At 35.7% G+C, this 69,557-nt stretch overlaps 7 protein-coding genes, 1 long non-coding RNA gene and 1 pseudogene across 11 annotated transcripts; 5 read left to right on the top strand and 4 right to left on the bottom strand.

Moving 5' to 3' along the window:
- Positions 1-4,595: 4,595 nt before the first annotated feature.
- Positions 4,596-8,009, top strand: LOC132176937 (leucine-rich repeat receptor protein kinase HPCA1-like). The gene is made up of 11 exons (XM_088515129.1): positions 4,596-4,680; positions 4,765-4,836; positions 5,115-5,193; positions 5,288-5,359; positions 5,592-5,740; positions 5,844-5,917; positions 6,234-6,305; positions 6,408-6,479; positions 6,607-6,654; positions 6,833-6,907; positions 7,855-8,009. The coding sequence occupies exons 6-10, from the start codon at positions 5,901-5,903 to the stop codon at positions 6,888-6,890; spliced, it is 267 nt and encodes an 88-aa protein (XP_088371255.1). The 5' UTR covers positions 4,596-4,680; positions 4,765-4,836; positions 5,115-5,193; positions 5,288-5,359; positions 5,592-5,740; positions 5,844-5,900; the 3' UTR covers positions 6,891-6,907; positions 7,855-8,009.
- Positions 8,010-9,294: 1,285 nt separating this feature from the next.
- LOC132176936 (uncharacterized) lies at positions 9,295-12,281 on the bottom strand. Its single transcript, XM_059589097.2, has 5 exons — positions 11,800-12,281; positions 11,540-11,715; positions 9,933-10,701; positions 9,755-9,846; positions 9,295-9,637 (listed from the first exon to the last, which is right to left on the bottom strand). Exons 1-5 carry the CDS (start codon positions 12,073-12,075, stop codon positions 9,508-9,510), a joined length of 1,443 nt encoding a protein of 480 aa, XP_059445080.2. The 5' UTR covers positions 12,076-12,281; the 3' UTR covers positions 9,295-9,507.
- Positions 12,282-12,645: 364 nt separating this feature from the next.
- Positions 12,646-21,594, top strand: LOC132176935 (leucine-rich repeat receptor protein kinase HPCA1-like). The gene is made up of 20 exons (XM_059589095.2): positions 12,646-13,069; positions 13,200-13,280; positions 14,217-14,337; positions 14,422-14,493; positions 14,776-14,850; positions 14,945-15,016; positions 15,278-15,427; positions 15,532-15,606; positions 15,928-15,999; positions 16,106-16,177; positions 16,290-16,355; positions 16,540-16,614; positions 17,676-17,747; positions 17,898-18,035; positions 18,143-18,624; positions 18,779-18,937; positions 19,029-19,165; positions 19,443-19,662; positions 20,086-20,321; positions 20,880-21,594. The coding sequence occupies exons 2-20, from the start codon at positions 13,202-13,204 to the stop codon at positions 21,348-21,350; spliced, it is 2,844 nt and encodes a 947-aa protein (XP_059445078.2). The 5' UTR covers positions 12,646-13,069; positions 13,200-13,201; the 3' UTR covers positions 21,351-21,594.
- Positions 21,595-21,977: 383 nt separating this feature from the next.
- Positions 21,978-23,324, top strand: LOC132176959 (uncharacterized). The gene is made up of 3 exons (XR_015911825.1): positions 21,978-22,230; positions 22,315-22,390; positions 22,963-23,324. It is a non-coding gene; the product is annotated as an uncharacterized LOC132176959 (long non-coding RNA).
- A 201-nt stretch (positions 23,325-23,525) lies between these two features.
- On the bottom strand, positions 23,526-25,685 carry LOC132178667 (CRS2-associated factor 2, mitochondrial-like; annotated as a pseudogene). The gene is made up of 5 exons (XR_015911932.1): positions 25,111-25,685; positions 24,557-24,693; positions 24,249-24,474; positions 23,977-24,104; positions 23,526-23,862 (listed from the first exon to the last, which is right to left on the bottom strand). The product of XR_015911932.1 is annotated as a CRS2-associated factor 2, mitochondrial-like (transcript).
- Positions 25,686-26,339: 654 nt separating this feature from the next.
- On the top strand, positions 26,340-29,543 carry LOC148586056 (uncharacterized). The gene is made up of 4 exons (XM_088515230.1): positions 26,340-27,501; positions 27,602-27,756; positions 27,862-28,087; positions 28,948-29,543. The coding sequence occupies exons 1-4, from the start codon at positions 26,340-26,342 to the stop codon at positions 29,541-29,543; spliced, it is 2,139 nt and encodes a 712-aa protein (XP_088371356.1).
- Positions 29,544-33,919: 4,376 nt separating this feature from the next.
- Positions 33,920-36,218, bottom strand: LOC132179365 (Polyketide cyclase/dehydrase and lipid transport superfamily protein). 2 transcript variants are annotated; one of them, XM_088516007.1, is made up of 5 exons: positions 35,839-36,218; positions 35,494-35,749; positions 34,890-35,048; positions 34,597-34,743; positions 33,920-34,256 (listed from the first exon to the last, which is right to left on the bottom strand). In XM_088516007.1, the coding sequence occupies exons 1-5, from the start codon at positions 35,868-35,870 to the stop codon at positions 34,197-34,199; spliced, it is 654 nt and encodes a 217-aa protein (XP_088372133.1). In that variant the 5' UTR covers positions 35,871-36,218; the 3' UTR covers positions 33,920-34,196. The 2 variants fall into 2 exon arrangements, with proteins under 2 accessions (XP_088372133.1, XP_059448058.2); XM_059592075.2 differs by having other exon boundaries at positions 33,920-34,260; positions 35,839-36,214.
- A 581-nt stretch (positions 36,219-36,799) lies between these two features.
- On the bottom strand, positions 36,800-39,742 carry LOC132178719 (NAD(P)-binding Rossmann-fold superfamily protein). The gene is made up of 3 exons (XM_059591236.2): positions 39,166-39,742; positions 38,525-38,874; positions 36,800-37,090 (listed from the first exon to the last, which is right to left on the bottom strand). The coding sequence occupies exons 1-3, from the start codon at positions 39,631-39,633 to the stop codon at positions 36,928-36,930; spliced, it is 981 nt and encodes a 326-aa protein (XP_059447219.2). The 5' UTR covers positions 39,634-39,742; the 3' UTR covers positions 36,800-36,927.
- A 372-nt stretch (positions 39,743-40,114) lies between these two features.
- LOC132177275 (yacP-like NYN domain protein) lies at positions 40,115-49,296 on the top strand. Of its 2 annotated transcripts, XM_059589531.2 has the most exons (11): positions 40,132-40,480; positions 40,872-40,943; positions 41,020-41,144; positions 41,254-41,414; positions 42,310-42,379; positions 43,946-44,000; positions 44,946-45,029; positions 45,772-45,810; positions 47,494-47,540; positions 48,572-48,690; positions 48,849-49,296. In XM_059589531.2, exons 1-10 carry the CDS (start codon positions 40,340-40,342, stop codon positions 48,684-48,686), a joined length of 909 nt encoding a protein of 302 aa, XP_059445514.1. In that variant the 5' UTR covers positions 40,132-40,339; the 3' UTR covers positions 48,687-48,690; positions 48,849-49,296. The 2 variants fall into 2 exon arrangements, with proteins under 2 accessions (XP_059445515.1, XP_059445514.1); XM_059589532.2 differs by lacking the exons at positions 47,494-47,540; positions 48,849-49,296 and having other exon boundaries at positions 40,115-40,480; positions 48,572-48,684.
- The last annotated feature ends 20,261 nt before the right edge of the window (positions 49,297-69,557 follow it).

Genomic DNA, 69,557 nt, shown 5'->3' on the forward strand with positions numbered 1-69,557 from the left:
TTATGAAGAAGCCTCGGGTCAACGTCTCAATAATGTAAAAACATCAATTTTCTTTAGTAAAAATACACTCTCGACAGACAAAGAAGCAATGGTAGAGAGTGCTGGAATTCCAAGCACCCAACATTTTGATACCTACTTGGGTCTCCTGACTTTGGTAGGCAAATCCCGTACATCAGCTTTTCGGGGAATTATTGACCGAATTTGGAAGAGACTGTAAGATTGGAAATTGAAGTTCCTTTCTCAAGCTGGTAAAGAAATTCTACTTAAGGCGGTAATTTAGGCAATTCCATCATACTGCATGAGTGTTTTCCTCCTCCCCAAAGGCCTTTGTTCAGAGATAAACTCGCTAATGAAGAAATTCTGGTGGGGACATCAGGCTTGTGGCTCTCGGGTACATTGGTTGAGTTGGGAAAAGATGGGTCTTTCCAAGAATTCTAGAGGTATGGGTTTTCGTGATTTCCAAAGTTTTAATAAAGCTTTGTTGGCAAAGCAATGTTGGAGGCTTTGGACACAATTCGATAGCCTTGTCAGTCAGATAATAAAGGCAAAGTATTTTTCGGATAGCAATCTTCTTGAGGCACGGGTTGGAAAGCGTCCTTCTTTTGCTTGGCGGAGCATTCATAGCGCTTGTGATCTTTTGAGGGAGGGCTTGGTATGAAGGGTTGGTAATGGGGCAAAAGTTCGGATTTGGAAGGACCGGTGGCTACCATCACCAAACACTTTTTGGGTATGCTCTCCACCAGCTGGGTTGGATATGGATGCCACGGTTAGTGCTTTGATTGATGGTAATACAATGGGGTGGAAAAACCAACTTCTGGAGTCTATATTTAATGCAGAGGAAGTCAAGGTGATTCAATCTATCCCTCTTAATTGCACAAATCAAGAGGATATCCATATTTGGAGGGGCACAAAAAATGGCGTGTACTCGGCGCGGAGTGCCTATTACATCTAATAGGAGTTAATGGCATCTACAGCTGTAGGTAGCTCTCGTGGGTATGGTGCATGCGATATTTGGAAGATGGTGTGGGCCTTGCCGGTGCCAAATGCTGAGAAAAAATTTTTGTGGCATGCTTGTCATAATAAACAAAAAATTTCATAGGTGAAAAGGCATCGGCCAAATATCAAATAAGAAGCATGTTATATCGAACAATTAACGATTTTATAAACTAATGGACACTAAGCAAAAATAATCCTCAAGATGACCGTTGTGATTTCACACTTATATATTTTGAATTCAAAAGTAACTTCATTGCTTAAAGAAAAGAGGCTTGCTTTGTAAGAACACGTGGAAGTACAGTAGTAGGGAAATCAACCGCCCACACTTGATCAGTTACAAAATCAAAAGGAAGTTTTGCTAGAATGTGTGCCACCTCATTGAGTGCATGTGGAACATGCACCACCTGCCATTCTTGAAATTGCTCCAGCTCCCTTCTGGTATCTTCAATCACCGTCCCAAAACTACCCAGCCAATGCTCTCTACGGCGTAACAACTGAACAACCTCCAAAGTGTCGCCTTCCAGGATGATTTTCTCGCACACTATTCTCCGCCCCAATTGAACCACTTGGGCCGCAGCCATAGCTTTCGCTGCCGATGGATTGTTAACAAAAGGCTTCGTAGTGCAGCACATAGCCAGTGCTTCCCCTCTGTTATTCCGCGCCAGCATCCCCATTCCCATCCTCTGGCTCCCCACGTCGATGGATGCATCCCAGTTGATCTTAATAAAATCATCAGGAGGGGCCTTCCATTTCAGTCGTTCCGCAGTAGTCGTGCATGTGTTTGGTTCGGCTTCTGGGCTTGAGGAGAAAAATGCCTTCTTATAGCCTTGTCTGCTCTCTGGCTTTCTGAATTACCATAGATGGTGATATTAGCTCACCTCCATGAATAACAGAATTCCTCCTAAACCATATTTGCCTCGCCACCGTAACAAAGTAATTCAACTCCTCCTGGTTTAAGATCTCACACAGCCTAGCAAATAAATCAGAAAAATCTCCAGCTTCACCAGAGCACTTCTGAAGCTTTCTAAGGTTCTCATGCCACATGTCCCTCGTTGACAAGCAGTTCCACAGGATATGCATAGGGGTCTCTTCATCCCTCACACAGATAGGACAAAGGTCATCCGACCTAAGATGCCTCCTAAATAGGTTCCCCTTTGTGGGTAGACTATTTTGGCAGGCTTTCCAGAGAAATATTTGCACGACCCTTGGTCCCTTGATCTTCCAGATATTATGCCATATTTCTCCAGTTTGAACCCCCGTCGAACTAGAACCCTACTCCATGTCCTTAAGCGTTTTTGCTAAATGGTAGGCACTACGAACGGAGAAAATTCCATTCTTAATGCCTACCCACAATAGTGCATCTTGTTGCCTTCTGGGACAAATAACCATACTACAGATAGTTTTTGCCTTATCCTTGAAGAAGACCTCATAAATCAATGCAGTATTCCACCAGAGCCTTTCCTCATCAATTAAAGCACTCACACACGCATTAGGAGAGAGTCTGTGGATTGGGGATTGTACTGCATGAGAAATGGGGGTTGGAAGCCACTTGTCCCCCCAGATTTTAATGGATTGCCCATTGTCCACTCTCCATTTCATCCCTGCCTGTAACAAACTCTTTGCCTTCCAGATACTTCGTCAGGCGTAAGACTGATGGCTCCCAAATTGGGCATCTAGGAAGTTTCCTTGAGGAAAATATTTAGCTTTCAAGACCTTTGCCACCACAGAGTCAGGGTGCTGGGCAAGCCTCCAGCCTTGCTTGGCCAAAAGTACTTGATTAAAACACTCTAAATCTCTAAAACCCAAGCCTCCACTATCCGCTGCAAGTTTATCCCAACCCAACCAAGCAATTTTTGAAAGGTTTCCTTTATGCCCCCACCAGAAACAAGACACCATGGAATTAATCCTTTTACATAAAGTTTTTGGGAGTTGAAATACACTTATAGTGTATGTCGAGATTGCTTGAACTACTGCCTTGAGCAACACCTCCTTCCCCGCATGAGTTAAAAATTTCTCCTTCCACCCCGTCATCCGGTTCCAAATCCTCCCTTGAAGGCTATTAAACGATTTTATACGTGATTTGCCAATGAGGGCTGGAAGGCCCAAGTATTTCTCATAGCTTTCCGTAGATCGAGCTAGCTCCCACTAGAGAAAGGAGTTGTGCACGAAGCTCTGGATGGCCCTAGTAATTGGTGGTAAGATGCTAATCATATGTATGTGTGTCTATATATATATATAAAATAAAGATTATTTTTGCTAATGAAATAAAAAATAAATACCTAATGATTGTGTTGAGTAAAAATCCGACAATCTATACGATTAATAATTAATATACAATTATATATTTAAAAAAAAAACAAAAATAATGCAATGAAATTTTTTTCTATTTTGTTTCTACATCCAATCATTTAGTTCATCTAATTCAACTATAACATATAATATTATGTTATATACATATTAAAGTGATTAAACATAATAATACATAATTTGATTTGTATTATTTGTTTCCTTATTTGATTTTGACATTAATAATATTTAATTTATTGAATAATTTATATATGAAAAACTCTTTAAATATAATTAAACACCATTAATTACGTTAATTTAATGAACCGATTTTTAAAGTAAAAAATGGGGTAAAGTCCACATACCCCCCTCAAACTACTACCCAATTGACAATGACTCCCCCAAACTTTCAATTGTGACAATATCCCCTCCAAACTACCAAAACATTGTCAATGTCCCCCCAAAGACTAGCAATAAGACAAAAATGCCCCTATAGATTTCTCAATAAGACAAAAATATCCATATAAATTAAAAAAAATAAATTGATTTTTTTAAAAAACAAAAAATTTTAATTTAAAAATAATATTCTTTTAAAAAAACAATTTTTTTAAACAAAAATTTTTATTTTTTTTAAAACCGAAATTTTATTTTTTAAAAAAACTATTTTTTTATTCAGTTTTAAAAAACAAAAAATTTCATTTTATTAAGCGAAAATTTTATTTTTTTAAACGTAAATTTTTATTTAAATAAAATTATAAAACAAAAATAAAATAAAAAAATGAAAATCTTCAATTTTTATATATAAAAAAAAAATTGTTTTTTTTTTTTTTTTTTTTTTTTAATTTTTTTCTTATAAAATTGATTTTAAAAAAGAAAAAATTGGCCAAGTTTGGATTTTTTATTTTTATTTTTTTTGGTTAGTTTTAGGTTTTTTTCTAGAAGTTTTAGTATTTTTATTTATATTTTACTAAGGGTAATTTCGTCATTGGGGGCAACATTGACAATTTTTGGTATTTTGAGGGGGACATTGTTACAATTGAAAGTTTGGGGGGCCATTGTCAATTAAGTGGTAGTTTGAGAGGGTTATATGGACTTTCCCCTAAAAACTGATTCACTCTTAAAAAACCGGTTCACAAATTATGCCTTAAAAAACTTGTTTAGGGTTCACGCTACATGTCGCAATATTAAGGCACTTTTGAGAGTGAGTCGGCTTTTATATATATATATATATATATATATATATATATAGAGGTGTAATCCTTCCCTCAGTTTATGTACATATTCAATATAATACCATCTTAAAATTTCTGATGCGGATAATGGTCTACTTTCTCTAATGAATGGTTTGAAGAACACACCACCAGGGATTGTATGCACCAATTCACGTGTGACCTCCTTGTAAGTTTCATTTCTTAACGCTTTTGGAAGGCTGTGACTTATGTCCAAATTTTTTGTATTAAATGTGCTGCTTTTCTATTTCAGACAATTACCGAGCATGAATTTGTCGGGCACGCTATCTGGCGAAATCCAGTTGTTGTCTGAGTTGCTGACTTTGTAGGTCTTCTATTTATACTTGGCCACTTGTGTTAGTCATAATAATCCATTTACAACATTTCTTGAGCGACAACTCAGCTACCATAATTTTTCTGAGACATGCATCTCGGGCACCAACCATTTCAGGGGATTATCATCATGAGAGTAGTGTCTAAGAAATTGTATTTTATTTCATGTCATCACTTAGATTAAATTGATGTGTATTATTTTCTGCTGCAGTATTTGCTTGTTGCTTATTCAATTAGTAGTCTGTAATTGGTTTTCTGATTTTCATATAGGGACCTGTACGTCTTACAACAAGTAATTAACAGGACAACTTCCACCTTCAATTGAGTGTTTAAAGAAGCTAGTTAACTTGTAAGGAAATGTCGATTGCTGTCAGAGTCTTAGCTGATATTCAACTTGCGTGTAAACATCCTTTTTAATTAAGCTGTTGCTTTTTGCATACCAGAAACCTGATTGGTTGCGGGTTCTATGGATCTATTCCAGACACAATAGGAAATCTACAGCAGCTAACTACTCTGTAAGGCTTTTAACTTAATATTCTTTTTTTTTTCTTTCGGTGTGGCGTCAAATACTCATGAAAGTACTTATGGGTCTTAACTTATCTTCCATTTAGTAGACAGTGATGTTCTGGATGAAGGGTCTATCTTCACATCCTGTAAATCTTGCATTTGGTGGTATTTTAGGACAGTTTCATTTCTGGGCCAACATAAACTGAATTTCAGAACTCTTCTTTTGCCATTCAATTGCAGATCTCTGACTAATAATAGCTTTAGTGGACCAATTCCGGCCTCTATTGGGAATCTTTCCAATCTTTATTGGCTGGACCTAGCCGTAAACCAGCTTGATGGACCTAACCAGTCTCTCCTGGTCTTGATATGCTACTTCATGCAAAGCACTTGTATGTCAATTTTATGTAATTTCAAAATGATTATATTCTTTTCTCCTTGTGTCTTTGTTTTCTCCGGTTAATTACCATCTATGATTTTTTATGTCATATGTAGTCATCTCGATAACAACAAGCTCTCAGGCGAAATTCCTCCTCAACTTTCAGTTCAAATATGATTCTGATACACTTGTAAGTTTCCTGAAACTGTTTATTGTCTAAAACTCGAAGGTATGGCTAGGTGGCAAGCTTTAACGTCTTCATATTAGTAATGTTAGAAATACAGGCCTAATAGTCTCTCTTTATTGTCCCTTTGTGTTTTTGGGTATCGCCTCTGCAATTGCTTTTCCTTTTTCTTTTTTTTTTTTGTCTCTATGTCAAATATCAGGCTAAATGTCTTGGATATGGAATCTAAGGAAAGGAAATGTTTTTATTATTCTCAATTGGTATAGCAAGATACTGTCAATTTACTCACTACTTTCCATCCACTCAAATATTTCTCTTGCAGGATTCTTAACGGCAATAATCTCAATGGCAGCATCCTTGAAACCATTAGAAATGTGCAGACTTGGGAGGTGATGTGAGTATCTAGCTCAGATGGTCAAGTGAATTCAGTCCTATACTATAGATGGCTGTGAAATTTTGACAAGTTATAGTGCGAAATATCTTGTTTTGGCTACAGACGCTTGGATAGGAACTCACTAAGTGGGACTCTGCCTTCGAACCTCAGTAATCTCGTAAATGTTAACGAGCTGTAAGCAGAAAATATGGACAATGCCAAGTGCAGCATTTATACTTGTTTGACGATTATTCCCAACCTTGACAGTTGTACTTCTGATATTATTCCCAGCATTTTTATACTTCTGATAATCTGTTTTCAGGTACTGGTCGAACAATAAGAACCTTACTGGCATGAGCCTCACCTATGTGTAAGTCGAAATAGTTTGACTGAGATAACAAATTTGATTTGTGGTGCAGGGGTAACTAAGCATTCTCAGACCATCATAAATGGATGATGAGTTAATCATCTTTCACTAAATGTGTTCTATTTGTCACAGCCCTATTTCTATTGTGTCCTTGCTATGTTTTCATAGACTGAATCTGCAGGGATTTGAGCAACAATAGTTTCACTGTTTCCGATATTCCTCCATGGTTTTCATCCTGACACGCTTTGACAACATTGTAAGTTTTGCTCCTCTCTTTCTCAATGTCCCTTCCCCCTTCTCTCTCAACAACACATACATACTGCCAAACAAAAAAATTTAAAGAATTTAAAAGAAGACAATACATATCCAATAGCGTTACTTGAAAATTTTGGGTTCCTGCAGCAAATCCTTTTCCACCTTTCTGCTTCATCTAAATTATAGCTTATCAAGAATTCTCTCACAATTTTTTCTATGTTTGTTTATGCGTGTGTGACTCCTAATGTGTCTCCTTGCCATGTGCAGTCGTTAGTCTTCACTACACTTGTATGAACCAACCCAGATAAACCTAGTTTACTTTGTGCTCATCTTCAGCTATCGCTAATTACAGGCAGATTAATTTTGATTTTAGCATATCTCATATGCTTCTCATAATTCTCAACAAACCCAGTACTATAGTCACCAACTTGATTCACTGATATGTTCCTTGCCTGCTAGCACCATTGTAGTATACCGGATCATTTTCGTAATAGTCTTCTTTTGAATTTCTCACTGGGTTTGGTATCTCTGTGTACCTTGGCAGACAAGGCTCCTTGCTCCCACTTCATCCATCTATCTTTTGAATCTTTGGTAACAACCTCTAGAATGTTCCCCACAATAAATCCTTGAACTGACATATTCAGCTCGATCTGTTAATACCTTCTCAGTGCTAGCAGTATATATTATTCTTATATTGGGTTTCTTTCACACTTTTTATAAGTCCAGTTTACACTGTAAAGTTGCGTCTCTCCATTATCTTGACTAAGCGGGTTCTTCTCAGGTCTTGTCTTTTAAGTTAATTTTGTTAGCAAGACAAAGCATGGTTTTTATTGCAAGAGTTTTTCATTGTCAACCTATAGTGCCCTTCCCCTTCTTCTGGCTTGGCAATGGGCCGAATGGCCATACAGAAGGTAGGGGCTTTAACCTCTAAATGTTTTATTGGTGCAGAGCGATGGAAAACACACGACTTCAAGGACCAGTTCCTAATTCCATATTCAGCCTTCCCAATTTACAGACTGTGTGAGTATCAGCTTGATCTCAAGCAGATTTCAATGTGATGGAGAAAATCCAAATGGAACAAGCGTGGGTTCGAACACCATGAAATCTAGTTATATATATATATATATATATATATATATATATATATGGGGTGATAATGATGTGAATGTTCTAACGTGTGGGACAGGACATTAAGTAACAAGAAGCTCAATGGCACCTTGAATATTAGTACCAGCTATAGCAACAAATTGCAACTCATTGATTTGCAGAACAATTCTATTACGGCATATGTAGACACAGCTGGAGGATACAGCAAGAACTTGATGTAAGGCCATATTAGTTATCTCGGTCATTTCATTTCATTTGCAGTGTCCAAGAACTGACATGTGATTTCTCGTCACACTACAGACTTGTCGATAACCCAATTTGCAAAGCAGTTCCCAACCGAATACTCCCCCATACTCCACGCCACCAAACGGCTGTCAGCCTGCTCAATGCAATTCGAATCAGATTTCCAGCCCCAACTGTAAATGTGCATATCCATACAGCGGAACTCTAGTCTTCAGAGCTCCTTCCTTCTCAGACTTGGGGAACTCAAGTTACTACATAGCTCTTCAGAGTTCTCTCATGCAATGTTTCCAGAATTTGTCTTCCTGTGGATTCAGTTTCCCTGAGTAATCTGATCAAAGACTCAACTATGAATCTTGACCTGAGCCTACAAGTCTTCCCATCTGGCCAAGATCGTTTCAATCGAACAGGAATTTCTACCATTGGGTCTCTACTTAGTGGCCAGACTTTTAAGCCTCCACCAGGCATTGGACCCTACTATTTTTTGGCTGATCCATATGGGTACTATGCTGCAGGCAACTTCGAATTTCACAGTTTCAATAAAAAGTAATACTTGGTATGTGCTGTCTTATTGTGATGCATCTCTTTCTCCCCCTCTCCCTTTTTCGCATCGTTTAGAGGATATAGTGGTATGTAATTGGATCAAACTTGTAACACGTCCAATCACAAAATTGCAGCATGAAGCACCCCGTGGTCAAGCTTCAACCAAGATAGATAGGCATCTCAGAGCATATTTGTATGGAGGTGTTGCAATAAAGGTCTTTTATCTTAGTAGATAAGTAGACAATGACTCTTCTAGAATTTATACTTCTTTGTTTCAAACAACTAAACGCTTTGTGCTGTCAGACCAAAACGTGTAACTGCGCAAGGCAGCAAGAGATAAAGACAAAGCGTGTGGCTATGTAACAACCACACATTTTCTTTGTTTTTCTTTCGATCATTCCGATCCTGACTTGGGGACAGCGGTGAATGGATAGGGCTGAGTTCTGGGATTTGTATTATGGCTTAAATTTTGCCTTGAATGCTGGTTGAAAAACTATAGGGTGGAAACTGAACATGGTAACTTCATATTACATTACATCGCATGGGTAGTATGATGTCACAAATTGTTTTCCAAATGGCAGACAATGCCTCAAAAATTGTTGAAGCAGTTAAGCAATTTTCACTATAATAACAAGTGAATCACAGAACAGGGCAGGTAAACTAGCCTCTCGCTTTTTTGTCCTCCAAGCTAATGCTAGGCTTTCGCTAGAGTCATATTCTCTTCCTCTTGTTTGTACCTCTTGTGCTTCTCATATTACTGGCAGTGATTAGGGGATAATCGGAGCATGGCATTTCACTTAGTTTCCCAAATCTTTTCTCATAGAAGTGCCAGAGTTCAGACCTAATAGAGGAAAGATTATGTAGTGAAACTAATTATGAAGGATTACAAAAGCATGATAGGAAAATATGAAGAAGCTATAGTCAATACGAAATTAGAGTTGTTGTATGAATCATATACCAGTATGCCAAGAACTGAAATGGTGCATGCTTCCCATAGATATATTCAGCATCTCTCTGCACTGTTTGAGAGTTGGATTTTCTTGCATGGACCTACATTTTATTAAGAAAAACAATCATATCAAGCACATTTTCAATAGTTCTGATAAAGTCAGAGGAAGAAAGAACCAAATGAATACCTGTCTTAAATGCCTAATAGTTTCAGAATCTGTTGGAATGACGTGGTAAAATCCCATGCACACAAGCACATTGGCACATGTAAAAGGACCAAATCCATCAATTCCTTTCAACTGGTCGGCCAACTTATTGTAGTTGGATAAGCTTGCCCCTTGACAGACTTCTTCAAGTTGTGTCAGTTGAATCCTGCCTTCAACGATACTCTGAGCAAGTTTCAATATGCGACCTGCTCTGTAGCCGAGATTGCAGCGCGTTCTCAAAAAACTTTCATCAAGGTTTGCTAGCTCTCCTGGGCTAGGAAAATTTCCTACCATACCATAGGCATCAGATTTTTTCCCTTCACAACACTGAAGCACAGTGTGCATACATGAGCCAGTCTTGTATAGTTCTCCAGTAGCCTGACAACTTTTGCAGTTTTGACATGAATCATCTTCTACATTAGTTGGAAGAACGTTTGACCTCAAGTTCTTAGCTGTAGTTTGGACAGAGCCTGTCCTCAAATACGCATTTGCTCCCAACTCTGCTTCGGTCTCTGCAAGCTTTGTCAAATTCGTCGAAACTTTGGATGCCTTATGCTTTGTCTTTGTCTCTTTTCCAACAGGTGTCTTTGGAAAAAAGTCCTCATTCTCAGCTTTTGGGCTCTTAGACCTAGTATTTCTAACTTCAGTAACTGATCCTCCAGTTTCAGTGAAGGACACGTGTGATGATCGACCCTGCAGTTCCAACTGAAGCTCACAAAGTGATCTCGCCATGCTTATGGTTCTGGACCACCTATTAAAGTTGTGAAGGTTATCATCAATTGGCTTTAGAAACATTAGTTTCCCTGCTTTCTGGAGCCAGTTCGCTTTGCAACGTTGAGTGAGGAAAAAAGTTTTTTTGACACATTCAACACTAGTTATACAAATTCAGTATTTTGCACCCAATCCCATTGCATAACTCCTCCATTGTCACGACAAAGTTGCTATTGCATTCAATTTCCCCAAGGAGTATGGCATATCATATTGAAGACAACAGTAGAGTTTTAGTTGTAATTCCCTTGCAGAGCTAGTGTGCTCTGTTGAACTTGAAACTAATGTAAAAACTACTACCGACAAAGGCTTACAATTGAGAAACACGTTAAGCATATAAAAATGTAACACGCAGGTTTATAGCCTTGATATCTGGAAAAGGTCAAGCCCCATGTTTCCTGTTTTTTTTTTTTTTTAATGAAAATGATTGTGTGTGGTTATGATGTCGTTCTGAAGGGGGCAAACTTGTCAGATTCTTAATGACATTAATGTCATTACGTGCCTTACATGATATGGATGAGGGGGAACAACACACGTTAACCCATGATTAAACAAAAGCAAGTGACGAGCCAGAGAAGAGATAGATAGCAGATTTGGTTCCAGAAGCAATTGACTAGGTCAGATAAATATTTAAAATGAGAAAAAGATGTAAGAGGCAAGCCAACCACATATAGATATTAAACAAAGAACAAAGGCAGCCGTTTTATAAACTCCTTTACAACGATATAAAATCAAATCAAAATAGGAATTGAAGCACTTGGCTTGTGGAATTAGAAGTATCATGTGTGAGAAGAGAAAGTTAAAAGTTAAGAGAAGCTCACTGGCAGTTGCAGAGGAGAATGCACTTGACCATGTCCTCAAACAACGTAGGAGACCTGAACACCCTGCCACCAAAGCTCCTATCCTGCTCTTCTCCTCCATTGATGCACATCTTTCGGAACTCTCTCACAGCCCTCTCCTCGGTTTCCGACAACCGCAGCATTCGCGACACCTGGGCCTATAAATTAATCTGAATTACAATATACCCAAATGAATCAATCCAAATACTGAACACAGAGAGAGAGAGAGAGAGAGAGAGTACCAGCAGTGATTGTCGATGAGGAGTGGAGAGGGAATGGGTGCCGTAAACGCGGACATGGAGAGAGTGAGGGTCCCACTGGGGTTGGGAGACGCGGACGAGGAGTGAGGTTTGGGTTTGTGAGTGGAGAAGACGGAGTGGGCGGAGAAGGGTCTTGGAGAGAGGGTCCCACTGGTTGGGCGCCATCATGAACAGCCCATGACTACACACTGCCTTCTCCAGTTGGAAGGTCTCTGCTGCTTCCCCAAGTGGCAACACCAACTCCAACCCATCACACATCCCTTCTCTCTCAACGGTAAAGACAACAAGAAAATTCAAAAAGAGAGACCTTTAATTGGAAACGGGGCAGACTTTTTATGGTGGCCTGTAGCAATGTCAAAGGCGCGCCCACCACTAACCAACCTCCGGCTACCCCTTCAATCGCTAAATTGGGGTCAACCGTCAAGCCATCCTTTCCATTGACAAGGTCGTGCACATGTGGGACCCATGTACGTGGCAGCCCAGCCCGTCACTGCCCGTTGCAATTAATGCTAGAACTTAATTTAACATCTCCACCGATTTTTAGTTTAATCATTATTAAATAAATTAAAATTTTAAAGATTTTTTTTCTTTTTTCTTTTTTTGAGATTACCACATGACATGAGCACTAAAAAATAATTATAAGTTGAAAATATAATTTTTAACATAAATAATTTGTGTCGCATGAAGAAAAATCAGAAAAAAAAAAAAAAATGGCAAATGGTGGGAGACTGGCATACATTAACATGTATACCTACTCCCTGGCTACTCCAGCATTTAGTAATCTAGATGCCGGCCTTTTCTTCTTCGTTTTGTTTTATTGAGCGGAGAAACTTAAAAGAATGCTGCCGGGCTCAAACATCGAAACAACTCTTTGACGCATACACAAGTTATTATTATTGTTATCATCATCACAATCGCAGCTATGCCACACACAACTTGTTATTGTTATTATCATCCTATTCTCATTGGTAGTGGGTAGCACTTGGTACATTAAACTTCTCAACCCATATGATAATCAATTTGCTTTGTTTGAATCTTTCTTGGGGGACGACTTTTTCTTTGGTTGGTTTTTTTTTTCAAAGAAAAAAAACACTTCAATCAAAACCAAAGTTACTTTCTTTCAGAGAACTTGTGGAGGCGTTCAACCAAAGACAGCCGCACAGCGGTAGTTTTATTATGATTTACGACAACAAAAGGTTCCCCATTCAAGTCCGTCGTCATTATTCTATACCAGAAACAATATTGTTATAAGGTGGTTGAAAATCTGAGCAAGAGGTTATGCAAATTTAAATTTTGACCATACTCTTTGTATTGCTCTTGCTCTCATCCAACATAACTGAATCACCTGAATTCTGATATTTGGAAACCTTTTGTTCGTTGAGAAATGGGTCAAAGGACGCAGCTGATTCTGCTGCTGCTTTTCATCCCATATTTCCTTATGGAGAGGACCGCCGGTGATGACTGTGAGTTCAATCTTACTGCTATGCTCTTTTCTGTGTTTGTTAATCAAGTTTTTATATGACTTACAGACTTCTAGTATCCCTTCTTTAAGTTTATTGCTTAGCACCTCATGCATCTCCTTTGTTATATAATCAAGTGAACTCCAATACGTTTAGAAGTTGTTATTTCTTGTTTCTTGTGATTCTTCCTACCTTTTTTTGTTCTTCAACTTTAATTATGACTCAAATTCATTTGATTCCTTGTCTGTGGAAATCTGAACAAGATAAATCTTTCTTTTTGGAATCTTTTATTTTTCCAGATTCCTCCGCAACGGAGGGAGGATATCTGTTTCTGTTATTCTTGAGTGATATATTATCATCTCCAGAATGAAGGTCACAGATCATTGCCTTAGAGGGTTATCTTTAGTGCCATCAACTGCGAATTTCATGTTGTGTATGCAAACGATTGCTCTTCGACCAAAAGAGAAATATATATATATATATATATATATATATATATATATATATATATATATATATATATATTCTTTGGTGGCATTCAGAAGTTAAGATTTGACATTAGCGTTGTCAAGTCTGATTCAAGTTACATAGCCCACTGGATATGTATACATGTGTATATGTACGTATGTTGTTTCTTTTGTGGCTTTGGTACTTTTAAAGTTATTTGGCACCACTTGGAACTGGGAAATACTTGGTCAATCCTGATCAGAGGATCAGCTCTTGAATGGTAATTTCCTTTTGTTACCTGGGTTGCTGAAATAACAATAAAGTGCATCATATCTTGAAAATTGCTTTCCCTCAAAATTGGATAAAGCTAGTTGTAATCCTTCCCACAGTTTATGTACATATTCAATGTAATACTTGTATGGTTCTGTTAAATTTTTTTATTTTATTTTGTATCATTGAATCATGAAAACTATCTTATAATTTCTGATGCAGATAATGGTCTACTTTCTCTAATGAATGATATGAAGAACACACCACCCAATTGGGTAGGTTCTGACCCTTGTGGTAACAAATGGGATGGGATTGTATGCACCAATTCACGTGTGACCTCCTTGTAAGTTTCATTTCTTAACACTTTTGGAAGGCTGTGACTTATGTCCAAATTTTTTGTATTAAATGTGCTGCTTTTCTATTTCAGACAATTACTGAGCATGAATTTGTCGGGCACGCTATCTGGCGAAATCCAGTTGTTGTCTGAGTTGCAGACTTTGTAGGTCTTCTATTTGTGCTTTGCCACTTCTGTTAGTCATAATAATCCATTTACAAATTTTCTTGAGCGACAACTCAGCTACCATCATTTTTCTGAGACATTCATCTCGGGCACCAACCATTTCAGGGGATTATGATCATGAGAGTAGACTAAGAAATTGTATTTTATATCATGTCATCACTTAGATTAAATTGATGCCTATTTTCTGCTGCAGTATTTGCTTGTTGCTTATTCCATTAGTAGTCTGTAATTTGTTTTCTGATAATCAGCTTTTTCATATAGGGACCTGTCTTACAACAATTACTTAACAGGACAACTTCCACCTTCAATTGGGAGTTTGAAGAAGCTAGTTAACTTGTAAGGAAATGTCGATTACTGTCAGAGTCTTAGCTGATAATCAACTTGCGTGTAAACATCCTTTTTAACTAAGCTGTTGCTTTTTGCATATCAGAAACCTGATTGGTTGTGGGTTCTTTGGATCTATTCCAGACACAATAGGAAATCTACAGCAGCTAACCACTCTGTAAGGCTTTTAACTTTGTGTTCTTTTTTCTTTTTCTTTTTTTCTTTTTTTTCTTTTTTCTTTTTTCAGTGTGGCGTCAAATACAGATGAAATTAGTTATGGATCTTAACCTATGTTCTATTTAGTAGACAGTGATGTTTTGGATGAAGGGTCTATCGTTACCTACTTTAAATCTTGGATTTGGTGGTATTTTGGTGCAGTTTCATTTGTGGGCCAACATACACTGAATTCCATAACTATTCTTTTGCTATTCAATTGCAGATCTCTGACTAATAATAGCTTTAGTGGACCAATTCCGGCCTCTATTGGTAATCTTTCCAAGCTTTATTGGCTGGACCTAGCCGTAAACCAGCTTGATGGACCTATACCAGTCTCTCCTGGTCTTGATACGCTACTTCAAGCAAAGCATTTGTATGTCAAGTTTATGTAATTTCAAGATGATTATATTGTTTTCTCCTTCTTACTTTGTTTTGCTACAATTAATAACCATCTATGATTCTTTTTGTCATATACAGTCATCTCGATAACAACAAGCTCTCAGGCGAAATTCCTCCCAAACTTTTCAGTTCAAATATGATTCTGTTACACTTGTAAGTTTCGTGAAACTGTTTATTGTCTAAAGCTAGAAGGTATGGCTAGGTGGCAAGCATTCAAGTCTTCATATTAGTAATGTTAGAAATACAGGCCTAATAGTTTCTCTTTGTTGCGCTTTTTCATTATTTTGTTTTTTGGGTATCGCCTCTGCAATTTTTTTTTTTTTTTTGTGTGTGTGTGTCTAAAGTCAAATATCAGGCTAAATGTCTTGGATATGTAATCTACGGAATGGAAATGTTTTATTATTCTCAATTGGTATAGCAAGATACTGTCAATTTACTCATTACTTTCCATCCACTCATATATTTCTCTGGCAGGATTCTTAACGGCAATAATCTCAATGGCAGTATCCCTGACACCCTTGGAAATGTTCAGACTTTGGAGGTGATGTGAGTATCTAGCTAGCTCAGATACTCAAGTGATTTCAGTCCTATACTATAGATGGCTGTGAAATTTTGACAAGTTATTGTGCGAAATATCTTGTTTTGGCTACAGACGCTTTGATAGGAATTTGCTAAGTGGGACTCTGCCTTCGAACCTCAACAATCTTGTAAACGTTAATGAGCTGTAAGCAGAAAATATGGACAATACCAAGTGCTGCATTTATACTTGTTTGACGATTATCATCTTGTTTGAGAATTTTCACTTACTAAAAGAGCTTCTGATATTCTGTTTTCAGGTACTTGTCGAACAATAAGTTCATTGGTCCTATTCCCAACCTTACTGGCATGAGCCTCACCTATGTGTAAGTCGAAATAGTTTTACTGAGACTACAAATGTGATTTGTGGTGCAAGGGTAACTAAGCATTCTCAGACCATCATAAATGGATGATGAGTTAATCATCTTTCACCAAATGTGTTCTATTTGTCACAGCCCTATTTCTATTGTATCCTTGCTATGTTTTCTTTGACTGAAATGTGATCTGCAGGGATTTGAGCAACAATAGTTTCGCTGTTTCCGATATTCCTCCATGGGTTTCAACCTTACAGTCTTTGACGACATTGTAAGTTTTGCTCCTCTCTTTCTCCATGTCCCTTCCCTTTTTCTCTCAACAACACATACATATTGCCAAATAAAAAAATTGAAAGAATTTAAAATAAGACAATACATATCCAATAGCGTTACTTGAAACATTTGGGTTCCCGCAGCAAATCTGTTTCCACCTTTCTGCTTCATCTGAAAGACCTAATTGTTTAAATTTTGTTAATCCTCCCTGTTTATGCGTGCATGACTCCTAATGTGTCTCCTTGCCACGTGCAGTCGTTAGTCTTCGCTACACTTGTATGGACCAACCCAGATAAACCTAGTGCACTTTGTGCTCATCTTCAGCTATCGCTAATTACTGGCAGACTAATTTTGATTTTAGCATATCTCATATGCTTCTCATAATTCTCAACAAACCCAGTACTATAGTCACCAACTTGATTCACTGATATGTTCCTTGCCTGCTAGCACCATTGTAGTATACCGGATCATTTTCATAATAGTCTTCTTTTGAATTTCTCACTGGGTTTGGTATCCCTTTGTTAATACCTTGGCAGACAAGGCTCCTTGCTCCCACTTCATCCATCTATCTTTTGAATCTTTGGCAACAACCTCTAGAATGTTCCCCACAATAAATCATTGAACTGACATATTCAGCTCGATCTGTTAATACCTTCTCAGTGTAAGCAGTATATATTATTCTGATATTGGGTTTCTTTCACACTTTTTATAAGTCCAGTTTACAGTGTAAAGTTGAATCTCTCCATTATCTTGACTAAGCGGGTTCTTCTCAGGTCTTGTCTTTTGAGTTAATTTTGTTAGCAAGACAAAGCATGGTTTTTATTGCATAAGCATTCGTGTTTCTTAGGTTATATTTCAGGAGTTTTTCATTGTCATCATAAAGTGCCCTTCCCTTCTTCTGGCTTGGCAATGGGCCGAATGGCCATACAGAAGGTAGGGGCCTGCATGTGAAACTGGTGGTGCTCTTCTCTCTCTCCGGTTTGCATGTGTGTATGAATGCATTCAGGATTTTTGTCAAGCAGGAAGAAGCTTTAACCTGTAAATGTTTTATTGGTGCAGAGTGATGGAAAACACACAACTTCAAGGAACAGTTCCTAATTCCATATTCAACCTTCCCAATTTACAGACTCTGTGAGTATCAGCTTGATCTCAAGCAGATTTCAATGTGATAGAGAAAATCGAAATGGAACAAGCATGGCTTCGAACACCATGAAATGTAGTTATATAAATATATACATATATAGTATGATAATGATGTCAATGTTATAATGTGTGGGACAGGACGCTAAGGAACAACAAGCTCAATGGCACCTTAAATATTAGTACCAGCTATAGCAAAAAACTGCAACTCATTGATTTGCAGAATAATTCTATTGCAGAATATGTAGACACAGCTGGAGGATACAGCAAGAACTTGATGTAAGCCATATTAGTTATCTTGGTCGTTTCATTTCATTTGCAGTGTCCAAGAACTGACATTTGATTTCTTATCACACTATCGAAATAATTTTCCAAAATCACTGCAGACTTGTGGATAACACAGTTTGCAACAAATTAGATGCCACAAAGAGTTACTGTGCTGTTTCCCAATCGAATACTCCCCCATACCTTACACCACCAAATAGCTGTGTGCCTGCACAATGCAATTCGAATCAGATTTCCAGCCCCAACTGTAAATGTGCATATCCATACAGCGGAACTCTTGTCTTCAGAGCTCCTTCCTTTTCAGACTTGGAGAACTCAAGTTACTACATAGCTCTTCAGAGTTCTCTCATGCAATGTTTTCAGAATTTTAGTCTTCCTGTGGATTCAGTTTCCCTGAATAATCCGATCAAAGACTCAACTAAGAACCTTGAGCTGAGCCTAGAACTCTTCTCATCTGGCCAGGATCGTTTCAATCGAACAGGAATTTCTATTATTGGGTCTCTACTTAGTGGCCAGACTTTTAAGCCTCCACCAGATTTTGGACCCTACTATTTTTTGGCTGATCCATATGGGTACTATGCAGGTAACTTGGAATTTCACAGTTTCAATAAAAAGTAATACTTGATATGTGCTGTCTAATTGTGATGCATCTCTAAAAAAAATAATTGTCACAATGTTAGCTTAATCTGATTATGACCTATCTCTCTCTCCCGCTCTCCCTTTTTTGCATTGTTTAGGAATATCTACAGAATCAAAAAAGTCTTTGAGCATAGGAGTTATAATTGGAGCGGTAGCTGGTGGCACCATCCTGCTGCTACTATTAGTCCTTGCTGGGGTTTATGCTCTCCGTCAAAAGAGAAGAGCAGAAAGAGCTTCTGAGAAATTAAATCCTTTTGGTAATAAATTTATGATCTAAACTTGGCACTTTAGAGTTATTAGTATGGAATTGTAAGGGTATATTATCGTTTTCATGCCATACAAATGCAGCACACTGGGATCCAAATAACGGCAGTGGTGGCATTCCTCAGTTAAAAGGGGCTAGATCCTTTTCTTTTGAAGAGCTGAAGAAGTACACCAACAAGTTTTCTGAAGCAAATTCTATTGGATCTGGGGGATATGGAAAGGTTTAATTACGACTCTCTTGCAACAATATCGATTCTTTCCTAAATTTGTGAGAATATACCAGAAGATTCTTTAAGCTCTAAAAAGAACATTTCTAATCCATCCAATTTTAATTGTTTTCTTGCAGCTCAAATCCTTAATTTCCTTCCAAAAAATTTCTTTTGTTTTTCCCCCATAAATTTCTTGTTAACAAAAGCTTTTTAAGTTTCTCTCAATAATAATAAACTGTTCCCGTCACTAAATATTTACTAAATATCTAATCTGTCAACTTTTTTACAGGTTTATCAGGGGATTCTTCCCACTGGCCAACTGATTGCCATCAAACGAGCTCAGACAGAATCTATGCAGGGTGGGGTTGAGTTCAAAACTGAGATTGAACTTCTATCTAGGGTTCATCATAAGAATCTTGTCAGTCTTGTTGGTTTTTGCTTTGATCAGGGTGAACAGATGCTGGTATATGAGTATGTTCCGAATGGTACTCTTAAGGATGGCCTTTCAGGTACTTCCATTCTATTCTTGACCTTCTTTTCTCTAATTGAATTCTTGTATCTGTTGACACCTGAGGTGTAGCACTTTTATCAACAATATTGTGGAACTCCTTAGTTTATTAGCATTATATTGTTCACTAATTAAGGAACTGAGACGAAGACAATATACCTTGTTTCTACTTGCAAAAGAAACAAAGAAAACACACAGTAAGAATCAATAAAATATTTATAGTTTAGCAGTGTGCCTCATTCAGAGGAAAATTGAGAGGAACTCGTCATCTTTGAGTTACAAAATGCTTCTCTCACCTCAGCCCCTTGAAAAAATATACATACATAACTCAGATTGTTCTCTCCAGCCAATGTAAATTAGCCTGGTAAACAGTCCTCATATAATTTTTCCTAAAAGTTTAATGACATAGCTGTTGCTTATGCAGGGAAGTCAGGAATCCGGTTGGATTGGATAAGGAGACTAAAAGTTGCCCTTGGTGCAGCCAGAGGTCTGGCCTATCTTCATGAACTTGCCAACCCACCTATTATACACAGGGACATTAAATCAACCAACATTTTGCTGGATGAGCGCTTAAATGCAAAAGTTGCTGATTTTGGTCTTTCTAAGCTTATGGGTGATGCTGAAATTGGTCATGTCACTACTCAAGTTAAAGGGACAATGGTCAGTTGAAAATCCCATAAACCTCTACTCTAGCAAAATTAATGCCCTTTATTTAAAAATAAAAAATAAAAAACAAAAAAGTAAATGGAGGATTGCTTTGGTTTATAATGATAAAACTAATTTAGCCAAAAATCGGTGACCTCAACCTTGAGATTTTCAATGACATGGTATAAGCAGTAAGAGCTGGCTTACTGCTGGTCTGGGCAGAAAATTGTCTTACAATGTAGTAAGGGAAGAACAAGATCAGGGTTTAGGCAGAAAATTGTCCATTGCCGGTATTTAAAGTAAATACAAAAAATTGACAATGTTTGAACCTGTTATTGGACTGTGCCTCTTTCTTCCTAGGAAGTTGCTTACCAGATTCTGTCGAGCCATAAGGTCACATGAAGACTCTAAATTTTCTTAACAAACAAATACTTAAAGATTTCCTCTGACCAGGGGAATCTAAACTTTAACAACTTGTTAAAGCCATGTGCATTTACCTCTTGAGTTGATTTAAAATGCCACTGCATTGCATCAAAATCAAGCAGTGTGAACTGATTTTCTTTAATGGTGTAGGGCTACTTGGATCCTGAATATTACATGACCCAACAGTTGACTGAAAAGAGTGATGTATATGGCTTTGGAGTGGTAATGTTGGAGCTGATAACTGCAAGAATGCCAATTGAACGGGGAAAGTATATTGTCAGGGTGGTACAGACGGCAATGGATAAAACAAAAGTATTATACAACCTTCATGAGATTCTTGACCCAGCCATTGGTTTGCAGACATCACTGAAAGGTTTAGAGAAGTTCGTGGACCTGGCAATGCGTTGTGTTGAAGAATCAGGAGCTAACAGGCCTGCAATGGGTATGGTGGTGAAAGAGATTGAGAGCATTATGGAGCAAGCTGGTTTGAACCCCAATGCTGAATCCGCGACCACTTCAGAGAGTTACGACGTAAATAAGGAGAATTCCCACCATCCTTACAGCAATGAGGGCTTTGAGTACAGTGGGGCTTATCCAACTTTAAAGATAGAGCCTCATTGAGTATCCTTGTGCATTTTCATGTGGAGCTTGGTGCTGCAAGTTTGTATTGGATAGAAGATGCTGCGGTTCTTGTTTCAGAAGACCAAGAACCAGAATCGTGATTGAAATGCATTCTATTTTTATTTTATTTGCACTGTGGAGGAGAATCCTAAACTTTGAATATTCATTGTATTCGTTTTGTTAGATTGTAGATAATTCAGGAATGATACTTATGTGAGAATCCATATTTCCTATAAGTAATGAGGGGCAACTTGTTTACTTTATTAATCACTTTAGCAATAACAGGATCACATATATATGATGATATTGTGATCACGTGTTAGTAACTCCATACGTTAATTACTATTTAAAGAGAGAGAAAAAGAGAGAATTTGAGAACCTTTTGCTTTCTTCACTAAGACATCAATTTAATGCATCCTAAATAAAACTCCTACATTTTAATTGTATGATATGAACAAAAAGCAATAGAAGACATAAAGAAAAATAGAGACAAAAAGAGAAAAGATATATGCTGGTCCTATCTTCTGGAATGTAGATATATATATATACTGGACACCTGATGGATAAAAAATTACTAATAATTGCTGATTCTGCAATGTTTGTACACACCTCCTCAACCAATTCGTTTAACTAGTGCTTGCAGGAGGAGCGTCTGGCTGCTTTTCTGGCATAGCATCTTGAAAAGCTGGTATCTCATTGTATGCCTCATTCAACCTGGATAAAAGAGGGAATAGGGTCTGCAGGATAAAATTGAAAGAGTGAAAGTAACAGGGCTCATCAAGCTGAAGGTGATGATATGATGGCTGCCATGGAACCCTTGCTTTATGCTGCCAGTGTGGATTTAGTACTTGCTGGGCATGTGCATGCTTATGAACGCTCGGTATGCCTGGATTGCTTTAGCATTTCTTTATTACTTTCATTTTGGTGGCACTCGGATTTTAATTTGTTGTGGTCTGTTTGACAGAAATGCATCAATAATGGAAGATTTGATCCTTGTGGCGCTGTCCACATAACCATTGGTGATGGGGGAAACAAAGAAGGTTAGGTTTAGCTCACTCTATTTCCTCCCTTAATAAACCTTCTGAAACTGTAAATTTATTTGCACTCGCACACACCACATACACAAATAATTGACTTCTGATTCACATATTCTGTGTAACTCACGTTTACATATTTTGGATGAAGTCAGGAATATGCTCTTGTTTTTTTCTTATTCTCCATTCTCTTCTAAAATAGTAGACTCAAATTGAAACCACTCTTTCTTCTGTTTCATAAAGCGTGATTCGGTGAAGGCTGTTTTTACTATTTAAACTTGTGTCTAAGAAGGTGTCTCCTTTCCTAACTAGTTGGTTTAAAATGAGTCACCACAGTAGCATGTTGTTCCAGTTAGAGATTGTCAGACTTAGAAGCTGAGATTTTCACTATTCTTCCTACTGTGTTTACAAGTATGCATTTCCAATCTATGCAGTATATACAATATTGTAGAGGACACGTTCACAGAGTAGTTATCATAAGCCTGGTTGTGTTAGTATATTAATTTGTTTGTTTATTTAGTTTATGATTCCTTGGTAAGAGGCCTGATTTTCAACATTAAATTCTTGTAAATTGACAGGTATATAAACCCACAGGCTGAGTGGTCAGTCTTCCGTGAAGCAAGTTTTGGTCATGGGGAGCTTCTGGAGCTGGCATAGGAATGATGATGATGAGCCTGTAAGGTCTGATCAAGTCTGGATAACATCGCTAGTGAGTTCAGGATGTGTTGCTGAGAAGAGACGCAACCAGAGGAAGATACTTATGGCACCCTAGAACTTGTCATGTCCATGCTTCGGTTCATAATAGTTAAGTTTCTCTAACGCTTTTGTCTGCTTGATTTTTCTCATGTTTGTTTAAAGAGCTGGGAATACATTCATCAACGTCAAGTCGCCAATATCTGCATTACCAATAACTCATTATGTTGTTTGCAAATTGCCTACAATTTATAGCCTAGTCTTGTCTATTTTGTAGATGTAAATTTCAAGCTTACTGTTATTGTACCCCCATTATGTTTGTTCTTTCCTCACATGATTGCTTCGTAGCGTCAGCCTTCTAAAGATGGCATATTTTATTATGGTTAGCGTCCGAAGAACAGTTTTAGACTAACATTTCTTGAAGTTTTCAAGATACTTTGTATGGAGGTGATACATTAATTTGATTAATAATTATATATCTGAGAGCAATCCTAAAACATGTTGTAAGAGGAACTGAGATGGGATCGATCCAACAGTGTCACTTATGCATGGTACTGCGTGAACCAACTTTTCTTTTAGCAGCCTGCTGTTTGTTTGGAGAAGACAAAAAAACTGCCCACAAGAGCTGACAGAATATTAGTCCAACAAATTTTTGGGCCTCACTCAAGCATTAGTTCACTTGTAACTTCCTTTGATACATTAGACTCCTCTTCTTGATCTCCCTGCCCCCTCCAAAGTATTATCTGCTCATCCTTGAACAAAATAGGAGCACAAGGTACCAGATCCTGAATTTACAAGAGAATGAAAACCATAACCATATAAGCTTGGCGTAGAAACCCAAAACTTCATCCAAAGAGCCACATAAATTTCTACACCTATTCAAGGATAAGAAGTATTACCCTTAATTTCACACCTATTCTTTTGCAATCGCTGGTGCCAACATGGGTGCAGTCTAGTCTCACCACTTCTTCTGTCTTGAAGGCTTCCCTCACTCTCTCCACAACATTGACATACACACCATTCCTGGCTGCAGCAAATATATCATCCAATAAGAATTGAGATGAATAGAATCATGCCTCCATGCATTTTACAACTAATTTTTCAATCATTATTGCGAAAAGAAAGAACATCAATAACTCATCTTTAGTCTTCAATCATGAAGTTCACTTACTAAGTTTCATTAGTGGGGGTGAAGTCAGTCCTCTGTTTCTCATTTCCTTCGTTTCTTCAAAAGTTTACCCCTCAGCAACATTCTTCACAAGCTTTGGATATATAGGTGCATAAGGCTTCCACAGCATTAGAGGAATAACCGGCCGATTCTTTGGATCATAGTTTCGACCCCGATATAAAAGAAGGATGTTAATGTGCCGGTAGATTACCTTCCCACCAGATTTGTCCTACAGAGAAACTACTATATACATCAGCTAATGATTTCTGAAAACCAAAAATGGGAAAATACTTTATTAGGTATATGTGTACTGAATATAACTCAAGGTGGAAGCAAATGTTATCCATATCAAGGGTTGGCACACCCAAACACTTGATCCTCACAGCTTCAGCCCTTCTCCAATGGTTGTGGATGTCATCCAACATGTTGTGAGTAACTCCCCCCTTCCCTTAACACAAACTAGAACCATTAGTGCATTCATCCATTACTATCAAATATCAAAATTAAGCAATGTGCAATGTGATTACACTTGTCTCTGCTCTACAAAAAGCATATAATGTTCTCACAAGCTTTGCCATCGTGCGCTTGATGATTGATAGATAGACCAAAACCCCATGTAAGTTAACTTAGGAAGATGCAATGAATTAAGGTAACATTAAAGAATCCTTTTGCAGATAGTAAATTTCCCAACTTGCAGAGATGATAAAATTTGAATAATTCAATTTAAAAACCGCATTTGCTTAATTCATAATCAAGCAAAATCAAAGTAGATGATCATGAACTCACATTCCCAAAGTAGACCCTTGCAGCAAAGGGAACCAAAAAAAAAACCCGAACCCATTTTTGTTTAGGGCGAGAAAAGTACCCAGATTGATTTGCCGAGAACAATCACTGTGCCGGTACCGTTCCATGAGCTCCGCGATCTCCTCCTCGGAAAGCGGGTCCCCGAGAACCCGGTTCCTATCCTGCGCGATACATTCCAGGTCCACTTCTTGATGGGCCGGTGCGGAGGTCCCCGTCCATACCCGGTCTATCCGGCCCGGACCGAAGGGAGAGAACCTCGGGGGTTCTCGGAACCCGATGGGCTCGATGGACGGGTCAGTCTCGGAGTAAGAGTATTTGAAGTCGAAGGGATTGTCCGACTTTAGAGGCCCAGTCCGGGTCGGCTCTTTCATGGGGCTCTTCTTTGTCTTCTTGGGTTTTGGGGTTTGTGGGAGAAAATGGAGGGTCGTAAGGGTCAGTGGGTAGAGAGTGACTTAGGAAACGAGAAAGAGAGGGAAATGGTGTGTTTGGGCGTAGGGTTAGGGTTAGAGCTGTTTGAGGTTTGTGAGTCGAGGAACGCCATGAGAGGAGCTTTCTTAGCATTGAAGGTTTTTGCTTGTTGGCACAGATTGAGCTGAGGATGGTGGGAATGTGGGATTGGTCGAGCAGGCAACTAAACTCTTTGTACATGTACCTCATAAAAAATTAAAAAAAAAAAAAAAAAAAAAAGACACATTTTTAGAATTTGGGTTAAATTGGGGGAGATCTAATTAGATATTACTAAGGATAAAGTCCACTTAATCCCTTCTAACTACCACCTCAATAACAATCTACCCTCAAACTATCAATTGCGACAATTTATTCTCCAAACTACCAAAACAATGACAATATACCCCCAGTGCTTGCAAAATGACGAAATTACTCGTATCAAATTTTTAATAAGACAAATACCCTTAAAAATTTGATAAAAAAAAAAATTAAATTTTAGTATTTTGTTTTTATTTTAGTAAGGGCAATTTTTAGATACACGTGTTAAACAAACTTGTAAATAGCTTAGCTTATTCTTTTCTCATTCAGTTTTCTGTTATTGATTAGTTAAGTTAGTTTGTTTAGATAAGTTCTAACATCATGTATATAAGCTGATTCTTTTCATTGTAACAGTTTAAGATCAAATATTCATTGAATACAATTCTTAGATTTCTCTCTACTCTTCCTTCTCTTCTCTTCATTTGATCTTCATTACTCTGTTTTTCCATTGTTGCAACAAAGCTTTGCTTTGCTTGACATGGTATCAAAGCCCTTCACTTTGTGAAGTTTATCATTACTCATTCAATGGCACAATCTCTCATTCCTTCATCTTCCGCTCCTCTAAACACTTTTTTCAATAGTCAATCCATAGATCCTTCAAGCCCCCTGTTTCTTAGCAATGGAGAAAATCCAGCACTTAATCTGGTTGGTAGTGCACTTTCAGAAGATAACTACAACACATGGAGTCGATCCATGCTTGTTTCCCTGAGTGCTAAGAACAAATTATGTTTTGTTGATGGTTCAATGCCAAAACCAGCTGCTGGTGACACTCTTCTTCCAGCATGGACCAGATGTAATGATATGGTGGTCTCTTGGATTCTGCATTCAGTTTCGAAGGACATTGCTTCAACCATAATCTACATCAAGTATGCTCAAGATATGTGGGATGAGCTCAAGGCAAGCTATTCTCAAAGAAATGGTCCTCGGATTTTCCAACTACAGAAGGCCATTGCAGCTATTACTCAAGACAATTCCTCTGTAAGTCATTACTATACTCGGCTTAAAGTTTTATGGGAAGAACTCAATAACTATAGACCCATGTCTGCATGCAATTGCTGCAATTGTGGTAGAGTTCAGTCAATTCTTGAAATTCATGGTCAAGAAAAAGTTTACCAGTTTTTAATGGGGCTGAATGACTCCTTTGCTGCTGTTAGGGCTCAAATCCTTTTAACTGATCCTTTGCCTTCTTTACATAAAGTTTTTTCTCTTATAATTCAAGAGGAAAAACAAAGAGAAATCACAATCACTTCTCTAAGCCATGAATCCTCTGCCCTAATGACCAAATCCACTTCTACTCCTATTTCCTCTCCTATTGTCAATCATGAGCCTATTGCTTTTATGACAAAATCTGTCCCAGGGAATAGATTTGTCAAACATAACACTTATAGGAAAGATAAACCTATTTGCTCTCATTGTGGATTTGTTGGCCATACTGTGGAGAAATGCTATAAATTGCATGGTTACCCTCCTGGTTTCAAATCTACCCGAGGCAAGCCAATGCAGCATTCAGCAAACCAGGTGCAGGATTCTGGTTTCAATGCTCAACAAATGTTTTCTCCTCATCTATCTATGATCTCTGAGCAGTACAAGAACATCATGGATATGATGAAACAGTATTCATTGTCATCACCACAGCCCCCTGAACAGCCCCCTGCACACTTTGCTCATTCTGTTGTTGGTGCATCAGGTTATCACTCATCTCTTAATCCAAGATATTCTGTATTTTTCTGCAACTTTTGCTAATATGGTTCCTTCTTCAAAACCACATAAACACTCTTGGATAATAGATACTGGTGCAACCGACCATATGGTTAATTCTCCATCATTTTTCACTTCCATTACTGCTGTAGTTTCCACATATGTAAACTTACCTAATGGTTCCATAGCAGCTGTCACACACATTGGTACTGTTAAACTCTCAGAAAATCTTACATTGACTGAAGTTTTGTGTGTTCCCTCTTTTACCTTCAATCTCATTTCAGCTAGCAAACTTATTAAAAATCTAAGATGTTGTCTCATCTTTTTTGCTGGATATTGTTTTATACAGAGTTTACACCATTGGAAAGTGATTGGGGTGGGTAAGGAAGAAGCTGGATTGTTCTACTTGCTGCAAGACAACAAGGTTTCAACATCAGTTTCTCTTCCTCCTTTTGAGCAGCATGTTTCTTTCAATTCCATCAAAAGGCCATCACTTGATGTTTGGCACTATAGATTAGGCCATCCTTCTATTGCTAGAATAAAGCTTTTAGATAAACATGTTTCTGAAATATCTTGTAATTCAGAGAGTGTTTGCCCAATTTGTCCAATGGCAAAACAACACAAACTCTCTTTTCCTGTTAGTACTTCAAATTTCCAAGTTTCCATTTGATTTAGTTCATTGTGACATATGGGGGCCTTTGGCTACTAAATCAATAAATGGATCACTTTATTTTCTTACCATTGTAGATGATTTCACTCGTTTCACTTGGGTGCATTTGATGCAACATAAGTCTCAAACCAATTCTTTAATTCAAGCATTCTTTCATTTTGTTCAAACTCAATTCAAATCAAAAGTCAAATCTCTAAGGTCTGATAATGGACTTGAATTCAAAATGAATGATTTCTTTTCTGCTCAAGGTACTATCCATCAACTTAGTTGTGTTGAGACCCCACAACAAAATGCTATAGTTGAAAGGAAACATCAACACTTGTTAAATGTTGCATTAAATGTTGCAAGGTCTATTCGGTTTCAGTCACATCTTCCTTTGAAATTCTGGGGAGATTGCATTCTTACTGCAGCTCACCTTATAAATCGAATTCCCACACCTTTACTTTCAAATAAATCTCCACATGAGTTATTATATTCTGTTGTACCTTCCTATTCTCATCTTAAAGTCTTTGGATGTTTAGCATGTGTCAACTTTGTCTAGGAATAGAACAAAATTTGATCCTCGAGCTATTCCTTCCATATTCATCGGATATCCATATGGCATGAAAGCATACAAGTTTTATAATTTTCATACTCATTCCATCATCATTTCTAGACATGCAGTTTTTCATGAAACAATTTTTCCCTATGCTTCTCATTTGGATCATACATCTACTCAACTGCATGACAATGTTTTTCCATTCATTCTTGTTTCTGATTTTTCAGATGAAGATGTTTTTATATCATCTTTTCCACAACCAGTCACACATAATTCCTCTTCTTTCTCTAATGTTCCTGATTCTAGTCATTCTAAAAACTTTTGTTCTGATTCTAATGTTCCAAAAAATTCTGTTTCTGACATTCCTGCATCAATTACTCAAATCCCACCTGTTTCTAATCTTTCTGCAGATGTAGCTTTACCTAGTTCTATTTCTAAATCTAATCATTCCATTCCTGTTCCCTGTCCACCTCTTAGAAAGTCCACTAGGGTCAAATCAAAACCTAGTTACTTGCAGGATTTTCATTGCAAATTGGCTTCTACTTCTCCACTTCAATCTCCTTTAATGGATGCAGATTCAGGTAAGGCTTATCCATTGTCTTCCTTTGTTTCTTACCATAATTTGTCATCTTCTCACCAATCTTTCTGTTTAGCTATTTCTTCTCAGTCTGAACCTCAATTCTATCATCAAGCTGTAAAGGATGCCAATTGGCGTGCAGCTATGCAAGCTGAAATTACTGTACTTGAAACAAATCATACATGGGTTGTTACTACTTTACCACCTAATAAGCATCCTATAGGGTGTAATGGGTTTATAAAGTGAAACATAGGTCTGATGGCAGCATTGAGAGGTACAAGGCTCGGTTGGTAGCAAAAGGGTACACCCAATGTGAGGGTTTAGATTATCATGAGACCTTCTCACCTGTGGCCAAGATGACTACTGTTAGAGTTTTCTTAGCTCTTGCTGCAGCCAAGGGTTGGTTAATTCATCAATTGGATGTTAATAATGCCTTCTTGCATGGAGACTTAGATGAAGAGGTGTACATGACCATGCCTCTTGGATTTGCTGTTAAGGGGGAGAACAAGGTTTGCAAATTGACAAAGTCCTTATATGGTCTGAAGCAGGCTTCCAGGAATTGGTTTTCTAAGTTCTCTGCTGCTTTGATTGATCTTGGATTTATACAATCTAAGGCTAACTACTCCTTGTTTACAAGGCTTCAGGGTGTTTCTTACATTGCTCTCTTAATCTATGTTGATGATGTGGCCATAGCAAGCAATGATTCTAAGGCAGTTTCTGAGTTTATCACCCTGCTTAATGATAGGTTTAAGCTGAAAGATTTAGGCCCTTTGAAGTTTTTTTTGGGACTTGAAATTGCTAGAAGCAAAGAAGGTATTTCTGTCTCTCAACGAAAGTATGCCCTGGAAGTTCTTGAAGATTCAGGTCTTTTAGCTTCCAAACCTGTTTCTTTTCCCATGGAACAAAATCTTAAGCTCTCCAAGGATGTTGGGGATCTTCTTCCTGATCCAACTAGTTACAGGAGGTTGGTTGACAGGTTACTTTATCTTACCATAACTCGGCCTGATCTAGCTTATTCTGTTCAAACCTTGAGTCAGTTCATGGATCAACCTCGACAACCTCATCTAGATGCTGCTACTAGAGTGCTGAGATATGTCAAAAACTCTCCTGCTCAAGGGCTTTTGTTTTCTGCTCAGTCAGATTTTTGTTTAAAGGCTTTTTCAGATTCGGATTGGGCAGGTTGTGTTGATACTAGAAGGTCAATTACTGGCTTTTGTGTGTTTCTTGGTAATTCATTAGTTTCTTGGAAATCAAAGAAACAACACACCATCTCCAGGTCCTCTGCTGAAGCAGAATATAGGGCTATGGCATCTACTACTTGTGAACTAACATGGCTTGTCTCTCTTCTTCATGATTTTCATATAGCTCATCCAAAGGCTGCATTGCTCTTCTGTGACAGCAAGTCTGCTTTGCATATAGCTGCCAATCCTGTTTTTGACGAGAGAACTAAACACATAGAGATTGATTGCCATTTAGTTCGTGAAAAGATTCAACTTGGTTTGCTTAGAACTTTGCACGTGTCTTCTCAAAACCAACTGGCTGATGTCTTTACAAAAGGCCTTGGTTTTAAGGATTTTTCTCGCTTACTTTCCAAGATGTTTGTCAAGGATATTTGCCATCCATCTTGAGGGGGAGTTTTAGATACATGTGTTAAACAAACTTGTAAATAGCTTAGCTTATTCTTTTCTCATTCAGTTTTCTGTTATTGATTAGTTAAGTTAGTTTGTTTAGATAAGTTCTAACATCATGTATATAAGCTGATTCTTTTCATTGTAACAGTTTAAGATCAAATATTCATTGAATACAATTCTTAGATTTCTCTCTACTCTTCCTTCTCTTCTCTTCATTTGATCTTCATTACTCTGTTTCTCCATTGTTGCAACAAAGCTTTGCTTTGCTTGACAGCAATTTCATCATTTTGTTAAAATTGATAGTGCATTGTCATTGCTTTGGTAGTTTGAGGGGTAAATTGTCGCAATTAATAGTTTATGGGGTAGATTGTCATTGGGGTGGTAGTTTGAAGGAGTTAAGTGAACTTTACCCTATTATTAATAAACGAGCTTCAAATTCGTGCAATGCACGGGTTTGTTTTTAAAAATGATAGGAATGAAAAAATAACAATAATAATACTTAGTGGATGCATAAAAAAAAATTCCAGTAGGAATCGGGATTAAAAAAGAAAAAAAAATGTTAGAGAAAAAATTTAGCACTGGGAGTACAGTCAGAACATAATTATAAAAAATAAATAAAACCAAATACCAAAATTCTATTCAAAAAAGAGAAATGAGTTTAAATTAAAAAAATTAAAGAAACCGAAAGTTGGAAATGATTATAGAAACTCAAATAAAGATTAAAAATATAAGATTTCTGAATTTCTAAATAATCATAATGAAAAGTTTCTTACCAATAGAACCTTTCCCAAAACCGCTTATTCCAGCTGAGACAGAAAATAAATTTTTAGCGAAAGCAAATTGGGAATTGTAAGGATATTCCCAAAACTGCTTTTGTCGGTGTGATTTCACTTTCAATTTTTTTTCTACAATATGATTAAAGAAAAATAAATTAATATTACCTTCATAAATCAAAGCAATGTAGAAGAAAAATAATCCCTCGAAAAATCAGTTCCTATTCTTTCCTACGTATACAAGCCTCAGGATCAAATAAGAAATTAAAATGATCCACGTCCAACCACCTTTTAATACTAATTGAGATATTAATTATATCAACAAAAACAGATTCGCTTTGATAGCCTAATCATTTGCGTGCTCTATCAACTAAACTTCATTAACAAACACCATTAATAACGCCAAGAGTTATTCCACAACTTCACGTAGCTTTGACGCAAAAAATATAACAGAGAGATAAAACCTGTACGTTTCATCGTCAATGGGAGAGAGGGAAGATGGATTTTGCCAGTGGGTTGGGGATTTGAAATTTGAGGATTTTGACGGTGGGTAGCTTGTCGCCGGAGATGTGGGTGGCTCATCGTCAACGGTGCTTGGCGTTCGTGGTCTCCAATGGCCAGTTGTCGGTGAGGGGAGAGGGAAGATGAAAGAGAGAGATTTGTCTGAAAATGTGGGTACTATGCTAGATTAAATTCAACCCTATCGAACAGCCCAAGATCGACTTGTTTACACCCCGTCACAAAATATTCAATATAATCCTACTATTCATATAATTTTTCAATGTATGAAAAGTTTATCGTACCTCATTTACACCCCGTCACAAAATATTTAATATAATCCTACTATTCATATAATTTTTCAATGTATGAAAAGTTTATCCTACCTCGTTTACACCCCGGTGTAAACAGTCCTCATATAATTTTTCCTAGAAGTTTAATGACATAGCGGTTGCTTAATGCTTATGCAGGTAAGTCAGGAATTGGATAAGGAGACTAAAAGTTGCCCTTGGTGCAGCCAGAGGTCTGGCCAATCTTCATGAACTTGCCAGCCTCACCTATTATACACAAGGACATTAAATCAACCAACATTTTGCTCGATGAGCGCATATTGAAAGGCTATGGTAGCACTATATAATTACCGTTATTACAATATTAAGATACTTGTAATATTCTCAGCATATTATGATAATATTCTTTATTTACTACCATATTAATTAGCTATTGTAAATATTCTAAGTATTATTTCTTGATTTTGTAATTAGTGTATTTTCTTTCTTTCACTGGACTCATTCAACTATAAATGGATAATTTTATTGTACAACTTACACACATCATAAATAAAAGCCTTTTTTTTTTCTTTTCTCTTTTTTTCTACAATTATTATTACTTATCTTTTCTTTCATGATATCAAAGCCACAAATTTCTTGGTCCCTCTAATAAGCTACCTTTCCCCACCTGTGCAAGTTAAGTGTTTCTTTGGTATATTTTTACTATGAAAGCAACCTTCGCACTTGATGGAAATTAGGAGTTCATCCTACCAACACGCGCCTCCAGAAGCCACTAGCAGATTATGCCGTACGTTGCCTTCACACACCAAACGCGCCACCATCTTGCATGTCCATGTTTGACAAATCAATCTCCAAAATCGATCTGTTAGCTGCCAATCGGTACTTCTTTTATATCCCGAACAAAACCCTTTTTATTAAACACACATGGCCTTAATAATTAAAAATTTGTAACGTTATAAAATAGGTCAGACAGACACTGCGTGATCGACCAAGTTTTTAAGCATAGCTTGGGTTGGTGTTTTAGAAGAGTGACTAATAATAGAGTATGAATTTGCAGAAACAAGGAGCTTGACATTTTGGGAGGCGGCGGCAGCTTGATAAGTTGTTAATGTAAATGGTAGATGAATAATTTTTTTAGGGTTTAAATTTGGTATGATCCGGTGTTTTAATTTGTTCTCATTTTGTTATCTTGTTCCAAGCTGAAGTGTCAACCTCTTAATGGTGAGCACAAAAGTCTTGCTTTGTGTCAAGACCTTATAGAAGTTATTATCAGTTATTAATTCAAGAGCTGATTGACACTGTCATATCAGCCTAGTAAGATGGGAGTGAGATAAATGTGTTGTATATAATTAACATTTCTCTAAATATAAAGGTTCTTCAATTCTTTCAATATATATATATATAAAGGTTCTTAATTTGTGTCTCACGACTTAATCCTTGTTAATGCGCACATAACTTGTATTAATCATAACATCCTTAGTTCAAATCAAATCCCATAAGACTGACTGCACGCCTGCTGAACATCAGAGAATTGATGTTCTAATATTCACACTTGCGCGTTCATGCTGAAAGTAACAAATTCCAAGTTCAAGAGAGTGCTAAATTGGGGCATTAATTAGGACTATCGATGAATAATTGTTCCACCGCACTACGCATTAATCTCTTCCATTGGACAAGCTTGCGCTAGTTTCCTAAGGTTTTCAATGATCATAACCAGCTTTGTGTTAAGTCGATTGACAAAGCACTTGGGCAGCCATCCTGCAGGATCTAACTGAATAAAATTAAAGCGAAAGTCAACATTTTTTGTAAAAATTTGCAGGGAAACATAAAATAGGGGAATTATAGCGGAAGAAAGAGAAAGAAAAGAACATAAGGAATTTACAAGCGATTCAATGTTAAACATTGAAGGCTACATTAATGTTCTCATTAATTTGATTGTTTACAATATAAATGTCCTCATTTATGGGGAAACTCAAAAGAGAGAATATTTCAATATCAACCTAAAATGAAAACCTACAAGTTTAGTGAATTGGATCTGCTATTTTTACTTGGCAATTGTGGAAGCATATATATGGGGAAGAAAAAACTTGTTGCTGAAGTTAGTTACCTGAACAACATAAGTGACCATGCAGGAGTCATCTTCAAGTTTCTCCACGACCCACCCTGACTGAAGCAAAAGTCCTCTGATCGCATTATTTTGCTTTGGATGCAATCCAGCAGCTATCTCCTTGGGCAGTGAAGCCACTGCTACCACCTGCAAAACCCAGAATAATTAAGCTTCTTATTTTTTCACTTGAAACACACAAACTTCTGTCGTTCCTTGCAAGCAAGGTCAAATTCATTGCACTAAAAATTATGTAAGTAAATAAATATTCTGCCAGTGTGCTTTGTGCTGCTTACAAGGGTGCCATCTTCCATGGTTTCCCGTCGCTCGTAGACTATGAATTCTCTGTTCCTAAAGAGAGGCTTAGAGCTATCACCAAACCTGAGCCGGATGATACTAAGATTGTCCTCGAGATCTTTTATGTAGCTGGCTTCCACCAGATCAGGGTCCCATTGCTGGTTCAATAACATGAAAATACATGTTAACAAGAACCGTACATGAACCTAATTATATACACACACCTAGAGCAATTTGCTGATGTTTGATTATATATATATATGAATTCCCTATTAAATCCAAGTACGATCCCATACAATGTACTTGCCATAGCTGTCGCGTATAATAACGAAAAAGGTTATATTTTGTCATTTTCAAGGAAGACAAACAAAGAAAAAAGAAGTCATTATTATCTTAGCTAGCCAGGAAAAAGAAGTCATAATAATAGATATTGCTGAGGACAAAACTTTTCTTTTCAATCTGTAATGTGTTGGGCAGGAATCTAACTCACCTATTACTGCATGTATAGAATTAGAAGTATAGTTTTTTCAATGTTTCCCAGCTATAGTTCTTTAAAATTTCGATTTTTCTTTTCCATGATCATGTGAGAAGCTCAAAATTCACCTTTGCAGCATCAATGGCATTAGCAACAGTAATGAATTGTTGGGGCGATACTGATCTGAGCAGCCAACGGCTGCGAAATGTGTGAAGCGACCCAGACCTGCGCTTGGATATCTCTACTCCGTTTTCAAGAGTAAGAAGCTTCCAGCCATCATTGGCATTACCAGCCCTGTTTGAGTCTGAAGCCGACAGTAACTCCTGTATGCAGCTCTCACTAGCAAAGTGCACATACCTTCTGAGTGAATCCTCGCTTATGGACCTTTGGAAACACAAAAGAAAGTGATATTGAAAACTCGGTTCATTGATGATTAGAAAAATAAAAAGAGGGAATCAAAAAGTTGTGTTCACCAAGATCGGCTGCAAGGTGCTAGGCTGCTCATCTCTGGTGGCTATGATCAACTGCTTCTGGCTAAGTCTTCTTAATTTTAACGTTAAGGAAACGAGAAAATTGGAGAAGAATATACATGAGAGAGAGAGAGACTATATGTTGAAGATTGGTTTGAGGGGGACACTGAAAAGTATAATATAACTTCCAAGTGGGCAGGGGTGACTGATGCACATGCAATGCCAGAACACCTCCATGATTAGAACTGAGCGCCTCTCTCTCTCTCTCTCGATAAAAGATAGATTCTTCCAAGCCAAAAAGGAGCAAGAACAAGGGTAGGAAAGATGAAGCACATGGAGTGTTGGTGGCTTTTGCAAAACAACAGAGAGAGATCAAGAAAAGACTGAAAACTAAAGCCGGAATAAATAAGGTTTAACTCACTCTATATTTATCTAAACTTGGCCTGGACCGCTTGGTCCTGGGTGACAACTGACAAGGACCCCACTTTCTTTTTTTTTTTTTTTTTTCTTTTTCTCAGCTGACAAGAACGAGACTACAACACTTGCAAGGCCCCCAATCACGTGCCCAAGAAAAGCCTGACTTGCCACACCAAACATCATGGACAATGGTCCCAATTCAAATTGCTTTGGCATCTTCCTTTTCTAGTGCAGTACCTATAGTACTAACCCAATTCCACTTCATGCTTTTGATAAAATGCCCATTAATATTCTGAGGCTATATAACTGATAATTATAAAAAATCATAGAATACGGAGCCAATTTTACGTTTTGCAACTGAATCCCAAGAACTGGACTGTCTGTTATTTTCATATGCTCGCAGAATATGGTGTAGTAAAAGGCATAAGAGAGTCGATTTCTGGTAATTTATTAAATGTCACGAAACTTGTAACGAGTTGAATGATTATATAGTAATGCATTACTGTAAAAAGTTCAATTCTGATCAATCAAAGTTACCTTTGCAAACGAAAGAGAAAAAGCATGATCATATACAAAAACAAAACTTAATTGCAATCATTGTTACTGCCAGCTAATAGATAAAGCAATGAAACAGTGAAAAATTTCAAGTTGTATTGAAGAAAATAAAGAAATAGCCTAAGATTGTGGCATTTTCTGGCACAGAAAGCCTTTAGCTTTGAGACTCTCCACTGTGTCCTGGACAGCATCTTCAAGGGGTGTGAAGACCAGACCCAGATCAATTAATCTCTTTGCTGCATCTTTGCATGTTGCCAATCCTGGCTGAGTTTCCCCAGCAAACCTGTATGTAATTCAAGTTAAGAACTTCCACCAAATGGAATCAAATAAAAAATAAATTAGACAAAAATGATATTTTTCTAGGTCAAAGAGGGATAGAAAAATTCAAAATGACTGATACAACCAATGATAACTTCTGTTTTGTTTTATTATACATTTTATCCCTTGGTTCACATAAAACCAGAACACCAGGTTGTCCTGTTTCCAGTGACATGCATTGCTAACTAACCTAGCTCCCACCTAGCAAGAAAAATAAAAGAACCTTGCTTACTCTAAAGAACAATGTGACATATCTGGTTATCAAAGGATTTTTTATAAGACCAATCAAGGCCTTCCCTTGAATAAAAAGTGGAGGAGATGCAATGATCATTAAAGTAAGTTTCATAATGTGTCATAATAAGATAACTTCATTTTTTTGGACCTTTTGGAAAGTCTCATGGAAAGCAAGGGTTAATCAACATTGAATTGAACTGATGCATGTCAACTTTGAAAGTCATATTATTTTGATTACAACCGCCACTAGAAACCTGTAGAGATACCCAATGATAACAAGTTGTTGCACAAGATTTACTACTTTATCATAGATAATATTACAATATTAATTATAAATTATTACATTCACAATTTCCTATCAACTTAATATGGTTTCGAAGTAGAGGTTATAAATTCGAACCATGACTCCATAATTCAGCTCCTATTTCAAATTAATACATGTTGAGCCTCAGGAATTTGAGCTACACGTGATGGAATGTGTAAGAATATTCATTAAATGATTAAATTCACCCATTCCTATTAGCTTAAAGAGAACCCATTTACTTGTCTTCCAAAATCACAAAAAGTGTGTAACTTTATTATCTCAAATAGTTTTTATGATAAATTTTCTAGATGAAAAACTTTGGTGGGACGACATCAAGCATATGACTCATAAAGCTTCAACAAGGCCATATACTCATGAGCATCGTATATAATGCATATTGCAGAAGTCAGAACATGAAAGATATACTTTCGGAGATAGATAACCATTAAGATTAATGCTGTGGATCTCATAATGGTTATTAGAAGATTGAAGATATCCCTCTTTGAGCAGTAAGAGGGGTATCTTCATATTCGAAACAGAAATTAGCTCACAGAAAAGTACACACATCCAGCCAGAAAAATTCACCAAGGGTATCTATTAGCAAGCTTCAAGAAGAAAAGCTCCCAGTCTTTATGCAGGGAAACCACCTTAACTAGGCAAAGTAATAGAGGCAACATGACAAGAGAATAAGGATAAGTTCCAACCATTAAAAAGATAAAAGTTAACACCATGCACATGAGCAGCACATGGAGTGAGAGCTGCCCATTGGTTGCAATATAATCCCCATGGAATGCTTTTGTTAATACTAATTCAGCTAAGTCATTATACTTGAGTTGAGGGGGTTGGGTCTAAGATACGCACCTGTGGACAGGAAACTCAGGGAAAAGCCTGGAGACCCTCTCAGCAAAATCACCGAACTGATAGATGCCATTCGTGCAAAGATATCTACCAGAGGCAGAAGCAGTCTCAAAGAGCAGAAGATGGGCCTTTGCAACATCCCGAACATGCACAACCCCCAGCCAGTGATATTCCTGAGTATCCTGCGATCCCTCTAGCAACTGCAGCAATACAGCACAGCTCGCATTCAATCCAGGTTGCAAGAGTGGGCCAAGACATGTTGCTGGATGGATTGCCACTACATCTATTCCATGCTTCTCTGCAAATTCCCACGCTGCTTTCTCCGCCAATGTCTTTGACACCGGATACCATTTCTGAAAATGTAGGACAAAAAGAAAATGCCATCAATTAAAAATACCAACTTTACCAAGTACCAAAGTTACCCCATTTGCAGTCTATTAACTATTAACTGATCGGATTGACATCCTAATTACCATTTATAATCTCCAATCGACTGTCGACTGTCGATCGATTCAATTGGTACCTAACAGTGTACCCCAAGTGATAAAAATAAGCTAAAATACCACAGTCGGGTCGATTGATCCGATCGAATCCGCAATTTTTTTACTAAAACTTGTAGTAATTTTACTAGTATAGAGGGGGACCTGGCGAGATTGGCAGTAATGGACGTCGGTCCAGGAGGAATCGTCGAAGGGCTTATGAGGAGGCCAGCTGGGATTGGGAACCAGAGCGGAAATGGAGGAGGTGATCACCACGCGCCTCACTCCGTGCCTCTTGGCAGCCTCCAGAACATTGAGCGTGCCCTGAACCGCAGGTAGCACCAGCTCTTTTTGGGGATCCTTGGGGTCCTCCAACGTGCAAGGGGACGCCACGTGGAATACTCCCTGGCAACCCTCCACGGCCTTGCACACCGCCTCGAGATCCAACACGTCGGCCTCGTAAACCACCACGTGGCTCCCGTTCGCAAGGAGGTGAGAGGGGTCGGAGCCAGGGAAAATGGAGGCGTGGATGGAGGTGTAGCCGGACTCCAACAGGGTCCGCACCAGCCATGATCCTATGAACCCATTGGCTCCGGTCACGCAGACTGCTTCCTTCTGATTATGTGCAGCCATGATATCTGATTCTGCTTTGTTTCTTCAATGTGTTTCTTTTAAAAGGGTAAATCTTTCTCAAACTTGAAAACGTTGAAGCTAGCAGTGATCATATTTTGAACTCTCTCGCTTTATCTGTTTATTTAAACTTCAAAACGTACTTAAAATCTGTGATTACGGTTGGCGTCTGTTGTTGGATATTTTCAAGGATTTGGTCGTTGGTACAGTACAAGAGGGTGACTCTTCGTTCAGTTAAATCTTAATACTTGTTACACAAACAAAACAGATATAATAAAAAGATTATTTTTACATTTTCATAATTATCAAGCTTTAACTACCCCGGCAGCGGCAGCCCTGCCAAGCTGGTAGCCACCCCTAGTTGTTTGCCTAGTTAATTCGTCAAAAGGAAATTTGGTTGGGTAATAAACCCGGGATGGACGAATGGGCCGAGCCCAGTGAAGACAACTAGGAAACACTTGCACAAATTAAAGATGTGGGGGTTGCTGTCCATACACGTCATCCACCTCTATCCGCCACAGAGGCAGAGCTACGGCGTACGAGAGTTGCTTCGCTCCTACAGACCAAACCAAACTGATGCTTTCAGATGCCCGGAACGGTAAAGATGGAGAATCATGTTGTTGTTATCTTATATGAATACAAGTGGAAGTAGAGTGTACAAGGATAAGGAGCAAGTGACAAGAAACAAAACAAAAAAAGTTGCGGATCCATGAAAACAATTTCATTTCAATCTCCGTATAATTGGGATGGTGTTTCATGCTGTACCTACTCTTCTTCTCTTTCAACTACTACTTACAAGGTTATCAAAATGGGCGGAAGCAAGAAGCAGTCTAGAACTCCGTCTCCTAAGGTTTCCTTTCTTTTCCTTCTCTTTTTGTTTCATTAATTGATATTTTTCGACTTACTATGACGACACCCCATTATCTTAATCTTTCAAATCCTGTCATTAATCTTTGTATTAGTGAAAAAAGACTGTTTAGTATCTAGTCTTTAGGCAGATTAAAGAAAAAGAACAAAAAAAAAATGTAGTGGGTTTTGGGCGAATATGAAAGACGATCAATTTGAGAACAGTATGGAAGACATTGGCTCACAAAAGCAGCCAATTTTGAGCTGAGAGGGTAGTTGGTCCAATTTTGTAGGAAAAGTAGGGAGCTTGCCAGCTTTCTACTGAGTACTGAGAATATATACATATTTTTTCCCCGCCTTAGACTGCATATAAGAGGCTTTATATATGGTGACAGGGTTCGGAGCCAACTCCTCTCAGAATTACATCGAATGTCAAGCAGAATCTGCAGTTTTTAAAGTTATGGAAGGTTGGTTATCTACTGAGATATTCAAAGCTGGTGTTCGTGGATGTATCCTCTATCTCACTTGGTAAAGTTCTTGTAGGAGTTCCAACAGAGAAAGTCTGGCACACCTAAGCCTGCTACCAGCTATAGGAGAAAGAAGGTTCAGAAGGAGGACCTTCCAGAAGATACAGAAGTCTATCGTGATCCTACCATGAACCTCTACTAGTAATAATCTTTCCAGGTTTCTTTCTTATTTTGATTTGTCATCTTAACCATATTCAGCGTCCTGGAGATTGGAGAAGTATTTTCCCTGTTTGCTAAGTTTCTCTTACAGTACAAACCAGGGTATAGATAGCGCAATCCCTGTCTTGCTTGTTGATGGTTATAATGTATGTGGCTACTGGATGAAGTTGAAGAAACACTTTATGAATGGGAGACTTGATATTGCTCGCCAAAAGCTAATTGATGAGCTTGTAACATTCAGTCTGCTAAGAGGTTCGTACTCTGGCTCTTCTATTAGTTGTATGAGGAGGCTTCCTTATAAACAGGGGCGGTACTAAAATGGTATGGTTGTATCCACCCGTCGAAGAAACAACACTCCAAATTCATTTTCTGCATGCATTAAGAGGCTCTTGAGGGAAAGAAGTCCATGTTAGAAGACTGTACCCTTTTATGTATATGTTGAAGCCTCTACAAGTAATTTGGTTAAAGAGAATAGTGTTAAAATATCAATTAAATGATTAAATTTGCTATTTCCTATTGTCTCTAAGAACTCCAACTCTAATACCATGATAAATCACTAGTTAAACTTTTCATGTGTTGGGCTTCACTTGTTGAAGGGATTTTGAGCCCACACGTGAAGGAAGTGTTAAAATATTAGTTAGATGATTAAATTTACAATTTTTTGTCAACTCAAACTTTTGGGATAATTAGTGATTTAACAAGTATTGGGACTAAAGAAGATTGACTTGTAATATAAAAGAAACACTATTGTTGTAGCACTGGAGTAGATTTGGATCATGAAGCTGAACACGGAAATTCTCTTTACAATATAGAAGAGAAGAGAAGGAAAAATAATGGGTCTTATTGGTGTCACTATCTCTTTCGCACTGCCATTCATTTGATAGTCTGTGTAAACTGTGTTGGCAAATCTATAATTTTAAAAACATTTTGTTTCTTATTCTTTTGTTTAATATGTGTATAGCTTCCTTCATTATATTAAAACTTGATCCAGTTATTATATTCCATGATTTTTCTGCTAAGACATTACATCTGTTATAGTTTGATCTAAAGCTGTCTTATGTTGAGTTGTTGTAATTAGATTGGTTCTTCTTGATGTGTTCTCTGTATGTTGATGTCAATACCACTCTATTATTTGAAACATTTTCAGAGGTAAAAGTGGTAGTTGTATTTGATGCCATGATGTCTGGACTCCCTACACACAAGGAAGATTTTGCCGGGTACTATTTAGAACCTAACCTATAGTTAGCTCTTTCTTCGACTGCGCTGTATTCCTAATCAATCTCGAGATTTGGTTGTTCATTGGAATTAAAGCAAGAAGAATCAATTTGTTTTTTTGGTTTATATGCATATCTGGGCATAGTTGTGTGTAAATCCATGCCCCTCCTTTCATTTTTCGTATCCCTAAGATAAAGTTTTTCTGATGTAGGATGATTTCTAATCATTGACAAATCTTATTTATAGAATAATGACATTTTGATTGGTCATTGCTTGTCTGCGTAATAATATTTCGACCCAGACACACTATATAAAAAATAACTACTATTATATTGTTGTTCTTCTTTCATGCATGCTCTACATGTGCCTCATTATACACAAAAACCAATAATATTTATTTTCTTAAGTTCTTGATTTACAAGAGTATGATGATATAATCTTTTAAAGATGGTAGACTTCTATAGCACGTATGCATGTACAAAAGCTGGATAATAATGTTTGTTTTGGAAAGTAGGGAGTTCTTGCTTTAATTGTCATTCTGAGAGCAGCTCAGGGTGGAGAGCTGGAGTTGTACCACTCTAATTATTGTTTGAAATGTGATGTACATTTTTAACTCGTACTTGCTTAACAAAAGTAAATTAAACAAATAGAAGTTATGAGCAAGAAACAAAGCCTGATACTGAAAGTAGATTTGTCATTGAAATTTAATGAATGCTCGCTAACAATGGGTCCATAGCAATTGAATCTTGTTTGGCCTTAACAGAGTGAAAAATGTACTCTCCCAGTGTGTGGTGGATTAGCTTTCTAGTACACCTTAGTTAAAACATGTCTAGTGCCTATTGGTTAATTAATTAATTTTAGGGTTAATTACCTTTTTAGTACCTAGGTTTTCCAGTTTTTATTTTTTCCCACTTTAGTTTCAATTTGTATCACAGCTGGTACCTAAGTTATAGGTAAATACCAATTTAGTACATCCGTCACCATTATGTCAACCAAACTAACAGACTGTCATGGGAGTGGTTTCAGCCACCCCCTGCAGCTGGTCTGGGAGTGGATCGACCACTCCCATGGCCTCTAGGGGCCACTCCCAAGGCCTTTGGAGAGGTGGTTTCGTCCAACCCTTTTTGGCCATTGGGGATGGCAAAACCAACCCCTTAAGGGCCTTGAGAGTGGTTTGGTGACCCCCAACCGGCCACATGGGGCAGCCGAAACCACTCCCATGGCAGTCCGTTAGTTTGACTGATGGAATAGTGACAGAAGTACTAAACTAGTATTTACTCATGAGTCATATACCATCTTGGATACGAATTGAAACCTAGGTGGGAAAAAATAAAAACGTGAAAACCTAGGTACTAAAAAGGTAATTAACCCTTAATTTTAACACATTTAAAATTTTTTACATTTTTTATGCTTGTAATTTATATTTTGAAATTAATACAAAATAGACCTAAAAGATTATATTGAAAGTCAAGCTTATCTTTGAATCTTAATCTTCTATTTTACGTGGGAATGAAACTTCCTTATTGTTGATAAGTTTCATTTAATTATGAATATTCACAATATTGCAGTGTCGATGTAGTTTACTCAGGTGAAACATGTGCTGATGCGTGGATTGAAAAGGAGGTAAGAGATAACATCAAGCTGGTAGAATTCCAGAACTGTGCTCTGGCTGTGTCAAAATATAGAAGTTATTGTTTTACATATGTGGGTTGACTGCCGCGTTGAATTATTTTTGTTAGTTGGACATCTCTTCATCTCATTCATGTTATGGATATAACTTACTCTACTGTTGTATTTTAATGATAGGATATAGTTAGTATAGCCCGATGTTATCTTCATTCATGTTCTTATTATCCTGCTTTTCTCTGTCCCACTTTATTTTGCCCGCAGCGATCAAACCATGACTAACTTATCAAACTTTGGTCAGAATGATGTTGAAAACATCTTCCACACTTTCTACAGGGATGCGACTTACTTGGCACTTAGCAGGAACTTGAAAAATCTTAGCTTGTGGATCTGGATCACTGTAACCTGCTAGATGAGCAGGCCCTAAAAAGTGAAAAGTTGAGAATGACAGAGGTTCTGTTGGCAGTGGCCTTACCTCTCTTCTATACAAAGAGTCGCACATTTCATGGAACTACTTGATGCATGTGATAGAGCAGTTTAAAAAAAATTCAATGTCCTGAATCTTTTAGTTGTAATTGGGCTGTATACATTTAAATTTTGTTGCTCTCTTGAAAATTTTATTGTAATTTCTTAAGAGAATGTCGCATAATCATCCTATCTGTCTAATAATTTATTGTCTGATAGATTGTTTACTAGTTATGAAGAAAATAAATCTCAGTTGTAATACAAAACTGCATTTTTGTGTTTGGCATGGTTTCCCTTGTTAGACATTTTCTATCAGTCTCTTTTGGAAATTAGTTCTTTTGATTGATGTTGTGTTTGTGTTTATCTGCTAGTTTTCATGCGTACATTGTTTTATATATATATATATATATATATATATATATATATATATATATATATATATATAATTTGTAGAATGTCTTCTTGTTTATGTGACAGGTTGCAGCTTTGAAGGAGGATGGATGCCCCAAAGTCTGGGTTGCCACTTCTGATCATAGTCAGCAGCATGCAGCATATGGAGCAGTATGCATTCTCCTCATAGTTAGAGCATTTTTCTCAAAATTATGAGACTTTCTTTGTTGATCTTTTGAGAAATTCTTATACAACCATGTCAAAGTATTTTGAATATTTTGTGTTTAGTCAACTGCTGCAGTAACTAAGAACAATTTCAAATTTAATGTGAAATCCATAATTATGTCATATGATGTCTCATACATTATCCAATAAGTTTATGTCTTCAACCTTATTGATGCATGTTTTCTCGTATTAAATGATCTATGTCTGGCTGACATTGAGTTTTTGGTATTGCTTAGACACCCAAAATCTGAGTTTGTTGTTGGGATAAGATATGCTATTACGAATTTTAAATTTATAATATGTGTTGTTTCCTCCTCTTTTTGCTTGTTTTAGATTTTATTTGTCCAAGCAGCAACCAAAAATTAAACCTCATTCTCCCCTTTAATTCCCAATTCTCCGGCCTCCATACCATCATTTAACCTCTTAGTCGTTTCTTAGTGTCAGTTACATTCTATACTTGGTCCATCCTGGACAATTCTCTCAAAATAATAACTATTAACTGTGTTGTGGAATGGTCCAGCATGTCATTTCATGTAGTGTCAGTCTCCCTCTTACACATGGAATGTTTTGTAAACAAGTGGTAGGTATCTTTTACAACATTCTTACACTAGTAATGTACCTCAATAGTGGATAAATCATGCGTTTTGTTAATATCCCAATGGATTTATACTGTTATGATATTTTCCAGGGTGCCTTTGTTTGGAGTAGTAAGGCGTTGGTTTCTGAGGTGAGCCATCAATATCCGACATTGGGAATTTATTTATTATACTACAGTTATCATTTGTATTGTCCATATCACAAAACCATTATGCAATATGCAGTCCCAACAGCAGTTTGTGGGTTTCATGATATGATGTGTGTTCATCTTTTATGAACCTTTGTCCTACCATTTGATTATGATAGTATTTTATCACAATGTTGATCTTCTACATAGAATGATATTGGTTGTGAAAGGTGCATCTCACGTCATTTTTAACCTTTGATTTGTTCGAAATTGTTAGGTTTGAAGTGTTGGCAGATTCAGTGTCAAAACATACTTTGTTGTAAGTTTTAGGTCTAGGATTAAATCTGTGTACTTTTGGTGCTGAAATAGAGAACTTAAAGATCTCGTTCCTTATTCAAATGAGAATGTGCTTCATGTTCCAGAATGAGTCGATCGCAGTTATGATCGAAGCCTAGCTGAATGGAGGATTAAAAGGACTTCTAGAATGCCCCGGTCACAACCCTGTTTGAAGGGCATTCGAACAAGAGGGCCTTAGAATGCTCTAGTTGAAGTGTCGTTTGAAGCCCACTCAATCGCCGCCCAAGAAAAATGTTAAACCCTAGATTTAGTTCGAACAAGACTGCAGTAGATCGATTAAACCCCAACCAACTTAGCCTAAAAAGTTTTGTTTTCTTCCATTCTTTATAAGTTTCACATACCACAACATCCACACACCCTGAGAGGCGATTTCTCATGGTTATGAGAGAAGTTTATCATTGTTCTTGAGCCGAAACAGATTCAAAATTTCTCCTAGTTTCATTTTTCTCATTCAAACCAAAGCAAAGTCTACAACAACCAAAATTTTGGGTTGAAGCAGACGGCGTTCATTCGTGAAGGTTGATCCCTGTAGAAGAAGACCAAAAGTTCTAGAACCATAGTGATGGGAGGTGAACAAATCGTTTGTTGATGTTACAAATTGGGTCTTCGGAGTTACAAAAGTTCTGTAGATAAGAACAATCTACAACACAAGTCTTCTATAGTGGATGTCTTTGGGGTTGACCGGGCTCTGGAGTGATTTTACTTTTAAAGAGTTCTTCAAAAGGTTTCCACTTTGTCACCAAATCTGTTTGTTTACTTATTTTCTGCTTATTGTTCATTCAATGGTTTCCACTTTGTCACAATTTTATTCATTCAATGAATTACTCAACCCAACTCAATTCAGCCTTAATCCAAACTAAAGTGAGGTTGGCTCCATAAGTCCTTTCTCAACTACTTGGGATCAGTTACATGTATCTTTTTCTGCATACTCTCTATCTATGGTCATACTCCAATCACGTCCCTGTTATTCATTTAATGGATGCACTTAAATTCGATAGGCAGTTTCCTTTTTCAGCATTTTTCTTATGGATGATTAAACAAGATACAACAAAGGTTTTTGTATTAGCTTTCTTGTAGACTATCACATACAAGTTCTACTAAATTACACTGCTGCTTATATTGGTCCTATGGTCTTGCTTATCAATTGTTAACATTTCTGTACAACCTTAAATAGTGTGGTTACATAAAATAAAGATGTATCAATTATATCTGACTTTCAACCCTGCTAAGAAGTTTCTAACTTATTCTCTGATGACAAGGCTTTATTGGGACAGATTATAGTTTATTTATGTCATGTATTTTAATTTTATATATGTGGTTTGGGTATAGATTAAAGCATCACAGAGGGAGGTTGAGATGATGCTTCAAGAACAAAGGTGTGTTCTGTCTGAGATGAATGTTTACAAGCATATTATCTTCTTTGCATGAAAAATATTAGGAATTATGTGTAAGCTATTCATGCTTTTTTATTTTGCCTTTTAAATTCCCAACTAAGTGAATGCCATGGCGGACACATAATTATCCCATATAGATTTGTCCTCATTGATTGTCTGAGGGGATTAGAAGTTATTATGAGCTGTGTTTAGTTAAATATGTACTGACTTTTCTTTTCAATACAAAATTCTAAATGCCACAATACGAGAGGACTAGTGTTTCAGGTCAGAGAACTCTTAAGAGTTGTTTGATGAAGTATCGTGACTTTTCTACTCAACACCAAATTCTGAAAGCCATAATGTAAGACGAGCTCTTTGAGTTTAAAATAGTAACTTAATCAGGTTTTTTAAGTTTACTTTTTGCCACAGTTTGAGCTGCATGACTCTAGGGATCATTATGTCATTTGAAAAGGTGTATGCCATCAAAGTTTGAACAAGTGAAACTGTGGTGGTGGTGGTGGTGGTTTTGACTTGCAGGGGGGAACCTTCATGCCAGGCCTGTAAGAACTATGCAAGTTGACCACTGTAAAACAATTAGAAATAGTTTCAGATCCTTTCAAGAGGGAAACCATAGTTTACATGGGTGTTTACCTGTACAGATGTTGTACATCTTTGGCGTGGATGCTTACTTAAAAACAGTTGCGTTTGTTGGGTATAAAAGCCTCATCCTCATTGAAGCTTGTTAATAATTTGATCAACTTTGACCTATTCATCGTGGTTTTTGGCCAGAGTTTTTGCTGGTTTCTCGTGCTCTTTTTTTCTTTGCAAAGATAAACTATAGCTCAAATGGCAATTCATCCCCCATAAGAAAGGGATGGAAAGTGAGCTCATGGGTTCAAGACTCACTTTGTGTATGTGTAACTTACCCAAAAAAAAAAAAGACATATTTTCTGGCTATATATATATCCATGAAAAGAATACTATGGATTTTGATGCCAATCATGGTTAACCAATTTAATTGTTTATCTTTTCAGATCTACTTTTCAGGGTAAATTGTTAAAGCACAATCTTGATTCAGAAGTCGTAGATGCTCTTAAAGATCTGAGGAAGAAGCTATCTGAGAATGAGTCAAAGACTCAAAGTAGCTGATCAGGTTCAATTTATGTTTTACTTTTCATGTTCGAACCCTTGATATTTCTTCCTGAGTAGAGCCTTAGCGGTAGAATGTTCAAATTTTAGCCTTTTACCTTTCACCATGCGTATTCTACATGTTGATTTTAAGGGTGCATACCTTTTTTTCTTTCTTTGCAGGTACATAAGAGAGCATGTTAATAAGTAGTTGTAATGAGATTAAGAATGTGGTGGATGAGGAAGAAGGGAGTAGTTTCTCTCATTTGGGGAGCTGTGCGCCATGATGACCGACTTGAACAAATTAAGTGGCATTGGGAATTTCATTGGCTTGGCTGCATCAACCATGACCTAAAGCATGAAGACAGCAATCCCAAGTTATGGTTGGCTGCATCATTGTTCAATGAACGAAAAGCACAGCCGCAATAAACAGTTGCCATGCTCTTCCAACTGCCAAGGATGATTGCCAGTGCAGGGTTGTGACACTGACGTCTGACGTCTGACGTCTGATGGCTACGCTATTTGTAAATTTATTTCATGTAGTACATGTTCAACCCTGTTTTATCACACACGTTGGATTGTTTTTCCTAAAAACTAAAATGAATGAAGTAATAGAATTACATGGTTTTAAGTGCAATGTTAATTAGCCTGTGCTTGTAAATGTAGGCTTCGGCAATCCAACAAGACAAAACTAAAGAAGCTAATAATAAGCTATGTTATTTTTTTTAAAAAAAAAAACGAAATCTATATCAGTCTCATTCATAGAAATCATGAGCATAAAATTCTTATAAGCAACCATAGCTAAAGTTACGAGGTTACAAGCGTTACAGATGACGTATTACATTTTAGACCTAAAACCAATCTACTATCCCATGACTAATCTACATATTAAAAAATAGATCTATGCCAAATAGATTCAAACTAATGAATAGGTAGTGCTTATTCCTCGGAACTGAGGGTAGACAAACCCCCAACCGAAACTCTTCTTCCTCGATCCGAAAGCCAGTATAACATTCACATTCACAATTCAAAGGTCTGGACCATAGCAAATAACCTAGAGGGCATCATGCATGCAGATCGAGAGGGGACAGGGCCTTATTACAAACAAAAAAAACAGGAAATAAAAGCGTACAAGGAAATAAAGGGACTAAAACAGAAATACAAACAAAATAAAACCGGAGAATCACACTAAGCGAGTAACGGCAGCCGGAAGGAAGCCAATTGCGTGCTGACCGGAAACCAATGTGGAAGGTGGCGTTGGAGCTCATCACAGGGGGACAGGAGGAAAGACCCGACGGGGTGGGCGGCATAGCGGGCGTGGAGGAGATCGGCGTCGCACACAAAACAAACTTGGGGGGGGGGAGTTGAGTGAATCCCCCAAGAGCATCACCAACAAAGTGTGACAAATAGGCAAGGCAACAAAAACAACACACCAAAATACATGCTAAAAGAAATACATAAAGGAAAGGAAATAAAACAACCAGAAACGAAATTAAAAAAAAAACAACTAGAGAGAACCGAAATCAAACCACATCCGGAGAGACGGATCTAGTGCAAAAGGTGTGATGGACATTGGCGGATCCAGGTAGCAAGGTGGTGGAGCGCACGCATCGAGGTGGACCAGGTGACGGTCGGTCATTCTGGCAGGGACGACACAAACCAGAGCCGAACCCGACCCAGCAACATGCACGGCGGATAGAGAAGGGTGGGAAGATCGGCTTCCAAAAACACCCTAAAATCAGAAAAGGGAGGGAGAGGAAGAAAACGCCCAAAGAGTAAGGGACATTAAGTAAATAGGCTAGCTCTAGGATAAGGGAGAAGGGGATGAGGGGGAGGAGGGGGAGGGGGAGAACAGGATTTTTCCCTCTTCGACGTCGCTCTCTGCTAGAGATGAAACCCTAGCAGAGAGCGTCTTGAGGGAGAAAGAGATGAATTTTTATTTACAGCTAGCCTTCAACCTTAGAACAATTCTAATAAGAAGCTATGTTGTCCAGCCTAGAAGACCACTTCCTTCAAATGTAATCATATCATATCATATATATTCATATATATAAAAGCCGAATCACTCTCAGAAGTGCCTTAATGTTGCGACATGTGACGTAAGCTCTTTTTTTTTTAATGGATAAACCGGTTTTTTAAGGCATATTTTTTTTTAACCGGTTTTTCAACAGTGAACCGGTCATTAAACTAGTTTAATTAAAGGCATTTAATTATATTTCAATAATTTTTCTTATATGTGATTTCATTAAATTCAAACATTTAATGCACAATATTAAGTATTATTAATGTCCAAATCTAATAAGCAAATAAATAACACAAATCAAATTATTATATATTAATACTTTTAGTCACTTTAATATTTTTAATTCAAATTTAGAAAAGGTTAGATAAGACGATTTTTTTTTTCTACATATACTTTGTGCATGTAATAATAGATAATTTATAAAAATAAGAATTGTTTTTTTCTAAATAATATTGAAAAAAAAAATTGATTAATAATATATTATCTACAAAATAATAATTAAGTCCTACAAAATAAAGACCTCCCAATTATTTTGGATTTTTTTTTCTCTCTCTCACCGATTTAACTTCTTTTTTTTTTCTTCTCTCTCTCTTCCCACGTCTCTCTCTCTCTCTCTCTCTCTCTCTCTCTCAACTCTTCAATTATAACAACTTAAAAAGTCAACTTGAAGTAATTATTCTTCTTAATCTTTCATGTGTATGTTTTTTATTTGAGAAAAACTACAACTTCAAGAATTAGCTTTTTTTTTTTTTTTTTTTTTTTTTTTTTTTTCCTATCTCTCTCTCCACTCTTCAATAATAATAACCTAAAAACTCAATCCCAAAGTAATTCTTATTCTTAACCTTTCAAAAACGCAAATTTTTTAAAAATTAATTTTTAAAATCGTACTTATTAAAACTGTAATATCAAACGAACCCTTAATAAGAATAACACAACCCTCTCCAAACAATTATAATTGAGTATTAACTGTATTTGTAGGTTGGGTTTTTTTTTTTTTTTTTTTCACTTTGTTCTTTGTTGAAAATTAATTGCAACTCCTGAATTTAAGATAATAACCTAAAAACCTAAAAACTCAATCCCGAAATAATTCTTATTCTTAACCTTTCAAAAACGCAATTTTAAAAAAAAATATATCAATTTTTAAAATCGTACTTATTAAAACTGCAATCTCAAACAAACCCTTAATAAGAATAACACAACCATCTCCAAAACAATTATAATTGAGTATTAATTGTTGTAATAAAATATTGTTTCAAACATATATATGTATATATTATTTTAATATATAAGTTTGTAATAATGATGTTTTATTAATAATGATATATTTATATAATAATGGTGCATTATTTTTTGTGACCGTTGTGGTCTTATTTTGTGATTGTTATATATGTTCATGAGTCCGTGACCGTTTGGTCATGGAATAGTTTTAATATTATTGATTTTTCTACAAATAATATTCCGATTTCCCTCATTTACTTTGACGATTGGGTTGTTCTATTACTCTTCGTTATTGGAAGTGCGTCCTTAACGAAGGTAGACGCTATAGTCTAATCCTGGGAGGTTGCGTGTCAAGAGATCCGATCGCACCGAGTTATATACTCCGGGAGGCACGAATCAACCTTTAAGGACAACGCTCTTGCGTGATTCTATAGCACATTGTGAGATCTTTCCATACTTTACTTTTCATCTCTTGTATTTTATTTATTTAATTTTTAATATTTAGATTGTAATGATTTTATATCAATGAGAATTTGTGCACCATCCAAAATTATTTCCAACAATCTTAAAGGTTGATTCGATGGTTGCACAAATATTTTGATTAGAGCATAATAATAGTACTTAAACTTATGAGAAGTCAAATACTATAAGAGTTTGTAGTATACAATTTGCATATAAGAAAGATGAAATCAAATATTGAGTGGAAAGATTTTATATTCATTTATCAGAAAAAGAATTTAATTACATGTGTAGTTATTGAAAGTGAGAATATTTTGATTGAAAGAGTTTTCAATTATTTGAACTCAATTTATTGATTGTCAAATAATCTTTTATTGTTGGGTTACTATTCTTACAATAAAAAGAGTTAAGCATTTTTATGGATTTTTTAGAACTTAGCATTTTTTTTTTGTTATGTTGTGCTAAGCTTGGTTGGAAAACATCCATGTAAATTAATAATAATAACTATGAGTGATTACTCATTTTTGTGATGGAGAAAATACATAGGTATTGCTAATTGTGTGCCGAGAATACCATTTTGCTAAAGATTTTGCAGGTAAGCACATAGTAAAAGGAAGAGATGTGATGCGCGTATTGAGTCGATCGGTTCTCACGATACCTAGTTGGTGTGTGGTGACGACAATCTATTTTGGAAGATCTTGGAGTAAAGCTGTTGGCTCCACTGTGAGTTTTAAACTCTGATTCATAGGTCTTATTTTTTAAGACATAATATACATTTTCATTTTTTAAAATGAAAAAATTCAAGTTATGAAGGTGCTCCTTGATTGAATTAAAGCTTGTGCAAAATTTTATAATTACATGAATTTTGTATATGATAAGTGGTGGCTTCTATTGATTCATCTATTTCAAAGAAGAAATAGTATCTAGCACTTATGCTAGCTATGACATGCTAGATTAGCATAAATATTTTAAGTTATTTGGTAATTCCTCATATATATCATTTAGCTTTCAAATTTCTCTGACATAATGGTTCAGAATAAAATATATGTGATTATTGAGGTTCATTTGATACATGATAAATTTATCATATCATAAGAATGATATCATTGGCGTATTTATTAAAATGAGCCAATAATAATTGATTGTTATATGGTTGAGCTTGATACTTTGCATATTTATTGAAGCTTTAGTTAAAATGATTTTATGTTAATATCTTGATAGAACTTGTGATATGCAACTCCTATATATAAGAACCATGCATGTTGAAAAATCACAAGTCGTGATTAGTATTTTTTTTTAACAAATAAATGCTTCAGAAAACTGTCAATTGAGAGAAAAGAAATAAAAGAAAATGACATATCATACTTAAAGAAAGATGAGCCCATGGAAGTAATTTCTTAAAGCACTTGTGTGCTATTATTGGAAATATATGTTATTGTGATTAATTGGTCTATTCCATTAATGTTTGGCATGATAGATTTATATATGTAAATCTTGACTACATCAAGAAAATGAAAAGAACTTGTATTTTAAAATAGTAGTCGAAATTAGAATATTGGAATAAATTACGAATGGTATGATTGTCAATTTTGGGCTATCCACCAAAGTGTGGGGGGAAGCCATTATTTTGTTTGTCACATTCATAAGCATTTTGGAATACCTCGAAGTGTGGGGGTATTTGACAAATGTTATATTATCCGAGCCTACAAGGAAGAAACTTGGTTTTAAAACCTATGATTGTGATTTTATTAGTTTTACATGTAATAGTTCATATTATAAAATCCCTACTATCAAGAGTGATGTTTTAGATTGCAATGCTATTATTGAATCTAAAAATGTTATTTTCTTTGAGCACGTGTTTCCTTTGAAAAATAAGGAAAAATTATTTCATGAATTTTATGTTGCTTCTAATAAATTGTTAATGATGTGTAAGAATTGAGAAGAAGCAAGCGAACTAGAAGGAAAAGGAATCTCGGTATGAATTTTATTGCTTGTATTGTTGATGATGATCCAACATATTATGAAGAAGCAATTAAATTTCTATTTGATGCATTTATTGGTTAGAAGCTATAAATAGTTGAAATCAATTATGTCTAACCATGCTTGGGAACTTGTTGAGTTACCTCCTAAAACCAAATCAATTGGTTATAAATAGGTGGTTAAGAAGAAGCTTAAACCGGATGATACAATAAATAAGTAGATGGTAGACTTGGTAGCTAAAAGCTACAAGTAAATGCAAAATGTTGATTATTTGATACTTATTTTCCGGTTACTAAAATTGCATCTATTTGAATGTTATTTGCCATTGTTTATATTTATAAATTTGTTGTACATCAAATGGATATCAAAGTTATTTTTCTAAATGATAAAGAGATTTATATGGAGCAGCTCGAGGGACTAGTAATCCCCGGTCAAGAACATAAAGTGTGCAACTGGTGAAATCCTTGTATGGATTAAAACAAGCTCCTAAACAATGGCGTTTGACAAGGTGATATTGTTTAATTTATATTTGATTAATGGTGCAAGTAAATGCATAGCAAGTTTTATAATAATGAATGTGTCATTATTTGTTTATACATATATTGAAGACTTGCTTAATTTTTTTAACTAGCATTGATGTTGTGCATGAAATTAAAATATTTCTTGCATCTAATTTTGATATGTAAGACATAGGTAAAGCTAATGTCAAATTGGACATTAAAGTTATTATGGATAATGATTGCATTATTTTATCTCATACATATTATGTTAAAAAGATGCTTAAAAGATTTGAACACTTTTATTATCTACCTATGTCTACACCATATGATTCAAAAATACATTAGGTTAAGAATCATGGTGATCATGGTGTTTTGCAAGGAAAATATGCACAAATCATTGGTAGCTTGATGTTTTGACAAACTGTATATGCCTTGGTATTACATATATTGTTAGTAAATTGAGTAGATATACTCATAATCATGTTATTGAGCCATTGTAATGCGATCTCTAAATTGTTGAGATTCTCAAAGGGCACAATTAATTTTGGTTTGTCTTATTATGATTATCCTGCTATATTGAAAGGAATGCAACTGTATTATTGATTCAGATGAGCAAAGCCTACTAATGGCTATTATTACTCTGGCTGGAGGAGCTATTTCTTGAAAGTCCTCAAAAAGACTTGCATAGTAAGATTTACTATAGAGTCAGAGTTAATTGCCTTGGAGAAAGCATGAACTGAAGATGAATGGCTAAAGAACCTATTGGTTAATTTATTTAATTTGCCTTTATATGCTAACATAGCTGGATCTATGTGTTTATTGTGATTGTCAGACTGCCAAAGCTCGAGTAAAGAATTTATAATGAGAAAGTGCACAATATTGTGAGGCAGCTTATTGAGACCGGTATATGTCCATGGACTTTGTGAGGTCATAAAAGAATTCTGCAGATTCTTTGACCATGCCACTAGCAAGAAGGCTAGTGAGAGAAGCATCGAGGGGGATAGAACTAATACCCAAATCATGACACTGTGATTGATACCCAACCTCTGTGATTGGAGATCCCATGAATGAGGTTTAATGGGAAACGAAGTCACAAGTAAAATGAGGTATGGTACTGTCAATTTATGTTTATTAACTATCTTGTTGAGAAGATTAGTGATGAGTCCATCCCTATGGTGTAAGACAGTACAAGATGCAGAGTGATTAAGGATGAGCTTAAAGCTCTTAATGGATCCATAGTCCCTACCTGTTGGGATGGGGTGTTTCCTGCACACACTCCTGATGGATACCACCTATATGAGTGTGGAGTTGCTATCTCCTATGAGACTTGGGTAGGTCTCTAGAGCACTCATGAAAGCCATTTTATGGTGTAATAACAAAAGATGCAGAGTGAGTAAGGATGAGTTTAAAACTCTTAATGGGTCTATAGTCCCTACTTGTTGGGATGGGATGTTCTCTGCACACATTCTTGATGGACGCCACCTATGTGAGTGTGGAGGTGGTGCCGCTTCCTATGAGACTTTGGCAAGTCTCTAGAGCACTCATGAAACCCAGAGGCGCATGGCTTGTATAAGGCGCCAACCCGCTATAGACAACCCAATTTTTTTTTATTTGATTTGATTTGATTTTTTGTTTATTTGATTTGATTTCTTTTTCTTTTTGGAGAAAGTTATGTGGGTGATAAGTTTGGTCAACTTGTGGATTTGGTTAAAAGAGTCTAACTCTACCACGATTCATTAAGTTCCTACTTATTTATCCTAGGTGCGGTTAAAACTTTTGGGTACCACATCAATGCATGCTTTCAATCTCCTTTTATTTTAATGTTTGAAACATGTGGGGGATTGTTGTAATAAAATATTGTTTCAAACATATATATATATATATATATATATATATATATATATATATATATATTATTTTAATATATAAGTTTGTAATAATGATGTTTTATTAATAATGATATATTTATATAATAATGGTGCATTATTTTTTGTGACCGTTGTGGTCTTATTTTGTGATTGTTATATATGTTCATGAGTCCATGACCGTTTGGTCATGGAATAGTTTTAATGCTCCTAAGTTCTAACCGTTGGTGACCTTTCTTTTATATATGTATATATACTAATACATTGTAGGTAAGTAAATATATGAGAGATAGAAAAAAAAAACACTTGTTTCATGGCATAAAGCCATATGCTATATTATTGATTTTTCTACAAATAATATTCCGATTTCCCTCATTTACTTTGACGATTGGGTTGTTCTATTACTCTTCGTTATTGGAAGTGCGTCCTTAACGAAGGTAGACGCTATAGTCTAATCCTGGGAGGTTGCGTGTCAAGAGATCCGATCGCACCGAGTTATATACTCCGGGAGGCACGAATCAACCTTTAAGGACAACGCTCTTGCGTGATTCTATAGCACATTGTGAGATCTTTCCATATTCTACTTTTCATCTCTTGTATTTTATTTATTTTATTGTTAATATTTAGATTGTAATGATTTTATATCAATGAGAATTTGTGCACCATCCAAAATTATTTCTAACATTAACTGTATTTGTAGGTTGGGTCTTTTTTTTTTTAATTTTTTATTTTTAGTCACTTTGTTCTTTGATGAAAATTGCAACTCTTGAATTTAAGATAATAACCTAAAAACTCAATCCCGAAGTAATTCTTATTCTTAACCTTTCAAAAACACAATTTCTTAAAAAAAAAACAATTTTTAAAATCAGTTTCCTACTAATTTTCTATTAATATTTTGATAATCAGAATTCAAGTTTTTTTCTTGCTATTTTTTTTTCTTTTATATTTTTCATTAAGTACATGTTTGGTACATTTCAAAAAAGAAAAAGTTTTCTTCAACAATAATAACCTAAAAACTCAATCCCAAAGTAATTCTTATTCTTAACCTTTCAAAAACGCAATTTTTTAAAAAATCAATTTTTAAAATCGTACTTATTAAAACTGCAATCTCAAACGAACCCTTAATAAGAATAACACAACCCTCTCTAAACGATTATAATTGAGTATTAACTGTATTTGTAAGGTTTTTTTTTTTTTTTTTTTTTTTTCACTTTGTTCTTTGATGAAAATTACAACTTCTGAACTTAATTAAGATAATAACCTAAAAACTCAATCCTGAAGTAATTCTTATTCTTAACCTTTCAAAAACGCAATTTTTTAAAAAATCAATTTTTAAAATTGTACTTATTAAAACTGCAATCTCAAACGAACTCTTAATAAGAATAATACAACTATCTCCAAACAATTATAATTGAGTATTAACTGTATTTGTAGGTTTTTTTTTTTCTTTTTCACTTTTTTCTTTGATGAAAATTGCAACTTCTGAATTTAAGATAATAACCTATAAACTCAATCCCGAAGTAATTCTTATTCTTAACCTTTCAAAAATGCAATTTTAAAAAAAAAATCAATTTTTAAAATCATACTTATTAAAACTACAATCTCAAACGAACCCTTAATAAGAAGAACACAAACCGCTCCAAACAATTATAATTGAGTATTAACTGTATTTGTAGGGGTTTTTTTTTTTTTTTTTTAACTTTGTTCTTTGATGAAAATTGCAACTTCTGAATTAAGATAATAAATTGGTTGGATTTTTAGTGGGCTAATGGAAGATTATAGTGTGTTTATTTGATTTTTTGTGCCAAAAAAAAAAAAGAAAAAAAAAAGAAAAAAGAATAGAAACTCTTTTGAACACTAAAGAGATAATGAAACATTGAACCTGAGAGAATTTATCTAATTACGTTAAATGCAGAGTGCAATATTTTGTTTTATTAGGTACTTATAAAATAAAAGATTTTGTTTATTTTTGCACTGTATTTAATTCCGTCTAGGGTTTCTATTTAATTGAAAATTTTGTTGCTTGGATTTATCTTTGTGTATCTATGTATAAATTTTTCACGACAATAAATTTATTATTTTTATATTTGTTTCTCTAGAAGGTTTATTTGTATATATTGAAATATAATAAGTATCACACCAATAAGATTTTATGTTTTAATTCATTTGAATATTTTATTGGATTTTTTTTTTTTTGCCTTTTTGTGATTTACTCTGATTTTGTAGCATTTTTTTGAAAGTGTTGAAGATATTTTTCTGATTGCATTAAATATTGAGTGAAATATGTGTTTTATTTTGTATTAAAAAGAAGAGAGAATGTTTCGTTTATTGAGTGAAGAGTTTATTTTGATTGTATCTCAAACATTGTAACGATGGAGCATACGGTTCCATCGGTTGATTTGTTTTAATGAAAAAGCAATGATTACTATTTCAAAAAAAGAAGGAATGATATATATTTTTTGTAAGATTTTGTTTATTCGTTGTTTATTTTTCTGAAATTTTTAGAACTTTATGGGTTTTATTTGTATTGAAATATAATAAGTATCACATCAACAATATCAGACTTTCATACTAATTTTCTATTAATATTTTGATAATCAGAATTCAAGTTTTCTTCTTGTTATTTTTTTTTCTTTTATACTTTTCATTAAGTACATGTTTGGTACGCTTCAAAAAAGAAAAAATGCATGTTCAATAATATACTGGTGTATAACATTTAGTATGTATTTTCTTTAAAAGATGCATAATAGATTGTTGCACACACCTATTTTAACTTATAATAAAAAGTAAGATGAGATGTGTTTAAATTTTTAAAATTAAATTGTAATGAAGAATCTTGCGCATTGTGCAGGTTATAAGCTTCTTTTTTTTTTTTTTTAAGAAGAAGAAGAAGAAGAAGAAGAAGGTTATAAGCTTGTTACAATAAAGGCATTCATCAATTATGCTCTAGAAGAGAACTATTAACTATTGGTGTTCTGGCTTTGGCTGGGCTGCTCACGTTCGTGTGGGCCGGTTTGATAGAACTTCATGACCTCTTGAAAAGCCCAATAATTAGGCTGTGCCTGTGCGGGACCTTATATTTACTTTATCAATGTACGTACGTACGTAGCAACACGGACTTAAAACATTTACAAAACATTTTTAACTTAAACACTTGTTCAAAAAAAAAAAAGCACATTTAAAAAAAATTAACAAACGGAACCCTTCACTTCCGAATAGAGAGACTAGTTTTGTTTTGTGAGTAGGGCTAATGTGACATAAATTCAACACAAAATTAATAAAATTTAATATATTTAGTTAAATAAATCAAATTAAGGTTAATTTATATAATATTATATTCATATGTCTATCCAAGTCAATATAAAAAAATAAAAAGCCACCCCTATTTGCGAGTTATATATGTTTTATATATATATATATATATAGTCCCATCAATTATCAATATAATATATTTTAGTATAAACTTAACTATCCGTTATATATAGTCATTAAATAATGATCAATGAATGCCACCGCTAGATGCGTAGAAAAGAAATGCCACCGCTAGAACATGCAGTATCTTCTGGGTCGTCTGGCTGTCAGACTAATAGACACACAAAATTGCAAAACTTCATTCAGCTATATACGTACCAAATATGACCGACCACACAAAAAAAAAAAAAAGGGGGGGCGTTGATTGATTCCACCATGATTGGACTTTCTCATCTTTCACAGCTCATCAATGCAAGCAAGCATATATGCAATTAGAAAACCAGATTCTTAAAATTACTATCCTAGCTACTTTTCTTTACCATTCTTTAGACATGTGCAGACGTATAAATGAGAGATAGAGTCATAGAGAAAGAGGAGTGAGGAGTGCATATATATAATAATTGGTAAAAATGTAGGAAGCAGTGCATTTAGGAGTGTCAGAGTTTGTAGAAAGGGCATCACGAGATGCTTGCCTGCTTAGTAATTTGGTAGGAGAGAAAAAAATAAAAAAGGTACAACCAAATTATAATAAGAGGGAGACTGAGACAGCAGAGAAAGAGGTACTTTTACTTTGGGCTCCCTCAGACACACCAACACCAACACCCACACCCACCAGAGAGCTTCCCAAGTTCTTCACCATTTAATGACTATTGACTAGTCAGAGAGTCAATTTATGGTCAGGGAGTCTGGGTCATGGTCACATGGTCAGATGGTCAAATATTTATATATATATTTTTGACTCCTTTATTTATTATGGATTGGACCCGAGTAAATGGATACAAATCCAACGGTGCTGGTGGACCCTCCCATGTTTGTGCCATTGTGATGCATCCCCTGTCCAGTCCCCTTCCTTCTTCTTTGACTCTTTGTCCTTATTCTATCGCAATAATACTACTTGCAATTACAACTCCTCCGATCCAAGGCTGATGATATTTGCAATTATTTCTCACATTCATTTTATTTTAAGTGATTTTTCTTACTTATATATATCATCCATCAACTTAATTATAAAAATAAATAAATATATAAATTAGGAGTCGGCAGATTATATAATTATATATATATAGAAGAGAAATGAAGGTAGTAGCTAGCTTAATTAGCTAGAAGAAGTCGAAGGAAAGACAAAGGCATATATACTGCAATTCATATGAGAATTACAAATTAAGTGGTAGTACGAGCACTGAATTCTATATATATATAACTGACAAGTCTCTTGTGTTTGGATCCGATAATTAAAGGTGGTCTGGTCTTCCTTCTTGCATGGTGGGGTTTGAATTTGATTGAGATTTCTCGAAACCATGCGATCAACTGGGGTTGCCCTAACATGCTTCACATATTAACTCCCATTATGGCTTTACCAACTTCACCGATCCTCGCATGGGCGGATACTGTACCTGCATTCAAACTTTCAACTTTCAAATGTCATATTCCACTTCGCACCTCCTCCTTTATTATTAATGTTCGCTGTGTTTCGCAAAAAGGAGTGGAATGGTACTGTAGCAGATTTGATTCATATATGAAAGAAAAAAAATAAGAATGTTTTGTATAAAAAAGTAAAAAAATTGTTATGATTTTTTTATTTGAATAGTAATAAAAACTGATTGATATGATGCAAAAAGTAAGAATGTTGAGATTGATTTTGAGAAGAATTTTTTGAGTTTTTGAGTTCGGTCCGGTCCGGCCCTTTACCAAACACAGCCATACTTACTCTCATATTGGAATTTAATCCAATTGTGATGTAAGACAACATTTAACAATATTTTCCGTGAAAATTAAAAAAATGTTAAAAATAATATTGGAGTTATGTCACTCGATCAAAATTTTATCCGTTTTCATACAATGGAAGTATAAAAGGAAATATTTGTCACGATTCCTGCTGATTATCAATTATATATATTTGATTTTCTATTTTAAATTACGATTTTATTTTATTTTATTATGACTTATTTCCTTTCCTTACTACGATTAGATTTACTTTAATTATTTTCATTTCCTTGTTATGATTAGGTTTATTATTGCTATTAAAATTACGTTTACTTTCTCTACAAGTATTTTTCTTTTATATAAATGTAAGTTTGTTGATGTAAAACCATACTTAATTGAATTATTATCAAATCAGAGAATTTCTCATTACAAAAAAATCATATTTTCTTGACCAATAGTTTCTGACGTGTTAAGCATACTGACACGTCAGAAAAAAATTTTGACGTGTTAAGCAAATTGACACGTCAAATTTTTTTTTTCTAATGTGTCAATTTTGATGTGTGTCAAAGGTTAAAAAGGAAGGTGTCAAAACTTCCAATTTTTTAACGTGGCAGTTTCACCACGTCAATATTTATTGACGTGGCATATTTGCCCCGTCAATAAATATTGACATGATAAACTGCCACATCAATATCTTTATTGACGTGGCACATGGTTTGACACGTCATAAACTTGCCACATCAGTAAAATAGGTCTTTTACATTATTTTTTTTGCTCCCCCGTATATATTTTTTTTAATTATTCGGGTTTATACCCACATGTTAACCTTGCAAAGTTTATCTTAATCTTTTAAGCATACGCGCTTGTTTTATCTTTTGGCTAGAAGACGTAGCGCTTCTGATTGTTGTTATTTAGTCTTTTACTGAATCAAATTATACTTTTAAAAGCCACATATGTGTGTGGGAAAATAGGTGTAGGGAAGTAGAAGTATATGTAGCATTACTCATACGGACTATATGAAATTTCTAAGCTCTACCTTTGTTACCATGGTAAAGAGAAGAAAGATTGATTCATTTTGTTGAGGTGTAACACTGCTGCTCACATGGACCGCTCTTAGAACTTGTCTTATGAGTTGTGATTTCGAATGCCATAAAAGGCTTTGGCTTCCTTCATGGGCAACAATTAGTTTTCAAATAATATCGTCAAAGGTCCGATCTAACACTTGTAAATACCGACAGTTTCCAAATTTGTAGGTCCAAGTGGTCTTTTTGGTTTTTTCGATGAACAAGTGAATTTTATATCAACAAACAAACTACAAAACTCATTTTAGTAAAAACTAAAGAACAATGACACTATACAAGTATCAACCCCTACCAACCTCTCCATATATCTACCAGGCCAATACAGCCATACACAAAACACCACCCAGCAAACCAAACCAATTATAATAGAATAGCAAAATCTATACCCCAACTGCAACATAAATTTAGGTTGCCCTATGTACTACGAAATTTCCCTTTGAAAAAGACTGGAGCTTTAACTTCCCATAGAATACGTTGAATAACTTATTCCTCTATCCAAGTGGTCTTGATGCAAGACAAACACAGAAAACACAGCAAATTCGCAAGAAAGGAAATAAATTAACATACACAATTGCCATCTCACCAAAAGAACAGACTAGTCTCACCTCAAGGAAGTTTACTACAAATAAACTCTCATAATTGACTATCACTATAGTAGGAGTACATTGGTATTAATATTGTAACACACCGTTCCTATATTGGGAAGATGAGAAGAGGCCACATAGAGTGGGTGGTTTATAAAGATAGTAATTGGTGCTAAGTCTCACATTACCTAGTTATTAGGTAAAATTGGGTTTTATAATGAATTCTAGAAAAACTCCAAATTGACTAGTCCTTTTGGGGTAATAGCACGGATGTGGCTAGCACTTTTTTTCTGAGTCGTTACAAGTGGTATCAAATCCACCTAGTAATACCTACTAGAGCACTGCATGACGTGACCCTATAACAAGGATGTTAGGAATTTAAGAGGAGAAGAAACCCACATAAAGTGAGTGGTTTATAAAGATAGTCATGAGTGTTAAGTCTCACATTGCACATGGCCTAATTACTAGGTGAAACTAGATTTTATAATAAATTTTAGGAAAGCTTCAAATTGACTAGTTATTTTGGGGTAATAGCGTAGATCTGACTAGCGCTTTTCCCTGGGTCGTTACAAGTGGTATCAAAACCACATAGCTAGTAACGCAAGGTCATGTGGTACTAGAGCACTGCATGACGTGGTGAATTTAAGAGGGAGAATTTGTAACACCCCGGTCCCATATTGGGAAAACGAGAAGAAGCCCACACAGAGTGGGTGATTTATAAAAATAGTTATAGCCTACTTACTAAGTGAAACTGAGCTTTATAATGAATCCTAGATAAACTCCAAATTGACTAGTCCTTTTAGGGTAATAGAACAGATGTGGCTAACGCTTTTTTCTGGGTTAAATAAGATAAGTATTGGGAATAATCCCACTCAACTGGCCCATCCCATAAATCATAGGACTCAGAACCAATGCCAACCCATCAAAAGAATAATGGGCTTCAACACCGAAGATCGGCCACGCAGCTAACAGTTCAATGTCCAAGTAACAAGACTCCCAGAATGGACATATCCCCGGGAGATATGAGCATTTAATGGGTTACTCCCGGGAACAGAATCATCCCAGGAGGACATAGCAATTGGTAGCCAGATTAAGTTAAACCTAGGAAGGGTACAAAAGGTGCCAAGGTACAAAGGATTCTTATCCCTTAAACCTAGGAAGGGTGAAGTTGGGTCTCAACCCCCTAAATTTCGGGATAGATCTTATCCCATGAAATTTGAATTGAATCAGATACTTACTCTAAGCTGAACTAGAGTACGTAAGAGTCTCAATCCGAGTCCAATTAGAACTCCTTGAGTACTTCTCAGCCTATAAACAATGGGTCATGGTCCATACACAATCACAACATCAAAGACATACAAATCACATTAATAATCACAAAGAAATTTCTAGGAACTCGAAGAAATTTTGGATTAGATCAAAACCCCAATCCAAATGGGTTAGGTCTCAAAGTGTTGAAATTGAATCCATCCTATTCTACAAATCATTCTATAGTATCTAGGTGTACTGAATCTAATAAGAAATCAAAGAGTCGCAAAACCCCAAATTTCAAAACCTATAGCGTAGGATTTCAAAGGAGTAATTGGTTTAGATTGAGTACCTTGATAATCTTCAAATTTGTGTGAGTTGTAGTGAGATTTGGCCGAAAATCCAAATGGGAGAGAAAATGTTGAGGGAAAATGCTTTTTAAAATGAATTTGAGCGTTTTAAAAATCGGACTTATTGCATTTTTGGTATAATCGAACGTTTGTTTGTTGTACCAATTGTTCGTCATCGAATGATCGTTACCTTAACCGAATGTTTTGCTACCCGATGGAAGCACTATTTTTTAAAAAAAAAAAAAAAAAGAAAAAACTTCAACTTTGATAGATTTCTTTAAATTCCTTAATTTTCAAAAAGAGGAATCTTATTTTAGAAAATAAAATTCTTAAAGTTAAACAAGACCTTTGAAATTTAAACAAAAACAATAAACACGTTTTAGCTAATTAAATCAAGTTGCCCCTTCCAAAACAGTGCTACCACTACTCAAAGAGTAACCCCTTTCATCCGAAACCAAATAAATGAAGAATCTGAAATTGCTGTCACGGTCCTTCATCCCATGTTGCCACTGGTGGATTTTAGTTTGGGGCGTACGGTCCACATCGTGCTGGCCAGTCTCAAGATCATACAGATACAGGTATTTAGATCCTCTCTGGTGTACATGGACTAGTTCATCTCCGGTTAATGTGTCCAGATAGTCTAAAGGTATAATTACAATCATAAACGTGAAAAGGCCTTATCATTGATATTGGTGTAAGAATATATTTTAGGCTCCAGTTGCATGTTAACGTTTTTTTTTTTTTTTTATTTTCTCTTCTTAAAATAATAATAACAAACAATATATAAAAGCAGTTTTCACCTTCATTTCACATTACAATACCTAAGATCTTCACTTTCAATTCGATCGAGTAGTTTTTCTTCATCATTGTGCATGCCTTTGTTCAAACAGTGTATATAGACTCTATATATATAGATTATAACTCAAAATTCCTTTACTCCAAATTAAAAAGAAAAAAAAAAAAAAAACCCAAATCATTCAATCGTGATGCTGACGAAATGCAAACAAGCGTCATCCTAAAAAAGGTGCATCATGCATGGCACTATCATAGTCATATAAATATTTAGGGTGGAATTGTAGAAGGTATGATTGACATAGTTTGGGGTTAGATTCATCTCACTCCTCACTCCACCATACATATATTATATATAATTAATATTATACGTACGTACCCTTAATTCATGAAAAGAGAGGGTTTGTATTTTTTCGTAGGAAGGGGTTAAAAAAGGCAGCAGGGTGGCCGGGTTCGGTTGGAACAAGGCTAAGAACAACGACAAATCTTGTGTCCTTTTTATACAACTGGATTGGTTGGACGGTGAAAACGTAGCCACATATTAGACACGTATATATATATGGTCGGTGATTGGCCGAACCCCAACACACTTTTGTGGGTCCATTCCATATATTCATGCAACTATTCACCATCTCGACCCATCCATCCATCTCTTCTGGATATATCATCATATATATATATATATATATACGCAATTAATTTTGTGATATTAATTACACTCAATTCTTTCTACCTCTCTCTCTCTCTCTCTCTCTCTCTCACACAAGACATATATGTAGATAGATATATAGTCACATGTATCCATGCAAGATGGGGGAGGGTTGACGACCGCCAAAATGGTCCAAGCCACGGGATCCTTGTGGGTGTGTATGGAGGGATTAATAATGCACCCTCAACTAACCTCGATGTGGGGTCCATATATATCTTGCTAGGGTGGCCCCATTTCTGATATATATGCCGCTAGCTAGCGCAGGCCTATATCTGAAAGATAGCCACCACCACCTCTTCTTCTATATTCTCCTTACAATTAATTATATGGCACTCCTATATATCACCCTCTTTTTTCCCTTCTTCAAATTAGATATTTTTAGCAGATGACGAGGTTGCTCTCATACTCTCATGCAATTGCAATTCCATCCATCCCACAAAAACCCTAGATAGCTCACTAATTATATTTACCGTTTATGTCTTCACCTAATATATATATATATTTTCATCCAGCTATCGTGCTCTTTAGCTCTCCTCTTCATTCAAATATATATGAAATTTAAAAAACTAAAATATGAAAGAGAAAGAAAAGAGAGACTAGAAACGAAAAGAGAGGTATGGATTACATCTTGTATATTCACTGTATCAAACAATATTACATAACTCTCTATTTATAAAGACAATAAATAGTGATCAAAAAACCGTAGAGTAGACTTAAACTAATTAAGGAATAGAATAAATCTTACAAAGAAATATAATAACCGAAAATAAAAATATTCTAACATAAAGATAAATAACTTGTTGAAAAATATTAATAAACCTAATTTAGAAAATATAAAATATTCCAACACTCATCATTCTTAAACCAAATGGTTTTTTGAACTACTGAAGTCATTTTTTATCTCACCCTTTTAACTAGGGTAAATATAAAATTAAGATGTTACACATCATTCTCTTAATTGTTTTTCAATTAAACATTGGATTTGTGAGACCCACAAAACTAATGATAGATTTATACATCTACAGCATGAAGATGGGTGAAAGATAAGATAGAGCTGCTAACGTACAACAAATCCAAAGATTAAGTGAAATGAAAAATTCAAAAAAAAAAAAACTTAAGGAGTTAAAAACTGAATTTAGAAACTTAATTAGTAAATTAAAATGATGCAATTACTCAAAGAATAAATTATATTTACCATTCCTTCTACTTGTCTAAGCTTTATTATTTTTTGCGATCAAAAAGCTAACACACTCATATTCTCACACTCTTAAGTACACACTTTTTGACTTGACACTGAAAAATTAGTATTAAATTTTGGATTCAATGGTAATTTTTACTATAGAGTGCACTTAAAAATGTGACAATGTGAGTGTGTAGCTCTTTTCTTTTCTTTTTAAGAAACAAGGGAGCCGACCCAAATTCTTTTTGTTCCTTTTATACCGGTACGTATCATCATTAAGAACAAAAATTAGCTACAAACTGATTTGTAGTAATTAGTTGGAAAAATTACAGTTTACTCCCTAAAGTTGACAACGTTTTTCAATTCGAACACCAAAGTTTCAATTTTTGCAATCCACCCCCACAAAGTTTCAATATTTTTTCAATTCGACCAATATTATCCCAAAATTCTCATATTGTCCCTAATTTTTATTTTTTATGAAAAAAAAAATGGCCAGATAGGCAAAAGGGTGGCTATAGCCTTCCCGAATTTTTTTTTTTTTTTTAAATTTTTTATAAAATTAAAAATTATGAGCAATATGAAAAGTTTTGGATACAATTGGTCAAATTGCAAAAATTTGAAACTTTGGTGGGGTAGATTACAAAAATTGAAACTTTGGTGTTCGAATTGAAAATCGCTGTCAACTTTGGGGGGGAGGGGGGATAAATTGTAATTTTTCCTAATTAGTTACAAACCAATCTAATAGATTGCCAAGTGTCCTTAATTAAAGCATATGAAAAGCACAATTTTTTTTTTATTATTATTAATGCTATTAAAAAAAAGCATGTGAGAATACATGCTATTTAAAAAAACATATTATTTTCTCATGTTAAGGGACGCTTGACAATTTATTAAATTGATTTATAGCTTATTTATGTCCTCCAATTACATTAAACTTTGTGCTCGTCACAATTTAAAGTTTAAAACCGAGGCCACAGTAAATCATTTTTTGATCCGAGTTGAAATATTTCCTTCATTATCTTTAGGGTAAAGTCCTCTTAACTCCTTCAAACTACCACCCTAATGACAATCTACCTCACAAACTATCAATTGCAACAATTTACCCTCAAAACTACCAAAACAATGACAATGTACCCCCATTTTTTTTAAAATGATAAAATTACCCTTGCTAAAATAAAAACAAAAATACTAAAATTTAAATTTTTTTTTTCAAAATTTTAAGGGCATTTTTGTCTTATTGAAAATTTTATAGGGATAATTTCATTATTTTGCTAGCATTGGGGGGTACATTGTCATTGTTTTGGTAATTTTGATGGTAAATTGTCGTAAGGCATGTAAGCAAATCCTTGTCGTAATTGATAATTTTGAGAATAAATTATCATTGAGATGATAGTTTGAGAGAATTAAAGTGGACTTTACTCTTATCTTTATTATTAACTTCTTTCTTATTGTTTTTATCGATAATTCCAGGAGCTAGTCCCTTGGTCATTTCTCTCGTCGATGCTGCCAGCTCACTGCAATAAAGGCAATCAAATATAGGGCTTGATTAACTGAATCTAGTAGTTAAGTAACACCATAATCGAGGAGTCCTGAATAAATATATATTATATAAAAAAAAAATACATAATACTAATTCAACTTCATTCCTTCCAAATTAAGAAAATATATATTGTACATTTCTACACGAAATTAATACTTATGCAATATCACTATCAACTTCATTAAGA

This window comes from Corylus avellana, chromosome 4, assembly GCF_965113065.1.
Source record: "Corylus avellana chromosome 4, dhCorAvel1.hap1.2, whole genome shotgun sequence".
NCBI classification, from domain to species: Eukaryota; Viridiplantae; Streptophyta; class Magnoliopsida; order Fagales; family Betulaceae; genus Corylus; species Corylus avellana.

Excerpts from the sequence above, each read along its gene's own strand:
- LOC132176937 (XM_088515129.1), top strand. Across the intron at positions 6,480-6,606 it reads CTCGTAAATGTTAACGAGCT|GTACTGGTCGAACAATAAGA; the intron begins GTAAGCAGAAAA and ends ATCTGTTTTCAG. Across the intron at positions 6,655-6,832 it reads GGCATGAGCCTCACCTATGT|GGATTTGAGCAACAATAGTT; the intron begins GTAAGTCGAAAT and ends CTGAATCTGCAG.
- LOC132176935 (XM_059589095.2), top strand. The coding sequence starts at position 13,202 with ATGGGTCAAAGGACGCAGCTGATTCTGCTGCTGCTTTTCATCCCATAT. Across the intron at positions 16,356-16,539 it reads GGCATGAGCCTCACCTATGT|GGATTTGAGCAACAATAGTT; the intron begins GTAAGTCGAAAT and ends TGTGATCTGCAG. Across the intron at positions 18,625-18,778 it reads TCCATATGGGTACTATGCAG|GAATATCTACAGAATCAAAA; the intron begins GTAACTTGGAAT and ends TGCATTGTTTAG.
- LOC132176936 (XM_059589097.2), bottom strand. The coding sequence starts at position 12,075 with ATGTGTGATGGGTTGGAGTTGGTGTTGCCACTTGGGGAAGCAGCAGAG. Across the intron at positions 11,716-11,799 it reads CTCATCGACAATCACTGCTG|GCCCAGGTGTCGCGAATGCT; the intron begins GTACTCTCTCTC and ends ATTAATTTATAG. Across the intron at positions 10,702-11,539 it reads ATTCTCCTCTGCAACTGCCA|GTGGTCCAGAACCATAAGCA; the intron begins GTGAGCTTCTCT and ends CAACTTTAATAG.
- LOC132179365 (XM_059592075.2), bottom strand. The coding sequence starts at position 35,870 with ATGAGCAGCCTAGCACCTTGCAGCCGATCTTG. Across the intron at positions 35,750-35,838 it reads GCACCTTGCAGCCGATCTTG|GTCCATAAGCGAGGATTCAC; the intron begins GTGAACACAACT and ends GTGTTTCCAAAG. Across the intron at positions 34,261-34,596 it reads TGGTCACTTATGTTGTTCAG|TTAGATCCTGCAGGATGGCT; the intron begins GTAACTAACTTC and ends AATTTTATTCAG.
- LOC132178719 (XM_059591236.2), bottom strand. The coding sequence starts at position 39,633 with ATGGCTGCACATAATCAGAAGGAAGCAGTCTGCGTGACCGGAGCCAAT. Across the intron at positions 38,875-39,165 it reads ATTACTGCCAATCTCGCCAG|AAATGGTATCCGGTGTCAAA; the intron begins GTCCCCCTCTAT and ends CTACATTTTCAG. Across the intron at positions 37,091-38,524 it reads CCTGAGTTTCCTGTCCACAG|GTTTGCTGGGGAAACTCAGC; the intron begins GTGCGTATCTTA and ends AATTACATACAG.
- LOC148586056 (XM_088515230.1), top strand. The coding sequence starts at position 26,340 with ATGGCACAATCTCTCATTCCTTCATCTTCCGCTCCTCTAAACACTTTT. Across the intron at positions 27,502-27,601 it reads TTCTGTTGTTGGTGCATCAG|ATACTGGTGCAACCGACCAT; the intron begins GTTATCACTCAT and ends CTTGGATAATAG. Across the intron at positions 28,088-28,947 it reads ACATGTTTCTGAAATATCTT|ATGAAGATGTTTTTATATCA; the intron begins GTAATTCAGAGA and ends CTGATTTTTCAG.
- LOC132177275 (XM_059589531.2), top strand. The coding sequence starts at position 40,340 with ATGAAAACAATTTCATTTCAATCTCCGTATAATTGGGATGGTGTTTCA. Across the intron at positions 45,030-45,771 it reads AGCATGCAGCATATGGAGCA|GGTGCCTTTGTTTGGAGTAG; the intron begins GTATGCATTCTC and ends GATATTTTCCAG. Across the intron at positions 47,541-48,571 it reads ATGATGCTTCAAGAACAAAG|ATCTACTTTTCAGGGTAAAT; the intron begins GTGTGTTCTGTC and ends TTATCTTTTCAG.